Source organism: Natrix helvetica, assembly GCF_964273705.1.
Source record: "Natrix helvetica genome assembly, chromosome: 2".
In the NCBI taxonomy this organism is placed as follows: Eukaryota; Metazoa; Chordata; class Lepidosauria; order Squamata; family Natricidae; genus Natrix; species Natrix helvetica.
This window is the reverse complement of record NC_138552.1, coordinates 132,871,016-132,943,104: the sequence shown is the minus strand read 5'-3', so window position 1 is coordinate 132,943,104 and position 72,089 is coordinate 132,871,016. Positions and strand designations below refer to the sequence as shown.

The window sequence follows — 72,089 nt, the reverse complement described above, 5'->3', positions numbered from 1 at the left end:
TCTTTCCATGATCCACATCAGTTAGCATCCAGTCAGGAGGTCTGTTCAGGATGAAAAGAATATGAGATTGTGTAAGTTTCATCTCTTTCAAGAGAGGGAAATGTCTTTCTTTTCAAAGTACCTCTTTCATTTCCTGTGCACAGAGTGGCTTTGTCTTGAGTAGGATAATTAAGTTGTTGACCTTCTGTAGAGGTCAGATGGTGCTTCCTCTAGGAGAAAGATAAAAACTGTCAAAAATGGGCTTGGAGAATGCCTGCCAGATAGGTGATGTTCCATCATGTCTGATAAATGTGCAATAAAGGCAATTTGTAATTGTCGGCAAACAGCTGATCCCCCAAATAGTAAGGCACAGAAATTGTTTGAGGTTTTTAAAAACTCTACCTTTTCTGCTTTGGCTGTCTCCTCTCCCTGGAATTTGATTAGGGAGGCTGCAATTGGATGCTTGAAAAGTTAGATTTTAATCTTTTGCCATTTAATTGTCTGTTCCCTGGCCACAAGGTGGTTTTCAAAAAAAGTACCCAAACCCAAGGAATTTCAATGCTAACACAAGAGTTACATCTCATGTTCTCTTTACTTGTTTTATAGGATTCACCCCTGCCGACTGTAAAATAAATTCCAGCAATTTCATGTCAAATCCACTGAAAATGTGTTCAATAATTCATTCAGCTTTTGACTTTTTCCCTTTTTTAAATAGCAATTTTAAAAATGTTGTTAAGATTGATATCCTGTCTTATTTTGTTTTCTAGAACTCAAGGTGTACCTAATGCTCCCTCCTTCTATTTTTCCTACAACCACCCTGCAAACTAGGTTGAACTGAGAGAGTGTGACTATTCCAAAGTCACCTAGCCACCCCAGGGATGAAATCCAGCAGGTTCTGACAGGTTCTGGAGAACCGGTAGCAAAAATTTTCAGTAGTTCGGAGAACCGGCAAATACTGTACCTCCTCTGGCTTGCCCCAGAGTGAAGTGGGAATGGAGATTTTGCAGTATCCTTCCCCTGGAGTGGGGTGGGAATGGAGATTTTGCAGTATCCTTCCCCTGCCACGGCCACCAAGCCATGCCCACAGAACCGGTAGTAAAAAAAATGAATTTCACTACTGAGCCACCCTAAGGGAGGTCTAGAACTTATGGTGTCACCATTCCTAATCCAGCACCTTACCACTACATAGAATAGGACCTCATCCAACGTAGATTCATGCAGTTTAATACATAGCATTTATTTCATTCACCTTATGACCAATTTTGTCAATTAAAATTGTTTTGGATGGGAAGATGACTGACATAATGACCAGGGAGGGGAGCAAGCAACTATTTAGTACAGCATTCAATGCAGATCAATATATTGTTCCTCACAACCCCCCATTATAGGATCCCTGCTACTTTACCAACAGAAGAGACAAAACATTTCATTCACATTAAAAAGATGAAATGATGTTCATGGAATGTACAATATTAAACTACATATGAACATTCAGAAGTAATAATTATTATTTTAACAGAACTGTAGGGTCACTATGATTAGAGAGAATATCACCAAATAACCCATTTTTATTCTGACGTCCAGAAACCGAACAGTGAGAAGACTGAAAACACTGCAGCTGGTTAAATACAGTATCATGATCCATCTACTAGTGCAGCAAGTTTGTATGAAACGTGAATTGAAGAACATTTTTCACATTTTTTATATGTCTCTACTTATGTGGTTCCTTCTCTTTGAAATCACAGAATCATAAAATGTAAGCATTGGAAGATATCTTCAAGATCATCTAGCCCAGGAGCGTTAAACTCAAGGCCCGGAGGCCGGATCTGGCCCACAGGGTACTTAGTTCTGGCCCACGGAGCCTGTCTGGAAACAGCAAAAGCCCGGCCTACAATGCTTCTGCCAGCAAAAACAGAATTCTGGAGCTCGTTTTTGCTGGCAAAGCACTGGGGCCACAACAGGCATCCCTGAAATAAGTGACGCCCAGCTGGTCATGCCCAGCCTAGCCCCCTGAGGTCAAACACAACCCTGATGCGGTCCTCAATGAAATTGAGTTTGACACCCCTGACCTAGCCCAACCTTCTGCTCAATGCAAGAACCCACTACTATAGCTTTCCTAATAGATGGCAACCAGCCTCTACATGCACACTTCCAGTGAAGGAAAGTAGTCTGTTCCATTGCTGTCCCGTTCCATAAGATGGTGTTTTGGGTCCTTCTAATCTTCTGTAACTATCTCTTTCTGAAGGCAACAGACCCGCATCCCCCAGAATTTGTCTTGACAATGACATACAATTCCTTCCCTCTAGAAATGTATATGTCTAAGGAAGAGAAAAAAGAAAGCCTTTTCATGCCAAAGCCTTCTGGCTGACACATTGAGGACGACAGTATTTTAAAAACTGACTTCAATAGCAAATTGGGCAATGCCTGGGGGGAGGGGGGGAGAATCTGGTATTTTTTTAAAAAAAACTTTCAAAATTATCTGCCTTAATATAAACAACTAAGGAAGGTGGGAAATAAAGCATTTGGGGGCATGAATTGTGCAACAGACCAGGGTCTTTCAAGCTGGTGTTTGTGTGTGTGTGTGTGTGTGAGAGAGAGAGAGAGAGAGAGAGAGAGAGAGAGAGAGAGAGAGAGAGAGAGAGAGAGAGAGACAGACAGACAGACAGACAGACAGACAGACAGACAGACAGACAGACAGAAATAAAGAAAGAAAGAACCTGGAATTTTGTGAAAATTTCATGAGGAGGACCTCAAAGGGGGGGGGGGGAATCACTTGATTAAAGCTATTTTTCTCACATTGCAGCTTTACCAGTTAATCGGGGGGTTCTAGGATTTTCTTTTTTCAACAAAGTTTACAAAGCCTGAAAAGATTTGAAATACCCTGCTATAGATCTTACAACCATCCATCCTCTGAATTTAACTGGCTAAAAAACTCAGCAGATTCCCTGGGTTCAACTGTGCCTGAATGTGGGCCGATGATTTTAGGTGTAATCAATGCATTTAGCAGGGAGCTATACTACTGGGAATTACACCTCTGAATAATACTGTGTTGTTATGGCCCACCAGCGGCCAGCAGACCTGGCAGCAGATTCGGACAGTGAGGAGGTTGGGAAGGAACATGGGCCAGTCAGGGAGTCTGGGGAAGGCTCTGACGTCGGAGGCAGAGATGGGATCAGGGCCGTCTGACAGTTATCAGCTGCCTTCGGAGTCAGACATCAGTGTGGCAGACAAACGGTTGGAGCCTGTTCCCAGTGTGTGCATGTACAGAATTGCCAGATGAAGGGATCAGCTAAGGAACAAGGGTCAACTTGGGAGTAAGGCCACAGGAGGACGATGAATTGCCCCTCTTATAGGAAATAAAAGAGGAGTGAAAGGGGAGTGGTGTTTGCAGGATACAATTCGTGGATTCTTGCCAAGTATTGCGGCATCTGAAAAATATCGGCCTGGCCACACTCCAAGCCTGATAAAGGTCGGTAATTGTGAACTATCTTGAAAGGCTGTGGGCCAGGACTTTGCTGGAAAGGAATTCACTGTAAATTAAATAAGAGGGGTTTATCGGGACGAGGACTCGGCTTTGTGTTGCTGGGGAAGCCTAGGTCAGAACAGGTATCTTGCATATAATCCAGATACTACCGGTATGTCGCATTGCATTTTCTGATACAACATAAAATCTTCCTCAAAACAAGCTGGGCTCTTTATAAACACACTGTTGACTATGGTCTTGCTTTCAGGAGGGCTCCTTGGTGCTCTCTGAGCTTGCTTCCTTTCTTGCAGATATTTCATTACCCTAACTAAGTAACATCAGCAGCGTATAAGACGCATCAAGGTTATGAAGAGGCAAATTTTTAAAAAAAGTTTTTGCACTCTGCAAACCTCCCAAAAACGGCCCGTTTTTTTTGCGAAAACAGAACACAAAAACTTTTCCAAAAAGAGAGGCATGAATAGCCTTTAGGAGGCTTATAGAGTGCTCTTGGGGGGTGCCCCCCCCACAAACGAGCAAAAATGCCCCATTTTTTTTTTTGCAAAAAATGCCCCATTTCTTTTGCAAAAACGGGCCCATTTTTTTGTCAAAAGAAGAACATGGGTAGCCTTTAGGAGGCTTATAGAGTGCTCCTAGGGGCTGGGGGGAGGCAAAATTGAGCAAAAAATGGCCTGTTTTTTGCTCATTTCTACCCTCCCCAGCCCCCAGGAGCACTCCAAAAGCCTCCTAAAAGTTATGCACAGCCATTTTGGTGAAGGGGGCAGGGTTTTGGCAGGCAAAAAAATGCTGTATTCAGTGTACAAGATGCACCCAGATTTTCAACCTCTTTTTTGAGGGAAAAAAAGGTGTGTCTTATACTCTGAAAAATATGGTAAAACTATTATGCCCTCCAAGTTCCAACTTTAAAGAGCTGTAGTAGCTCAGTGGTTAGAATGCAATATTGCAGGATGATTCTGCCCATTGCCAGAAGTTCTATCCTGACAGGGGTCAAGGTTGACTCCGCATTCCATCCTTCCAAGGTCAGTAAAATGGGGACCAAGGTTGTTGGAGGCAATATGCTGACTCTGTAAAGCCCACTTAGAGAGGGCTGTAAAGCACTGTGAAGCGGTATATAAGTTTAAATGCTATTGCTATTTACACACTATTGTTCCATGGTGCACAAAGGTACAAATATTGTAAAGGTTGCTGGGCTGATAAGTTATGTCTTTTACTTGTATCTTCATTGTTTGTTTCAGTTATAAACTCTCTTGAGCCCCCTGCTGAAGGAGGCTGACTATAATTTATTGTATAATAAATAAATTCATTTTTCTTGGCAGCAGGACATAAGTGGTTTGGCATTGCTTTGAGGTATTCTTCTTTTTTTAACTTTGTGGTCTCATGCACAGCCATGGTGTCCCCTAAAAGCCCCCTATCCAAATACTAATCAGGCATTGCTTTGCTTAACTTCCAAGTCCCAACAAGGTTGGTGAACTGGCCCCAAATTATTTCTTTAAAAATTTGGATAAAAACAATGGAATCATAAACCTTTGCAGTGCCACCTATTATTCATATTGCTCTTTTGATTTCTTTTTAAATCAAGTTGGTCAAGCACTTCAAATAGTTCTGTTTCCAATAAACCTTTAAAATATTTCTGAATGATCCTTAATTTTCTTTTCTATTACATGGCATCCAGCTTTAAGAATTCAGCCAACGAGTATGCCAAATAAAGACGTTTTCAACATTTCCTTGTTTTTCATCCTCCCACTCTGAAACCAACTTTGGAATTCAAAGAGGAATTAAAATCCCTTCATATTCTCCCAAAAGTTCTCTGCAGCCTTCTCTAATGCCCTTGCAACCCACAAACACATTTAAACAATTCCAAGCTGGATATTTAGGTTCTTTATTGGGCAGTGTTCCTTTTGTCAAATGCTGGATTAAACATGAAATATGGATGGGCTTTTGTATGAAGAAAATGCTAAAACAATGTGGGCATCAATTAAGAGAGCAAATAATCTTTCTGCTCCTTTTTAAAACATTCATAAATCATCAGATCTGGGGGTGGGATTATGTAGTCTTTTAGGGAACCCCACCGAATTCTCCTGTGCTCAGACCTTTTTGAGGACTCAGTGCAAAGAGAGATGAAAGCCACTGGGAGACCAGTAGACTCTCTACTGGTCTTGGAACCCTGGCGAACAGAAACCCTGCTCTCTTTGAAGCCAGCTCTGTTTTCCCTTCAGTAATTCTGGGTGGTAAACAGATTAAGACAGGGCGAGGCTTTGGTCTTCTAACAGAACACCCTAAAGACTAATGCATACATAGTGACATGAAATTCCCCCAAATGGCGTGCACAGCCTCAGCGGCACAATGTGTCTTCAGCTATTTGTGTGCTCCATATGTATAGAATTTGAGAAAGAGATGAATAATTTCTAAGTTACTGTTGAAGGTGGCTAGATTTGCCACTCTATTCCGTGTATTTTTTTTTTAACAACAACAAAACTAAATGCAAAGGAGAGGCCAGCTATACTAAAAAAAGACATCCTGAATGAATCAGGAGGACAACAGGCAGACTAGCAATTCTGACATTGCTGCCTCTTCCTCCTCAAACTGAAATATACTAGAAGGATATAAATAGGGGGGGGCTGCTGGGGGTTCGCAGGGGTTCGGGAGAACTTCTAGCTAAGATTCCGTACAGTTCGGAGAACCCCCAAATCCCACTCCTGGCTGGCCCTGCCCTGCCCACCCCACCCCTTTCAGAAGTCCCTACGTGGCCTGTTTTGGATGCAGATAAGTGCAGGGCATGCACGGAGGCTCAGGAAGGGTGAAAATGGGCCTACCAGAAGTTTGGGAAGGGCAGACATGGACCCGTTTTTGGCCTCCAGAGGTTGGGGAGACCATTTGTGCCCTCCTGAAAGCTCAAGGAAAGCCTCCGGAGCCCAGGGAGGGCAAAAACAACTCACCCACCCCCGCCACCGTGGTGCAGGAGTCCGGTTAGGCCATGTCCACCATGTCCACACCCACCCAGCAGAACCCCTTGCTAAAAATTTTGAAGCTTACCCCTGGATATAATGTGTTCAAAAAAACTGGCCCAACTAAAGAGGAGAAGGAACCACATCACATGTAAAAAAAAAATTAATACACCTGTACAGAAATACAGGTGAAAGCCTCCTTTAAAGCATTTGGAATTTTGGATGAATATTAAGAGAATAATAAATGATATTGTTATAGGTATGTAGAGAGGAACTTTGGGAGAGCATGTCCCTGTCATACTTCTATTCACCATAATAAAGGCAAGAGTAACTGAATCAGGTCAGACTAGTGTTCTAGATTTTAAGATAGCTTACTTCAACAAGCTAAGAGAAAGAATGTGAAGGATTCCATGGATGGGAACCCTAGAGAGAAAAACAGATCAGCATCTTGGAAAACTCTGAAAAACAAGATAATAAAGGCCAAAACAAAAGCAATACCACAGGGATAAAAATAAGAGACACATGAGTAAATCAGCATGGTGGCACAAAGAGCTCTTGCACAAACTGAGGGACAAAAAGAACAAGTATAAAAAATGGAAAGATGGGTTGGTGACTAGAGCAGAATACCAGCAAATAGCCTAAATCTGCAAGGATGAAAAGCTAAGCCTCAGAATGTGGTAAGACTTGCAACAAATGCCCCCCCCCCAAAAAAAAACCCCCACAAAAACCTTTATTTCAATATGTAAAGAACAAGAGGAAAGTCAAGGAAAGTGTTAGTTCATAAGTGTGAGAAAATGGCAAGAAAGAGACAGAGAGCAGGGAGACGTTGGAATTGCTTAATTCCTTTTTTTTATGCAAAAGGGAAAAAGCAGTCCAATTTGTTAAAATCAGCACTGTGGGAGACAAAAAAGGAATGCAGGTCAAAATAGGTAAGGAATTGGTTAGAAAACATCTAGCAGTTCTTAACAAGTTCAGGTCTCCTAGAGCTGATGGTTTACACCCCAAGGCTACTGAAGGAGCTAGCAGATGTGATCTCAGGACCATTAAATGAGATCTTTGAGAACTCCTGGAGCATATTGAACTGTATAGCACAGTCAAACATCAGCACAGGGAATTTTACGATATTTTATATTATGTTATAAACTGTTTTAATGATAATTTTAGATCACAGAGAGTTTTATAAAATATGCCAAATTTGACTAGCATAGGAGTTATGGATTTTAGATACTGTTAATTAGCCCATTTGGAGGTATGTTGATTTAAAAAGTGTGGCCCTGTGGTCAGGGCCGGATTTTCCTATAGGCTAACTAGGCTTCAGCCTAGGGCCTCAAGATCAAGAGGGGCCTTTTATTTATCCGTGCCACATTTTTATAAAGGTTAGTAGCAATTACAACATGTTTCATTTAATATATTGATATATATCACAGTAATGATGTATTTTATTATCTCTCATGTAATTTACAAACTTAAAAATGGGAGGTGAAAGGGCCCCATAAGTGGAATAGCCTAGGGCCGTGATGGTGAACCGATGGCACGCGTGCCACAAGTGGCACGCGGAGCCATTAGTCAGGGCACGCGAGGCGCTGCCCTGTCAGCTGGCCAGCGCGCATGCGCGCGCTGGCCAGCTGAGTTCACCTTTTTAAAAGCTATTTTTCGCCTTTCCCAGGCTCCAGAGGCTTTCTTAGGAGCCTGGGGAGGGCGAAAAGAGCCTCCCCCGCCCCCCGGGAGGCTTCAGGGACCGTCCCTGAAGCCTTCGGAACGCTTAAAACCACCCTCCGAGCAAACTGGAAGTGACTTCCAGGTTGTTCGGAGGGTGGTTTTAAGCGCTCCAAAGGCTTCAGGGACCGTCCGAGGCTTCCCTGATGCCTTCGGAGTGCTTAAAACGACCCTCCGAGCAACCCGGAAGTCACTTCCGGGTTGCTCGGAGGGTGGTTTTAAGCGCTCCGAATGCTTCAGGGAAGCCTCTGGACAGTCCCTGAAGCCTACGGAGGGCCTCCGGGGGTCGGGGGAGGCTCTTTTCGCCCTCCCCAGGCTCCTATAATGCCCCTGGAGCATGGGGAGGGCAAAAAAACATGTAAAAATGGGGGGGTTCACGCATTTTGCACGCATGCACACTGGGGGGGTCGTGCGTTGCATTATGGGTGCGGCACGCCCGCACTCGACCCCCCTGCGCTCCCCCCACTTGTGGCACGCGAGCCAAAAAAGGTTCGCCATCACTGGCCTAGGGCCTCTTTTCATCTAAATCCGGCCCTGCCTGTGGTGCATTGTTTCACCCAGTTAATGAGAATGAGATTTTTAGTGGTATATACATTGGATTCTCCAAAGAATGTATTTCAGAGAATGGATATCAGATTCTTTTTTATGCTGGAGGTATAAGAAATTTGAGGACTCACTGACCATATGATACAGTCATGTGATTATTTAGTTTATGTTTTGGTTATTATTTATTATCTTTTCGAGATAGTGTAATAGTGTAATATAAAGGTAAAGATTCCCCTCACACATATATGCTAGTCATTCCCGACTCAAGGGGGCGGTGTTCATCTCTGTTTCAAAGCGAAGAGTCAACGCTGTCTGAAGACATCTTCATGGTTATGTGGCCGGCATGACTAAATGCCAAAGGCACATGGAATGCTGTTACCTTCCCACCAAAGGTGGTTCCTATTTTTCTACTTGTATTTTTTACATGCTTTCGAACTGGTAGGTTGGCAGAAGCTGGGACAAATAATGGGAGCTCACTCTGTTACAGGGCACTAGGGATTCTAACCACCAAACTGCCGACTTTTCTGATCGACAAGTTCAGTGTCTTAGCCACTGAGCCAACACGTCCCTTGTAATAGTGTACATTCGTATATTTATGGGAAAAGCTTTGAATGTTAAAGTTATTAATGTAATGTTGAATTAGATACCAAAGCTTTGGAATCTGACTGTTTATCAGAGATTGTGGTTGTATTTAGCATGGGAAGGGAGTGTCATTTTCATTTTGTTGCACCAATACAACTATTGGATCTTCTAATCTTTTAGCAGAAGGCATTCCTCACTTTGTTAGACTTGAAACAAGCACAGGAAAATATTTACAAAGCATCACCAGGACTATGAAAACTTTAAAATCACGTCCTTCATAGACTCATAACACTTTCATCATCTTTGTTAGTTTTAACATAGGGGATCTTGTCATTGCAAACATCTGGTGGGCAAATGGAAACTTTCAAATATTAGATTCTTTATTACAAAATCTCCCAGAACCTACTGTTGCAGGACAAGAGTTTAAATTTAGTTCCAAGAATCAACATGAAAGATAGTTTAATTTTTAGCTCCGGATGGATGCTTGGACATCTCCAAATGCAGAATCAAAACGGAAAGGAATAAAACTTGAATATGAAATTCACAGAGGTAAGATATGTGTTTAAAAAATTTCTTCATAAAAAAAATAGTTAAAATAAAATGCAATATTTGTCCATATAGCACAAAATATGGTCCAAATATGCTGTGGGCTTAGTTTGCTGTCCAAATGCTAAATTCACTTCAAGTCCCAAAAGCTGATTTCCATTTTTACATCTATTTCCTTTTAAATCTTTTATAAACTCTTTATAACCTTGAACCTCTTTTCTGTACCCATCCCAAGTTTAACTATTATTGCTTGAAATAGCACAGTTTTAAAGCAAGACATAGATAAAAATTGTAGTGTGGGAGTTAGAATTCAATGTAACTTAAAAAGAAAAATAAATCCTCTCCAACTCCTCTCCAGCTAAGAGAGAGAAAAAAAGATAATCCCAATCACACTCACATCCATGATACTCCTATTTGCCTAATCCCATTGTAATCATTTCACATTCTCAGACAGAAATTATTTAAACAGAGCCAATTCACTTTCCTTTTCTTGCACTATTCTACTTTTCTGTTTTTCTCATTGTTTCTTTGTTGTAACAAACACAGACAGGCTATGGATTCAATTAATTTTTGTTGCAATTGCTTGAAAATAATTTTCTTTTCATCCAGGTCCAAACTATAACTATTTTCCCTTCCACAGTAATAGCATTTTTATTCTTTGTAGCTCGGGGTTGAAATGAGGGATACTTGGTGTTCTCTGAGCTTCATTGTTGCTGTTTTTTTCTTATACAAGATAATGCAGATTTCACTAATTGATTATTTACCTTCGCCACCAATTAACAAATGTGAGCACGCACCTCCACATATGTGCAGGATCATGTGCAGAGTGTCAAAAACGGGACGTGATGACATCCAAGAGGGTGGGTGGAGCTTTCTGCCGCCACTGCTACCGGTTCACCCGGACCGGATAGAACTGGCTGAATAGCACCACTGAAATAACGTCTGAATTTAGGTGACATTATTAAAAATAGTGACAGTGTTAAACATCAACTCCATGATTTCTTAAATAGGAAAATTCAGAATGAAGAAAAATATAGGAAAAGGCCCCCTATTTTGAGGGATACTTGGTGCTTTCTGAGTTTGATTGTTAGATGTTTCATTTCCCAAACTAGGCAACATCATCCCAGTATTGATGTTATCTAGTACCAAATTTGGTAACATCATCAGTGCACTGTTTGGGTAATGAAATGTCTGCAGGAAAACAACAAAACTCAGAGAGCGCCATAGGTGGCCTTTTTCTGCATTTTTCCTCTTCTGCATTTTCCTATTTAAGAACTAAGCCATGTGGAACAAAAATAAGTTTCACTAATACTGGTCACAGTGACATTACCTTGTATAAATGAGTTGAAGGGAAATGGGAGGAATGGCAAACTCTGTTTTTTATATTGAAATTGATTTTTAAAAAACTTCATAGTGAATTATTGTGTATGCTAGTCTATTGCCTTGAAAGCGTTCTTAGGAGGGCAATACCTAAAATGATCCTGCAGAGTTCTCTCTTTCTCACAGGTTATTTTCATTTATTTCCTGCATTTTAAAACCATGCCTCCACTTAATGATGCCTCAAGCAATTTACTATTAAATTGTAAAAGAACAAATATATTTATATTATAGAATCAAGGCACATAAAAATATGTTGTAATAAAACAAAGAGGAATAATTTCCAAAGAGAACATTAGTCACCAAAACCGTAGCCTACCAATTTCATTTTTACTAGATACCCAAAGGCCTATAATGGAATATTCAATCTAGCCTTCCTAGAGATCACGAATAAATATCCAGTGCTGAGACAGAAGTTTAAAACAAGCTTTCCAAATATATTATCTTGCAAATCAGCAATTAGCAGGTATGGTCAACTTGTAAGGTTAGGCACAATTGTTGGCTCTTCAAATAAAGCCAAGTTACAAAGGCACGCTCTTATTATACACAATACAATTACAATACTTTTTTCCATTACATGTGTATATCCTACATGTTGCAAATTCATTAATACTTTACTCTTATATAGGGCCACTTGGAATTCAGTATAGCATGTTTAATGTTGTTTAACTGATGAGCTTAAGTAAAGGGTGTTTAACCAATAACTAAAAAAAATATATACTTGAATTTTGTAAAATTTAGAAATGCCATTCATTGCAGTTTGAGAAATTTACCACTCAGCAATTATTATGTATTTTAAATTTGCTTTCTGAAGAATAGAAATAATAAAAACAGTTATCTTTGAAATGTAGAGTTGATATTCCCTTCCATGAGAGCAATAGTAATTTAATGTAATTTAAATATTAGCTTAATTCAACTGTGGTGATAAGCCTTTGACTTACAATTTAATTAGCAAATGTTCAAGAAATGATAACCTGTTAAATATAAATATCTGATAATCTGGATCTTTGTGATAAAATTGTGATTGATGCACAGCCAAATTACATATAGTAAGTATGACTTTATTTTGGATCTTACAAAATCTGAACCTCTGGTTATAATTGATACTTAGAAAAATGTTATCTATCTCTTTTATTTATGTACTTAGCTGCTTTTCCAGTCCCTACAATTTTTCAAATGTTTTCTGTAAAAACAGAATTTTTAAAAAGTTAAATAAATGCAAAATACACAATTTGATTGCCATTAATCAACTTGTATAATTTATTCCTCATTCAAACTGGTTTTCTTTATATAAAGTCCAGTGAATCATTCATTCATTCATTCACTCACTCCATCAATTTGTATAGCTGCCCTTCTCAAAACAGTGACACATGAACAATAGCTTACTTCAACAGGGTATCTGCACCACATCTTCCAGTTGTCCCTGATACCTCCATGCCATTTCCCACCATGACCCAGGACTATTTGCTTGAACTAGCCACCTCCCTCTTTCTAATAATGGACAGTTTCCATGGTACCAAAAATATACAAGCTAAGAAAACCTTTGGTTGCTAATAATGAAATCAGGCAGCACAAGTAAGCTTTGTTACATCCAAGATCAGATTACTGTTCAAGTGCCTCTGTGTCTGCTTGTGATGTTTGTGTACACTTGTTTGTATGTCAACTGCTATACAGCTTGAAGAGGCTTGGAGTTAATCTGTTTCCTACCTGTTGGAGGGAGAAGAGGAGACAGGTGATAGGAATTAAATTTCATATATATAAATCAACCAAGTAGTATTCTGCTGTGAAAAGTATCCAGAACTGGTCTGCTCTATTAAAGAAACAGAGAAGAGCAAAGAAGAAATTCCTTGCTGTATTTCTAGGTTACAACATACCTGTATTAAAATCACTCATAATCCTTGTTTCCCTTGACTGTATGAAGATTCTTTCTTGTAATTCTTGGTGTCCCATAGAGGTTACAGATAAAGCTGTTCTGATAGGACTTGGGAGTTGAATTGTACTGCTTGCTGAATGTAGGATAGATGGAGTCCTTGCTCCTTCTAGGTAGAGCAAGTTAGTTTAGTGGACGCTGGACAAGCTATAGTTGCTATTCTTCAATGATGAGAGTAATGAGGGGGCGGGGAGACAGGCATTGAAATTACACTGCTAACTGCCTACTTTCTCCAACTTCATTTGGTCTAATTGTGGGAATATTCTGCAGAACGCTAGGCAGAGGAAGTAGCCACCAAACCTATGATTTTCTAGGCATACCCCAACTTCTTACCATTGAGCTAAATGGCTTCTCAGCCGCTGAGCAGATTTTAAATTATAAGCAGAAAAACATACATTTTTGCTTGCATCTTTTTCTTCCCATTGTATCCTATTTCTCAACGCAGCCAGAAATCTTGCTTCGGTATCAGTCCCAGAATCCAAGAAGCTGAGACATGAAAATCAGAGTTAGTTGCTCCACACAGGACTAAAGTTAAAGTTTCAGTCCTAAAAATTGATTTGTAACAACTTTGCAGATGACTTTATATTACCAATAATATCAGCAAGAATATTAAGAGGGGAGAAGATAAAGAGTTTCTTTTGAATTTTACAGATAATAGACCGCAAAGATGTAATTAATGCACACAAACAAAATTATTTTTAAATAATTTTAATATTTTTATTATGGAATAAAGTTTTAATGTTTTTTCTAATAGTCTGTTTTTAGTTTACACCACCCAGAGTCACATTCATGAGATGGATGGCTATAGAAATGCAATTAATAAAGGAATGAATTGTTGGTTAACTGTTTTAAAAACTACATTCTATTCTAATTTAATTTTAGTTTTAAATGTTAACTATAGCAATTAGTCATTGTCAAGTTGGCTTTCAGATACTTTCTCTCTCACAAAAGTGGATTATTAGACAAATAATAGCAAGGCCACATAATAAAAGAGGCATTCTCTATGGCAAATTGGGAGGATGGCAGTCATCCTGTATCCCACATACTACCAGTGGAAAGTGAGACCCGCCTTTTGATCTGGAGGAAAATAAAACCTTAACTGAGAGAAAGCTAGTCTAGGGAGAAGCGAGTTCATTTCTCATTTATATTTAAGGACATCTCCATCCTTAAAAGTAAACCAAGGTCAACATGAGTTCTAATGGCTAGTCTTTCTTTTATTTATGCAGACAAAATCAGTCACAATAGTTAGCCTCCTTCCCTCAGATGGTCTACATCAGGGGTGTCCAAACTTGAGAACTTTAAGACTTGTGGACTTCAACTCCCAGAATTCCCTAGCCAGCCACAAGTCCACAAGTCTTAAAGTTACATCCAAGATCAGATTAAAGTTCTCAAGTTTGGACACCCCTGGTCTACATAAACTCTGGATCACAACAGCCAATCCCTTGCTCTGTTTCATTTCACTATGGTAGCCCTACATCACAATGGTTTCTATGGTCAACCTCTTTTTCTCACAAAAACAGGGAGGAGCATCATCTAGCATTTGTATGGACATCCCTTTTCCTCTCACAGAGCTTCAACAGCTCTAAGCAGAGAAGGAGCAGGTAGGAAGCCTCTCCCAGGCTGCTACTCCAGGCTTCTTTTTATATGAAACTAGACAGCCAGTGTCCCATTGGTCATCATTTCTGAGGTAAATAGAGAATTGAATTACCACAAGTGGCAAAAAGTAGTATCCCTCTTCTTTCTTCCCTCCCTCAGGAAAGGTGTGCAGGTGTGCTCAAGAAATGGATCAGGGAGGTCGCATGGGTAGTCATGGGTCAGGAAGAATGAATGGGGGCATGGGAGAGGAGTTGCATAGATCTGGAGGCACATGAGTGGGCAGTGTAGATCCAGAAAGGTGTGTAGGAGTCATCAAGGTATATGAGAGGTGCCATAGAGTCAGGTCAGGTGCATGGGAGGGTTGCATGGGCTGTGTGGAAAAAGATGCTGTATGGGTCAGAGAGGGGAGTGAAAGATGGCACAGGTCAGGAAGGGTGTCTGGGGCTGCTTTGGAGTGTGTGAGAAGTGCTGTGCAAGTGGGGGGTGGTGTGTGAGGGCATGGTGTGGGTTGAGAAAGATGTGCGTGAGTGCCCATGAGGGGGGGATCAGGGAGGATGTGTGGATGTGTGTATGAAATGCCATGTGGGTCAAGGAAGGCACACAGGGGCCACTAAGGGTTGTGAGGGTGCACACATGGCAGCATGGATGAGGAAGGGTGCATAGAAGTTCCTTCCTTCCAGTTCCTCCCTCCCTTCCTTTCATTTTGCCTTCCCATCAGGCAGGTACATGGCTACTGATAAGTAAGGCAGGCACAAGGGATTACAAGTGGTTGGGAAGCTATCACAAATTGTCACAATGAACATTATACATGGCCAAATCCCAGATCCCAGTAGCCAGGGACCCAGATTTTGGGTGCATTTTTAAATTTAGCCCATCTGAAGATACCTTGGCTCAAAAATTGTTGCCATATGATCAAAGGTGGTATTCAGCCAGTTCTCTCCGGTTCGGGCGAATCAATAGCGGTGGCTGCAGGAGGACCCCCACCCCAACGTAATGTGCAAACACTGCACACGCACTCACACTCACATTTGCGAACCAGTAGGGAAGGTAAGTGAATCCCACCACTGCGTATGATGCATTATTTTGCACAGTTAAAGAAACAAGAGTTTTAGCAGTGTTATAGATACCACAGGAGAAGTAGGCATAAAAAGAAACAAAAGGATTTAGAAGTGGAAAGAGAAATGTGAATGAGAGAGCTATGAAAAAAGTGCCCTGACCCTAACCCATTTCCTGTCCTTAGACACACCCCCTCAAATGAAGGGGAGATATTTTGAATCTCCACAGAATTGCGGAGGTGAAAGGGATCCCAAAGACCATGTAATCCAGGGGCATCCAAACTTGGCAACTTTAAGACTTGTGGACTTCAACTTCCAGAATTCTGGGAGTTGAAGTCCACAAGTCTTAAAGTTGCCAAGTTTGGATGCCCCTGATGTAATCGAACCTTCTGCAGCATATAAAACCATTTTAAACCTTGGCTGTCAAGCCCCCTTTTTCAGTCTTCCAGAGATGGAGAACCTCATGAGGCCGTGAGGTTAACACCCCTGATACAGACCATCTGAGGGAAGGGGGCTTATTGTGATTGATTTTGTCTGCATAAAAAAGAGAGGCTTTCATCGTTCTATGGGATGAAATTGTTCAAAGCTTTCACTCCTGATAGTGTGGAAGTAGCAGCAACTCCCCACCACCACCACCATCTAATGAATGAATGTTATGTTAAGTCTCAGCCTGTCTTAGGCAACAGAGAACCTCCTTTCTCATCCCTATATAATAGCCCTTTTCCAGCCCAAGTGGGAACTCTGGGTGTTGCAGCTTCAACACCTTTAAAGGGCTAATGAAGAAAAGCTGTTTTTGCCTCCCAAAAAACAGGCCTGGCAGACGGTTGTGCACTGACTCGGTCTGGTTTTTATTTATCTCTTCTTTCATGAAGAAGAGGCAATAAATATAACCCTAGTCTAACAGGGTTCATTTCGGAATCCATTACCCATGGATATTAATCACATGGGGAAAGATCCTCCTACAGGTATTTTCCGTATTATACACAGTAAAGAATTCTGGACTGTACTACTTCAGACTGCAGACAGGAAAGGTGCCAAACTTTCAATGCCGCCAAGTAAGAAATTCCATGTATATAGTAAACTAGCAGGCAGAGGGGAAAGGATGCCATGTAAACATGTCTATTCACACATCATAAAGTAGTAGAATCTGGATGAAACAACTATACCATTTAGGACTTTCTACCACGAAAGCTCCCTTGTTCAGGATACTGCGTGTACAACTCAGTCAAAGGCATGTTTACTTAGAAGACTAAAATCCTTCTAATGATGCTGCAGCTGCACCCACTGCAGATTTCTGAGATTTAAAAATCCAGTGGGTTGGCTGTTGGCTGGGAAAGGATCACTCAACCTCTGTCACAAAGAGCCACTGGGAACATCTGGTGAAATGGAAATTGGGCTCGGTAGTAAGGCTTTCCACATCCCACTCCTTAAACTGGGTATTCACAACAAATCCATTTTAATCTATTCCTCCATTTTAAACTGGAGTGCGGACAGGTTGCAGCCACAAAGAATCAGCTAAGTTGAAGCCGAAACTTTAACCAGTTCTCTTTGCTTTGCCTGTTTGTTTTTGCAAAGAAAGGGGCACAGCTCTCTGAAACAATGCTCTCTGATCCACTGCTTTGTGTCAATGAACTCATCTTGTGTGCTGCTTTTGATTCCAAGTCAAAAGTCACCCTGTGTGGGCTTCCCCGTAGACAACAGAGCAAGACTGTACAGTTTATTCTGTCTCCTGTCCTTTTCCATTTCTACTCAATCACCCTTGCAATGCCACTGGCACTGAATCTATAGAAGAGAAGGGTTTTTTTTTGTAAAGCAATGTCAGCTCAGACATTTTTCCTATAATAAGAGAATGTCGTTTCTAACTGCCAATATTAGTGTTTTAGCCCTTTACTATCATTGCACAACATCTTGACACATAAAAGTTAATAGTGTATCCGGAAATGCATGCCAAATACAAGCTTGATTTAGATGGATTAAATATGTTTTTTGATTCATAGGATCTAGTGAATTTACATTACCCAGAAACCAGCTGCAGATCTTATGTGCAAAAAATTCTTTTCACCACACTGTCCCTTAATCTGGTATATATTATAATATTTCCATCATCCTAGCCATCTATTTGTAGCCTTTAAATAAATTGTAACATACCCAACATTTCTCCAAAACTTCACATGTACTTCCATCCAGAGATTATAGATCAGACCTGAATGTTCCAGAGAAGGGATTCACCAATATTTTCTTCTTGGGGATCATCTATACATCCCACCACGCACACTGGGCTTCAGTGGGGCCTCATTTTGTTTTAAGGACGTACCACTATTGCACATGTTTGGTCTCATCCATAAATCATAGCTGAGGCCACCTATGCATATTTAATAGACTGATTAAAATGGTGTTTCCCATCTTTTCTCAACACAAGTCTTGCTCTAAACACAGTATGTCCTATTTTGTTATGGAGATGGCAGAACAAGGATTGGGGTCTACCCAGCTCCTTTTAGCTTCAGAGCACACCCCTTCCTCTCCAATCCCTGGTGAATTCCCTCCGTGGCCATTTCAGCTTAGCAACAGGAACACCAGCAACTGGATACAAAATGCTGGCAAGATATTTCATGGCCTCTCATTAACCCAGGTAGATCAAACTGCCTGATAAAGGAACTTGCCAAGTAGAGCAGGACAATTTGCCCATCAGGGACTCCCAACATCCCCGACAAAAAGCAAGAGATCAAAAAGTGATACAGTCAGCAAAAGAGAAAAAGAAAAACAAGACAGAAAGAGCATTGGGTGTATGAAACAGATGAACAGGAGAGGTGAGAGCCTTGGAGAGATGAAGCATGCAACAGAGTGAAAAGGCAATTGAGTAGGTAATGGAGCCATGGGGGCTGATGGAGAAAGGGATGATGTGAGAGACTTTTTTTCTGGCTTAATGGAGAGGAAGAAAGCATATTAAATCTAATGTCTGTGCCCTTGGTATGAGCATTTTTAAGGATAAAGGATACTGTTTGATCGGTACCTGAGTGGGACATGATGAGGGCCGCCTAGAGCTACAGCTTTGACCGGGTAAGCAAGCAAAACTCCGATGGCAATAGCAAATTTTCCATGCTGTTGTTAGTTGTTTTGATAGATGTATTGTCAACAACCCTGTAAGGTATGTTGGGCTAAGAAAGGGAGTGATTGGTCCAAAGTCATCCTAGAAACTCTGAGGGTAAGGAAGGTCTCGACCCTCTGTCTTCCTAGGACCAGTCCAAATCCTTAGCCAAGAAAACTTCATCACCAGGAGATCAGCTGAATTCAAAAGAGATTGAATTAGTTACTGTGCTCCTTCACAAAATTGGTTGGTGCTTTATGACAAGGATCATCACAGCTCAATTTATTACATAATTGTTTTTACCTGTAAGGCACATACAGCATCCAGTACCTTACACATGTTTTGGATTACAACTCCCATGAACCTCAGCCAGAATTGCCAACAGATTTTCTTTAAAGAATTGGGCATTAGTGAAATGCTTGTCCATCATTTCTGGAATGAGCAGATTGCTTCTCCTTAAGACTTATATCCAATAGGGTTCTTTCTACTAGCAGAAGAAATGTTGATGACAAATTGGGAATTCTCTGGAGTATATGTGAACTATAAGTACTTGCATATATTGGACTTCACCTCTTAAGTCTGGACCATTGCTCCCTTAATGGGAAATGACTTTTAATTGCAATGTCATTTTTTTCAGTTTGTCCCTGACATTTTAACTATTGCTTGCTGTCCTTAAAAGTGGCTTTAAAATATTTTATGTTAAAAATTAAGTAAAATTTGACAACCATAGATTTGGATAGCTCATAAATGCACTCAGAATATAAGTCTGACTTTTTGCACAAATATTTCTTGGAGAAGCTGAGGGTTGACTGATTTCCCAGAAACAAAAACAGAAGGAATATCTTGTAACTTTCCAGGGAGCATGGAAATATTTCATCTGATTCAGTTATAAAATGTACCCAGTTCTGCTTGACTGTAGTTCACTGTCAACAATGTTTACTATTGCTAGTTCACAAACATACATCTGTGGTGTTACATTACATATTAGCCATGAAATAGATTTTTAAAAATTATCCATATCAAAGCTCTCAAAAGTATTCGTATACGCTGTGATCAGCATGGCTTATAGATTTTAAGCAGCATGGCACATTTGTATTTTACTGCTGGGCTAGGAATCTTGTTCATATTTGCTCAGAATTAAAATCTGCTGATTTAAATGGTGTTTGTTTTCAGATAGGTAGGCTGCCCCCATTTCTCAGTGGTACAGCAGGGAAAAAGGCATGGGGCACTCTGCAGGAAGTTAAACCAGGCAATACTGTAAAAATTATTGGACTCCTTCTTTGTTTTTGCATAAAGGAAAACAACAGACAGGCAATTAGCACTACCCTGCCTATTGCATCTAAGGCTGCAGTTTGGAAGTGCAAATAATAGGAGGGCTCTAGTTCATGCATACTTCGGATTCCAAAAATGATGTTCAATATCTAGTTTAGGAGTGGCCAACTATGGCCCATTTACAACCGGTGGATTACAACTTCCAGAATTTCTGAACCAGCATAATGGGTTTGGGAATTCTGGGAGTTGACATCCACTGGTCAAAAGGGGGCTATAATTGCCAACCCCTGATCTAGTGTCTTTAGCTAAAGGTATGGGAGAAGATCTAGGGAAGCAATCCAAGTACCAGTTTTACTTAGTAAAGTAACTTTACCATCTTTGTAACCTGCCCATTCCCCCAAATCTTGTACTATGAAATGATCAGGAACTATAAAGGGCTAAATCAGATGAAAGGCCTATTTAGTTCAATCCTTCTGTTTTCACAGCCATTCAGATGGTAATTAGAAATCTACAGGCAGATTATGGACCTCTGGTTCTTTCACAGAACCTATATACATTGTGTACCTCCTGATTCATATTTTAAACAAATCTGAAATGGACTTTCTGCTGATAATATCATCCATATATAAAATGAAAACAATATGGGATTAAGAGCCTGTCTTCATCAGTGTTGAGCAAAGTGGAAAACACAACTAAAGAATTAACCTGGGGAAGAAATTGTCTTCCTTTGTAGTGCAATTTCCTTCCCTTGAGGAGGAAAAAAAATATGTTGAGTGTCTAATGGAGAGAGTTGGCTCCATTCAAGAGGGACTTCAGGGGCCACAAGTGACTATATTAAAAATGCAAGGGAACTAGCAACAGGGTTCCTGGTGATCTCCTGGCTTGGCAGCGAGGGGCAAGCAAGAAGTTAGCCACAGGGAATAAAACGCGAGGGGAGGGGAGAAAAGAGCTGCTGTGATGAGATCAGAAGAAAGAAAACTTTAAAAGGAGGGGAGGGAGAAGGGGGGACAACAGCTCAGCGGAGAAGGGGAAAGAGCCTCGTATAAAAGCATGAGACACACGCAAGGAGAAAGCCAGGCTGGACGGAGAAGCCCGCCTTTCAGCGCGGGCACCAGCGCTGCTCCCTCTCTCATCATCCTCCCAGGACCAGCGGGCCAGGGAACTGGCAGGTTTCGAGTTCCCGTCCACCACCACCACCACCACTACCAGGCTCCCAGCCAAAGACTTCGACCGTCCCTTCAGAGTGGATTTCCCTCTCGGCGGCGGATCAGACCCGCGGGGACGAAGAGGCTGAGAGAAGGCGCGGCAGTTCTGCCTGGGAAATAGCCTCGGACCGGCCGCGGCCGTAAGAAGAAGCAGGGAAGGGAAGACCAGGGAGACCCGAGGGGGTGAAAGTTGGTCCGGGAGTGGGGGGAAAAGGAGGATCGGGACTCGCCCTCGAACGGAGCCGAGGCAAGGCGGGAAAACTTCGCGCGGGGGCTCCCAACTGACACATCAGCCGAGCCTGAAACTGACAGTCAGTCGCTCTCAGGGCTTAATGGGCTGAGGAGAAAAGCGCCCCGAGTTAACTGAAAGCGCACCCGGGTTAAGGGCGGCTTCCGAAGGCTGCTGTGGGAAGGGTTGGCTCTCCAAAGGACCCGGGTGGCGGGTCTGGTTCGCCTGAGAGACCTTGGGGGGAATTCATCCCGCAGGCGAAGAAGGGAAGAGCAGAAATTAGCCCTTCTGGCCGGACAGCGAGCGCCAGGCGACAGACTTCGCGGGAGGGGGACCGACTCCTCCAAGTGGGGCTCTCCCGCTCGCCGCCAGCAGGGGCGGACGCCGCCCACCCCCTTTCACGGTGCCTCTGCAGACAGGCCGGGCATCTACACCACCAGCGCCCTGATTTCTCCCCAGGCGCCAGCCCAGAGGTTCTCTCTCTCTCCTGTGTATCTCTCCCCTCCTCCCCAACCCGAGGGCTGCCCGGCCACATCTCTTGGGGCGCGTCCGGCGCGCTCGGAGGCGGGAGGGGGGGAGAGAAGTCCGCGGCAGCCCCCGCGGGCGAGCGGGCGCTTTTCGCAAGGCGGGCGAAGACCCCATGCGAGCGCCGGACTGCGAGCGCAGCAGCAGCGACCCCTGCAGCCCGACCCGTCGCCGTCGGACGAGCGTCCTCCTCAGTCGTCCTTCTCTGCCGCCTCGGAAACCTCCTCCCATCCCGAAGTGGCTCCGCCGTGGTGGTGGCGGTGGCGCGGCGGCGGCGGCGCTGCCTGCGACGACGCTTCCTCTCCTGCTGGCCCGGACGATCCCGAGAGCGGCGCTGCTGGCGCGGGAACTCCTGCTCTCGGCTCCTTAGCGGCCGGGCAGGCGGCGGTGGCTGCTGCTGCTCTTCCTTCTCCTCCTGCTGCTGCTGCTCAGTTGCCGCCGCCGCCACCGCCACCGCCGGAGCCGCGGAGCCCTAAAGCCGTCCTCTGCAGGAGGATGGTGCGTCTAGCGGCCGAGCTGCTGCTGCTGCTGGGGCTCCTCCTGCTTACCTTGCACATCACGGTGCTGCGAAGCAGCGATCCCGAAGCGCCGCCGGGCAACCACAGCCAGCGTCAGCAGGTGAGAGCGCGGAACGAGGCTGGGCTGCACGCAAAAGCCAAAAAAGGTTCTTGAGCCCCCCTCCCGCCCCCGCCCCTCCACCGGCCACCCCGCCATAGGCAGAAAACTCCGGGCGTCCAGCTGGCGAAAAAGCATTCGTAAAGCGCGCCTTCTGAGGGAAGCCGCCTTCGACCCACTTCGCTGCAGTTCCTCCTGCGAGCACGCCCTGAAGCGGCTGGCTTGCTTCGGGAATAGCCTTTCCCAGCTTGGGCACTCCAGAATTCCCAGCCATCCAGGGCCGTGAAAGGTTGGGAAATTTGGAAGCTTAGAGCCAATTCTCTCTTAAGACTTTTCCCCCCTGTTGAATTAGGATTGTTAAGAATTGAAGGAAAGTCCTCCCCCCCCCCCCAATGTTGTGCAGGTTAGAAAGAATTGAGGTTGAAGTCCAGGCTGGCAAGATTCCTCTAGAACAGTGGCTCCTAACCTTTTTTTGGCCATGCTCCACCTAAGCGTCTTTAAAATTCTCTTTTCTTACATTAGTTTGTCATGTATATTTCAGTTGGTTCACCCTGGCATTGAATGCTCATTGTTTCTTGGTCCTGTATCTGACCTCCCACATGCTCATTCCAAAGTCAGGATAAGGACCTTTCTTGGGGTAGAGAATTGGCATTTCTGACATGCTGTTGACCCATATAGAATGGCCAAAAGAGAGGTGCTGGGACTTTTGGTCTGGCAACAAAACCATCATTTTCCAGTTACTGTTACTGCTGCATGTTTAGGCTGTCTATGTATGTATGTTCTTGCCTCCTTCAAATTTTCATGATTTTAAAATGCCTGAGATTTGTTTCACCCACCGAGGGCTCTGTCCACAACTTTCCTAGTCTTCTTGAAGTAAATTCATTCGCTGTCCTGCTGCCTCATAACCACCATCCTTTCTACCATCAGATGAGGAAACCAGGCAGGCAAAACTTTGCTTGATGCACAAATATGATTTATTATGGTTAGCTATGCTACTATGGATGTATCAAGAATATTCCCCGGTTTGAAGCTGTAATTGAGGGTTGATTGGGCACATAAGAAACTATAAATTTAGATGTCCTATCATGCCATGTCATACTTGTCTGTTTACTTGCTTCCTTGTTTATATTAGTGTTCTCAAAGCTTCCAGGTTGTTGGGGTTAAAGGTCACAGAATTCCCGTGGAGACCTGTTTTGACCCTTCTGGTTGGGAATTCTGGCAATTGTAGTTCCAGTCAACCATTCTTTTGAATTTTATTTTTTTATGATTGTAAACCACCCAGAGTTATCTTAAGGTGAGATTGGTGGCCAATAAAATAAATAAATAAAGAATAAACAAACAAACAAAACATGCATGCATGCATACATATTTAAACAAACAAACAAACAAATCTTGGGGGCATCTGACTGGGCAAAAGTGGGTCTGCAATTTGATTTAATAACAGAGAAGGCATGTCATGTGTGACTGATACTAATAAATCCACAAGGCTAAAAAAAACCAAGGCTTTTTTTATTCTATGCCTATACTCCCCAACCTAAATATCCTCTGCTGTCTTCTGCACTTAGAAGCATTTGAAGAAATATTAGCTAAGAAGAATTTTTTTTTCTGCAAAAATATTTCTTCTGAAAGGAATTAACTTCAGATTAGGAATCTGAAGGGAATTAACTTCAGATAATGTTCTGGGTTAGGAACCACTTCCTCTCAAAGATACATTCCCTGGACAAATGACTTTCTATCATATACTTTTAGGCTTGTTATCTCTGGTAAGCACAGAGCAGGTGGATAGTTGGTATCAGTCTGTTCTAGTTATAACGCATTCAAAAATCACACATTTAATCTGGTGACATTATAAATATATTTGAGAAGAGAAAAGGTTCTTTTCCAGATTTTAGATTGCAGTAGTTCTATGTTTTTGACTTATGGCCAAGAAATGAACCCAGGAGACAGTGTCCAAGTTCAGCTATAATATAAAATTAAGAAAAGGAAAAGTGCTAGAAACTCTCCATTGTGCAGTAAACATGAGTTCCTTCTTAGCTGTTCAGTATCTCTTAGAGCTGTGCAGCACTTTGGATTTAAAGTCCAATAGCTACTTCAGGGCATGCAGGAGTTCAGAGGGCAGCTACACAATTAAGGGAAAAGATATACCTCTTGAAAGAGTTGCAAATATGTCAGAATGTCAGGCACTCAGGAACATCTTTGTGCCTCTGACAGCAAAGGGCAGCATTGCTGGAACATCCATGGATGATGGATGGGCAACAAGCAGTGGCATCTGTGGGTGGGACAAAGTCGAGGGTGTCAAAAAGTCATGACCATTAAATGCTTGATCTAGAGCCCTGTAGATGTGTGTGATGATGATGATGATGATGATGATGATGCGTGTACAAAATGGATGAGGGATTGGTCATATGTAGGTGGGGCCCCTACATTGATATTTTAAACCTGTTCCCCGATGGATGCATAGGGCACTGATCACTTATGGAGATGACACCTTCCTACATTCATTAGGACATCCATTGAATGCTCTTATGAACATGTTACCAAATCACTTCTTCCCTTGACATGCATTACTTTTTTCATTAAGTACTGAATAATTCAATGAGTAATCATTTTTTGTAAATGCAAAGAACTCTTATACCAATCCAGCTTAAGTTGCATTCTGCATCAAGTTCTCTGGATAGCTGATATTATTAGTGGATAAAATGTATGAGATGCCCATGAGAGTGACTGAAATATTGGGGAGCTGAGCTTCAGGACCCAACCAACATTTAGCAAATTGCTAGGCTATTATTTCCCATCATAATTCAAGCCACGGAAGCAAGCTTGCTGACCTCCATGGAGGTTTTAATTTTTATGATGTAAATGGAATATGTGGACGTCTTTTCTGTGCATCAGTACAGTAGACCTTCTCTCCTCCTGAGTAAACTACGTAGCCAGAAAATGTTATATGCACATTTAAGACAGATCTTTGGCCATTGATATACAGAGACAAATTTAGCTTCCATAATTTCAAACCACTGACCGTGATGGGTGAGTGTGTGAAACTAGTAAACCCAAAATTCTAATAAAAAAAAAACACACACACACGAAAAACCCAAGTTTGAAGAACACTTTTTCAAAACTCTTGGTATAGAAGATAATGAGCAGAAGAAAGGGAATCTACCAATCAGGGGCCTTCATAGAAGGCAAATAAACCTGTAAAAACCCCAACAAATTGTTTAGGTAGAATGAAAATATGTCTGTGGTGATTCTCAATCATCCAGTTCAATCATTCAAATCCTAAAGATGCTTTTTCAAGAGGCAACTGGACTTTTTTGTTTTTCTTTGAAGTTGTTTCGCTTCTCACCCAAGCAGCTTCTCCAGCTCTGGATGAGAAGCGAAACGTCTTTAAAGAAAAACCAGAAAGTCCAGTTGCCTCTTGAAAAAGCACTTTGGGACAGACTGAAGAAAGCAGCTAGAAGGTTTTTAATTATTAAATATATTTATATGCACCCCAATCAAAAACATCTCTCAGTGACTCACTTTGAAAACTACAATATAAAACAAACCCCATACAAAATAAAAATATTCTTATTTTTGATTGATTTAAGAGAAATTCTTAATACATACATACATACATACATACACATACACACACACACACACACACACACACACACATATATATATATATATATATATATATATATATATATATATATATATATATATATATATATACACATACATACATACATACATACATACATACATACATACATACATACATACATACATACATACATACATATATATATATATATATATATATATATATACATACATACACACACACACAATTTCTGCAATTTTCTTTATGGAGACTAGGCTATTGAACAAAGTTTGTTATATTTTCAACAGACCAAGCATTTGATTCATATATTATATAAAGAAAGGGCATTTATGGAGAAAATCTGAGAAACACCTGCTTTATTTAGAGTGACTTTATCAGATTTACTTCTTGCAAAATCTGGAACTGCTCCATTATGCATGATCTTCTAATTCAGAAATAGAGTTTTATGTCCTCTTAATAGCGTAGAACATTTCGGTTACCCCATGATTGAATTTTAAGATGTGTTTACTTCAGGGAGAGGAGTATTGAGCAACTACCATTTGAAGGACTTCTTGTCATTGTAGCACTTTAATAATTTTCTATCCTGTGATGCTTAGCATTTATTTATTTATTATATTTATGAATGTCTATAAAAGAGTGACCTAAAGATAATTGTGCATTGTTTTAATAAGGCATTTGGGATATTTCTGAAAGAATATTTCTTTCTTAATGGAGAGAAACAGCTGAGCTAATTAAAAGTCCAAATGAATTGCTTATCAGTATCAACAAGTGAAGCTTAGAAAAACTGATTATCTAATTCTAAAGCAGATTCTGTTTAACACAAGGATGTATACACAGATTTCTGACTTCATGAAATCACTCCACTTTCTCATAAGTTTTCTATTAAATTGACCTCCTGCCCTTAAACAGCTTTGAACATCTGATCCAGGGTATATATTTCATATATTTTGCCATGTGTAACAATTCAGAGTTACAGGCTTCCTAACTTAATTGATTTTACAGTTTCTGAATTTTGGAAAAGCTGAAACATTTAGGGCAAAAAATAGACTGGATGTCACAATAAGCAGTTAAATATTAGTTAAACAGGTGAAAGTTTAAAATATTCAATCTATATTTTATAACACAAAACAAATTAATGATTTTTGGAAACTTTTGTTAGTTTAGTTGTTCAGATATTGCCCTAATGGGTTTTGCACTTTCTTAAATCTTTCCTTTTACATTGTTATTCCATGCCACAACAATACTATGAGTATGCTCATCTGGAATTTTTCTTTAAAAATGTCTGTAGAAAGAAACATTTTTGATCTTGCAGATAGTAAATCAAATGAGTAATGGTTTTAGCTGGCTGGCAAATGTTCTCCACCTGAGATGGTACTCAATTTGATTTACATAGTATTGGGAAATGCATGTCTCTTGCAGCCCTTTTGAAGGGTTACTTAACACGGAGCAAGTGTTTGGAAAAACGGCAGATTTTTTTCTCCCTTCCTTTTTTGAGTAGATGCATTTGAATGAAGCAGTTTGGGCTTTAATAAACCTTAAAATAAAATTAAAAGATTGTCTAATTCTTAGTATGTATAATTAAAAGAGAAGTTCCATGGATAGATTCATAATTCTAATATCTTCCTGCAGGAATGAGCAAACTTCAAAGATTATACAGTGACCATTGGTGGTACAATTAGTAATTAGTCAATTACAGTTGAGACTATAAATTTCAACTATATGCTCCCCATTGTAGGTGATTATTTCATTATTTTGTTCAAGTAATAATAGGTTTTAAATTCTGAGTTCTAGAATGGCTAAATGCTAAAAAGCCAGCCCTCATTTATTTAATTCAGGAGACAGTAATTATGTTAATATCTATTATTTTCCTCAGACCTTCCTATAATAGATATCATGGTGTATGTTGCTTTATGTCTGATAAAATATTGAATGCTGTGTGTGTGTGTGTGTGTGTGTGTGTGTGTGTGTGTGTGTAGATAGATAGATAGATAGATAGATAGATAGATAGATAGAAAGAGAAAGAAAGAAAGAAAGAAAGAAAGAAAGAAAGAAAGAAAGAAAGAAAGAAAGAAAGAAAGAAAGAAAGAAAGAAGAAAGAGATTTTGGTGTGGTGATTAAGGTGCCAGTCTACAAACACAAAAGGCCATGAGTTCTAGTCTAGCCTGAATCACAAAGCCAGTTGTCTAACCTTGGACCAGTCACTCTCCCTCAGCCCTCAGAGGGAGGCAATGGCAAGCCACTTCTGAAAAAGCTTGCCAAGAAAAATGCAGATACTTGTCCAGGCACTTGCCAGGAGTCAATACTGATTGAAAAGTACAGGGGAAAAAATGGAAACACAAAACTAGCATTCTTCAAGTATTCAAGATATTGTGAAGTTTCTGCCTCTAAGGTACTTCATGTTTTATTATAGAAGAGGAAATCATTTACTAAATTGTCATCACTTTTTCATCACCCTAGTTATCTGAGAATACCTATGCCAACATTCCTATTATTAACCATCTTTGCTAAACACTTGGGAGTTGTAATCTGGAAAACACAAGTTCCTGCAAGTGCTGTATATACCTTCTAATTTTTGCACAATCACTATTCAACTGTTTTTATTAACAAGTTCACCATAGTCGGAGATTTCTGCTTCCCTAAGTCAGTTACATACACCTTTTCCTCAGGCGGTACTGTTTAAGTGTTGAATTTCTCCAGTTCTTATGCATTATGAGGAACTTAGTGCTAGAATTACCCAGCTGAAATATACTGTATTTAAACGGTATTATTGAACAAGTTGCATATCTTGGTTCTAAAACTAGATTCTGACCCTTAGTAATAAACTAGGGTAGTGAATATCAATTTTGACCTAGTTCAGGTGTCATCTGAAATTTTCACAGTTGCACCAATAGCCAACAATTTTGAGTGTCTCATCCCATTAGCAATAATTAAGGAAGAGTCACTGAGAGTGAGTGAGTGGCCATAAAAAAATTCTTAAATAAATAAATAAAATAGCTTTTTAAAAAAAGGAATACTTGGTAGACTTAATTTGCACTGGCCTAAATTTTAGTGAATTGAGTGTACAGTATGCATGCATACACAAGCATCCTTATTTTGGAATTCTGAAAAAAATGTGTTCTGCTATAAATATTCTCTTTAGAATTTCTTTTTTAAAAACCCTAAAGCCTATATTTTAATCGTAGAGGTATTAGGTAGTATGGAACCTTTCTATTTTTCTTCTTTTAAAAAAAAAATCATTTCACAAGTATAGAGATACAGTAGAAAAATGCCAAGACAAGAATGGACTTTTTCATCTCAATAGAATTCTGTTGACATCAATATTTATTTAGATATCTAACTGCTTTAGTTTTCCTGACAGTAAATATATTATAACAACAGGTCCCTGGTTCTCTCTGAGCTTGGCTGTTTTTGTGTATGTGTGTGTGTGCACACACACACACATATATGTTGCATTTGTGCTGATAAATAAATAAAGGGCAAATGCAACACAAATGTAACAAGGCAACATAAAAAAATGGCTTTCTGCCTGGTTGGCTCCTAGGGTGAGCTTATAGGCAGAAAAGGGAAGCATATTTGGGCATACCAGGGGTTGTGACACTATGTGTGTGTGTGTGTGTGTGTGTGTGTGTGCGTGCGTGCATGCATGCATGTATACACACACACGCGCACACACAACTAACTCACACCAATAAAGGGGATAATGATAAGAATTATATCTGTAATCTGTTTACAGACCTGACCATATTAACAAGTAATAAATATAAACCAAACTATAATCAGGCTGTGGGGTTCTTGGCACTCTAAGTTTGGTTTGTCTTCTATGCGTGTGTGCATGTGCGCGCGCATACACACGCACACATACACTAATATATCACTGAAACAAAGTAATTCCCAGCAGTTTACAATGTGATACAGGTAGTACTTGACTTACAAACACAATTGAGACCAGAATGTACACTGTTAAGTGATATAATTATTAAGTGAGTCACACCTGATTTTATTTCACAGTTGTTAAGCGAATAGTGCAGTAAAAGTTATTAAGCGAATCCAGCTTCCCTCATTGACTTGGCTTGTGTAAAGCTCCCTGGGGAGGTCACAAATGAAGACTATATGAATATTCGTATATGCTCACCGATTGCAAAGCACCAGATTTTTATCATGTGGCCATGAGAATGTTATAAATGCCAAGGCCAGTCATAATTTATTTTTTTCAGTACTGTTGTAACTTTGAACAATCGCTAAATAAATGATTGTACATTGAGGACTACCTGTAGTCTTAAAACAGTCACAATTATAAAGCCAGAACCAAACTCACAATAGAAACATTAAACCAGAAAATAAATAAAGCAAGCTTTAACACCTACCCATTTAAACAAGTTTGAAGAAGAGAATAATGTTATAGAGATTTTTATATAAAGATGCTAAAAATGAAGCAGACCTCATTCATATAAAACAGTCGTCTGAATGATGGTTGGGAATCCTTGAAATTGTAATCCCAACACACCTGAAGGATACCAGGCCTGAGAAGGTTTTTACATACAAGTAACTTCTTGTTCACTTTTTTTTTTAACTTATGAAGCCCAGATTCAAATAAGTCAACATTCCCAATTCTGTTGTTCTCCATCACTAGTTTGGAATTCTGTCTTTGGATTATAAATGGAATTTGAGTATATCTAATTCCCTTCCCTTACTTTGCTTGCTGCTCTTATGTTGAAAAAATAAGCATATTTATACATGCATTGCCTTGTTTCCCCCCAAATAAGACCTCCTCGGATAATGAGCCCAATCAGGCTTTTGAGCTCATGTGCTAAAATAAGCCCTCCCCTGAAAATAAGCTCTCCTCCAAAATATTGCAAAACAGCAGCAGCCATGAGGCGACCAAGCTTGTTGCCTCCTGCACCTCAAAAATAATAAGACTTCTCCCAAAATAAGGCCAAGCACTTATTTCAGGGGTCAAAATAAAATAAGACCTTGTCTTATTTTTGGGGAAACATGGTATATAAATGTATAAATGACACTCTTGTCACATGAACATACAGTATTATCATGGCACATGGCTTAAGGATATGTTCATACTGTTGCAGAATTCATGCCACAGTACCACACCTAATTGCTGCTTCTTCCAAAGCTGCTGTTTGTATCACCTAACCTAAGAAAGAGTACTGGAAAGCATGCACACTTTTGGTAACATTTTTATTGGTTTAGGTGAAGATAATTCCCAACAATGAATTTGGATTTTGTTTTCAGACCAGTAATGATACCTATGTTATGTTTCTTGTGTGTGTTTGACAAAGGAAAGGTTTACAAGATGTTCCTGCCTCTGCGAAGAATATCATTTATCCTATGTGGTAATATGTATATAAAATGTTTTAGGACCACAAGGGAAGCCTTATTAAAAATATGGTTTTAAATATAGAATAAATACAAATGTAGAAGTAGTTATAATGCATTATGGTTGGTACTGAGAAGTCCATAATGTGGGGAAGTTGAAGGAAAGAGAAAAAGAATATCCAGCAACTAGACGACAGGAGGCTCCTGTGCTTGACTCTACAGGCACCTGAGATATCTAAGCAATGTTCTCTTACTCCTCCAGCCGCTTCCCTTTTCTTGCTCTGTCAATTGGACCAAAAAAATCAGTTATTTTTTTAAAACAGAACTCAGCTCTTTTCTGATCCAACCCAGTGGGCAGTACTTTACCAAAAGGCACTGACCTTTAATTAGAGCTGAAACATTGAAATCATGTCAGTTTTCATGACAGCATTGAACTTCCTTAAAATAAGGTACTACACACATTTAGAGAGGGTACATCGCAGTGGTGGGTTCCTACTGGTTCGGCCGAACTGGTAGTGGTTTGGTGGCCTGGGTCACTGGAACCGGCAGCAACCAAGGCCTGCCATACCCCCAAACCAGCTCTCCAGAGGGCGCCATAAGTGCCACCATCTTGTTTTTGAGTTCTGCCGGAACCCACCCCTGGTAAATTGATATGACATAATGACCAATTATATGTGCTCTCGTCTACTTTCTTTCAGGTATTTAGAGTAGGAGTTAACATTAGGGTCTAGATATTAAATATGTATGAGATATTCCAAGCACCCAGGTATTATGTAAGAATTAAAAAAAGAAAAAGTCGTCATGGCCACACATATATTACCTAATTCCATTTTACAGTTATCATACATGGATAATTTCAGAAGATAGTGCTTGTGAAGTATGGCACAATAACCCATTGGAACACTATGGCACCCTTTTGAATTTTACAAAGCTCCTGGTAGCATTCATCATGCTTATGAAATTGCTGCAGGCACTGCTGGGTTCAGTGGCACCAATATTTTGAGAGGAAAGCTCTTCCTTTCATCTCAGTCCCATGGGAGCTAATCAAGCCGTAAACAGGTGTAGTTGGGGACTGGAATAAAGCATGGAAAACTGAATTTATGCAAGGGAGACAACAGAAAATTGAATTCATGTTATTGGAAACCACAGATCAGATAATAGGAGCACTCCCTTTGTTGAAATGAGTGTAAGCCTTTAGAATAGGCCAGTGATGGCGAATCTATGGCACACGTGCCACAGGTCGCACGCGGAGCAATTTGTCAGGGCACGCGAGGCGCTGCCCTGTCAGCTGGCCAGCGCGCATGCCCACGCTGGCCAGCTGAGTTCACCCTTTTTTAAAGCAATTTTTCGGGGGGGGGGGGCCTCCAGGCTCCAGAGGCTTTATAGGAGCCTAGGGAGGGCGAAAAGAGCCTTCCCCCCTGGAGGCCCTCCGGAGGCTTCAGGGACCATCCAGAAGCTTCCCTGAAGCCTTCGGAGCGCTCAAAATGACCCTCCGAGCAAACCAGAAGTGACTTCTGGTTTGCTTGGAGGGTCGTTTTGAGCACTCCGAAGGCTTCAGGGACCGTCCGGAGGCTTCCCTGAAGCCTTTGGAACGCTTAAAACGACCCTCCGAGGGAGAAAAAAGCATGTAAAAATGGGGGGTTGCGCCTGTAGTGCACACATGCGCACTGGGGGGTCGCGCATTGCATTATGGGTGCGGCACGCCTGCACACGACTCCCCTGTGCTCCCTCCACTTGTGGCACGTGAGCCAAAAAAGGTTCGCCATCGCTGGAATAGGCGGTTTTGCAGGGTCAGCATCAGCCTGAATTTGAAATTGAGAATCGTTGCACAGAGAAGTATAATGGCCAAAATAATCCACATATTCCTAGGAAAGGGTGATATCTCTGTAGCAACCTTTGCCTTAACTACCGTATTTTTCAGAATATAAGATACTCCAAAGCATAAAACACACCCAGCTTTTGGGGAGGAAAACAAGAAAAAAAAAATCTGCCTCCCAGCAATTTGCCTCCTTGCAGCAAACAGCCCATTTCAGTTTCAGCACAGCCTGATTAGAACAAGCAGCTGATTGTCCAGACTCCCAATGATCAGCTGTTTCAGGCTGCAGGAATTGCTATAGCATATTGCCACCTCCGCATGCCCCATTTTTGGCCTCCGTGCGCCCCATTTTCTGAACATTCTGGGCAGTGGGGATAGGGATGGGTGGAAAATGGGGCATGCCGAAGCCGAAAACGGGGCGCACAGAGGCCAAAAATGGGATGTGGAGGCCGAAAATTGGGTGCACGGAGGTGGTAATAGACAATGGCAATCCCTGCAGTCTGAGACAGCTGATCGTTGGGAGACCGATCCAATCGACGATCAGCTGCTTGTGCTAATCAGGCTGTGCTGAAGCTGAAACTGAAACAAGATGTTCGCTGTTTGCTGCAAGAAGGCAAATTGCTGGGTGGCAGAGGCCAAAGGGTGGAAGTTGGTGGGTGGGCAGGGCTACATTCGGTGTATAAGATGCACCCAAATTTTCACCCTCTTTTAGGGTGGGATGTGAGTCTTGTGCTCCGAAAAATATGGTACATCCCATTTTGACTGCTATAACAGTCTTGTATGCAGGTCTCTTTCAAAATTGTTTGGAATCTTCAATTAGTTCAAAATGGTATGGCCAGACTATTTACCAGGTTGGTAATTATGAACTACGTGACTCACTTGTATAACAACTGCACTGCTTCCAATGTTTTTGGGTCTAATGCAAACTGTTCATTATAAAATCCAGGATCCTGTGGGAACGGTGTAAGTGTGTGTGTGTGTGTGTGTGTGTGTGTGTGTGTGTGTGTGTGTGTGATTGCATGTGCATAAGCACATGCAATTTCCATCTTGGGGTCCAATGGTATATAAAGCAGCTGAGCATCTTCGGCTTCTTAACTTCTGCCCTTGAACTCTCTTACTATATTTTATTATAATATTATGCTGGGAAAATATAAACAGAATGTGCCCATCAGGTTGAAAGAAACAAAGGATAGTAAAATAGTGTGCCATGTATAACATTATGGGATAAGTGTTTTAAGATCAGTGTACAACATCAGGAAATGTTTGAAGCCGAGTATTTGAGACAATAGAGTTAAGCCACCTGGAAGTTCACATAAAGAATCATGGTATAGGGAGTAAAAAGGCTTCTTGTATCGCTTCAAGAATTAAGCCACCGATGGCAGAAAATTCATGCTACAATTTGTTCCTATCAGGACTTCTTAAGATTGCAACATCTGATTTTTTAAAAATAGATTTTTGTTGCTGCAATATTATTTCTATTCAGCATGTTCCTCAAAATACTAATTATTTTGGAACAACTGTCCCAAAAATCTACTCCTGTGTTGCAGTAGCAGCTCTCATGAAAGCTGGCACATCTGAAGCACACTTAGTTGGGGAGGCTTGTTCTAAGGATACATTCAGCAGCTGCTGAAACTCTCTGCTTCGTTTTGCATCATATGTATATCTTCCTTGCTCTATCCATTCTACAGCAGAACTAACCAGCACTCTAGCGGGTCACAAAAAATGTTAATACTTCCATTTTCCCTGTCCCGTATTTGTTCTGTCCTTCAAATTAAGGGGAATAGAAAAATAAAATAACAATCATTTCCCATTTTGTGTTGGGAGAAGCAAAGCTGTCTTCTGAGAAATAATGATTGTTGCACTGTAATACAACTTTTGGGTTACAGGAAAAAAGAAGAAATTGCAGGATGCTATGGGAATTCCTGCCAATGGGAAGCCTACTTACAAATCCAGAGGAAATGTTGCAAAAAAATAAAATAATGCATTTTCTCTGGGGAACAGAAACTGAGTCAGGTGCTCTGGTTGAAGTACCAGGCAAGATTCATATTATTAATGGGGACATAGGGACAAGGTATGGAAAAGATTCCAGATGTTTTCCAGCTCCTTGCAAAGTTAATTAAAATCATGCCATAGGGAAAATTTAATTCAGGTTCATCTGAAGAGATATTTGGAAATCTTTTAGTTTTTCTTCACTTTTTCTCTTACTGCAGTCCTCACATAGTCAGAATACCAGTGCTGTGTGAGATGACTTTTCCTCTGCAGAAAGTTCCTAACTTGAGACCAGCTTATTTCAAAACATATTTATAAGCTTCTAAATATTGCATGGCGAGAAGGTAGTGATGATAAAAGAAACATCAGCATCATTTTTTGTATTTAAAGCTGTTTATTTCCAAAGCAAGAGGTCTATAACCAAACTATTTCAGATGTATTTTATATGTATTTTAACTCTTTGAATGTTACACTTGTCTTCCCACTTGTATCATATCCATCCAGTGTTCCACAGATTTTGCTTGACATCCTGAATAAATACCTTCCGGAAAACCTGAAGATGTTTTCACTATTGATTGATATTTTAGTTGATCTTGGACTTAATTGCTTTATTGTGATTTTTAAAAAAGACTACTTTTGATCAAGTAGATCAAGACTACTATGCCCTTTCTGACTCTGGGGATGTGGTTTTCCTCTCTTTGGCCAGCCAGCGGCCAGCGGAGCTGGCAGCAGATACGGACAGTGAGGAGGTTGGGGAAGAACATGGGCCAGTCCTGGAGTCTGGGAAAGGCTCTGATGAGGGCTCTGTGTTGGAGACAGAGAAGGGGCCAGAGCCATATGCCAGTTACCAGTTGCCTTCAGAGTCAGACATCAGTGAGGCAGACTAACAGCTGGAGCCTGTTCCCAGTGTGCGCATGCACAGAGTTGCCAGATGAAAGGAACAGCTAAAACACAGGGGTCAACTCGGGGGTAAGCCACAGGTGGACAATGAATGGCCCCTCCCAGAGGAAATAAAAGAGAAGCAAAAAGGGAGTGCAGTTTGCAGGAGACAATTAGTTCATTTAACTGGTTCATGACTCTCTCAGACTCCTTGCCAAGTTTTGAAAATATCGGCCTGGCAGCTTTCGAAGCCAGATAAGGTCTGTGACTATAAATCCTCCCTTGAAAGACTTTGCTGGATGTGAATGAGCAGAATTCAAAGTAAATTAATAAAAGGGGTTTTTGTCGGGGCAAGGAGTTTGCTTCATGCTCTTGGGAAGCCTCTGTCATAACATTCATCCATCTATATTGTGCCTCCTATCTGGAGCTACAGTCCCATTTTTAACATAGCTGTAGCATCTGCAAACATTAAAATAGCTCAGTAACAAGGATGGATTAAATTTCTTGTAGTGAATGAAAAAGTAGACTCTGGAGGCATTATGTGTAACCGATCTTAAGCTTTATTTGGACCAAGTAGTTTTTAAAACATTCACTGCTCAGGTTGGAAACAAAACAGTTTAATAGGGGTAAGTTTTTCCCCTACAGCAAAGCTCTTCCTATTTGATAAGTCAGAGATATATGTCATGATTAAAATTATTTAAAGGTAAAACAATGTTGGGGAAGGGTTTTTCATTTTTTGGGGGGGTGAGTAAATTTATGGAAATGCCTTTGTAAATAATTCTAAGATTTAAGTATTCCAAAGCTGTCCGGTGTTACAAAAACAACAACAACCAAACCCAGTTCAGAATATCAAACATGAGAATGCAAACTCAGCTAAATTATAATTCAGTTTTTTTTTAAAAAAAACCCAAATAAAATGTTTAAATCGCGTCATTGATAAGCTTTGAACCATGGATGGAATACACCAAAGATTTTACAAACTGGTAGCCACAGTGATTTTAAAAAAAAATTGGAATGTTCACCTCGCGGGGAATCTTTAAAGGTGCTTCACGTTGCTTCTTGTTGGGTTGGGTTGTTGGTTTTTCTGGGTTTTGTAAAGTTACAGCTTTGTTTTATTGTACGTGATGTCCTATAAAGATGATCTATGTCTGGGATACCTCCTTTGAAAGAGGACCACGGTGCTATCCATTTAAAGAGAATGCAGTCAAGCAGTAAATTTAGGGGGCCTTCTTCTCTTTTCATATTGACTGTATCTGAGCCAGCAGTTGGTCTTTGATGTTGTAACAATAGAGCATCGGCAGAGAGGAGGGTTCGGGCTTGAACAATGTCGAAACGAGGCTGCATTCATTAATTTTCATGCCAGAGGCTTCTATGCTTTGTTGCTTGCAGGAAGGAACCGTGTACTGTGGATATTACAGTTCTTACAGACTTTCATCTGAAGCCTCTGTGTTAAATATTTTTAATTATAAACCAGGTGTTCTGGAAACCCGGACTATCACTTAAGAGTCCATTATTAGCTTCAAAAAGGCTTCAGGTCTACTGTTTCTCCTCTCAATGGTCCAATAGTCTGCTTATGTGGCATAGGAGTAATCCAGGTGCGCTTGTAACAAAATTTCAAAGCTAGATATATTTGTTTCACTAGCCGGCTACGTTGGGAATTTAAATTAATTGATATCTTTTTAAAGATGATATAACCTCAGAAATTACGCTAAAGGGTCATAAGCATTCATGATGGTTCTTATATTTTATATACTCCAGAAAGCAGGGCAGTTATCGTTCTTATGAAATTTATTGAATGTAGAGAATTACCCATCTTAATGTATTTTGAATTTGTAGCATGAACTCTTACATTTAGTTTGATGCAAAAAGCTGAAAAGTTTAAAAGGGGTTTAAAAGTTAAGAGTTAAAAAGATTTGAAAAGCTTTGACCAGCAAGAGGAGAGACCACTTTATGAAAATCCTGCAACCATATTAAATATTTTACTTGTTTCTTTCGTTAGATTTAGACCAACCAACCAATAAATGAATAAAATACAAAGAAAATCAATTTTAAACAAAGCCAGAATGACATTGTACAATAACAAGCATAAAATCTAAACAGCAGAAGGCTACTAGTTCTGTCCCTGTAATTGCCTTCGAGTATCATCTGGAGTTATGCCTAACTAAGTTATGCCTAGGCAAATCAATAAAAAGAATTGTCCTCTTGTGTTTTTATAGAAGCTTTGGAAGGGAGGGGTCTCTGTCTATCTCTCTACTGTCTGTCTGTCTGTCTGTCTGTCTATCATCTATCTATCTATCTATCTATCTATCTATCTATCTATCTATCATCTATCTATCTATCATCCATCCATCCATCTATCCATCCATCCATCCATCCATCCATCCATCCATCTATCTATCTATCTATCTATCTATCTATCTATCTATCTATCTATCTATCTATCTATCTATCTATCTTATTTCTGCCTCTACCTTTCTAAATAACTATTTCACTCCAACACTGTGATGGGTTGTTGTTTTTTCTTAACGTGGCAATTGGGGCCTAAACATGAAAAGTGGAACATTTTCTCTGGCTGAAATCTTAATTAGAGGCCTTGGAAACAAACTTTATTTCACTTCAATTTGCTTCCAGGCTCAACTATGTCAAACTTTAAATGTAGAATACCACCGATGAGACTTCCTTGTCAGGCAAACAGGTTGCCTGTCTCAGGATCTTTCTGTTTCCTTTTCTTTCCTCTTTGTAAATGTAGCATTTTTCCTACTGAATACATAATGTTATTTTTAGCTTCTAAACGAATAGTGAACTCTTCTTGTTTTTTCTACACCATATAAACAAAATGTTTTTTTTTTACAAAATATTATTTGGCAGATGATAATTCCAGAAATAAATTTGGAACAAGATGTTGAATATTTTAAGAGATAGGCAGGAAAAATAAAAACGATGATAGAACATCTGTCTGCTGGAAACCTGAAACAGCTGTGTGAAATCTTTGAAATAGGCCACATAGATTTAAAGCAAATTGTTAACTTTCATGGCCATCATTAAAAGCCTAACTGAAATCAATATGAGGAAGGACCTTCTAGATCAGGGCTGTGAAACTCCCATCCCATGGGCTGGATGTGTCACGTGCTGTTTAGGGAAGGGGGAAAAAATCCCGATATGTCACATGACACCCCTGTGATGACGTGAGTTTGACACCCCTGTTTTAGATCTTCAAAAAACTGCCTTTCTCATTAATTAAATTATAACTCTCATCCTCCCTAGTCAGAGTAGCCAACAAGGGTTGTAACGCTACATATCTGGAGAGCAATAGATTGGGAAAGACAATTCTAGAGAGTGACGGTATACTTGAGCAGCAAAAACTCATAGAGGACAAAGTGCCACATTGCTACATGACCAGTAACTGCAGGACACAAAGGAATAGCTGGCCTGCCAATCAAATGTTGGGTGGCTAGCAATACTGGCAGCAATAGAGCTGGCAATGTCGATGAGGCCTGGAGATGTGACAAGCATTCAGTAGCATGTCTTTCAGGGAGGAGGTGGCAGTGAAAAATGAAGTAGCAGCAGATCCTTCCTGGCAGTAGCAACATTTAGTCTATTTTAAAAAAAAACCAGTAGGCTGCATAAGGCTGCTTGGTGGGTCACAAATTGAGGACAGGAAACTTTGTGACCTGTAGTTCCTATAGCCAAAGGCCGGGAGCTTTAGTCCAAAATATATAAGAGATTTAGAGACACTGTATGGCTGAGATTAAATTATACAAGTACATGTGAGATCCAAGTTCAACTCTATTCAATCAAAAAGACCTTTGCAGATCTTGAGCCAGCCATCTTTTCATTAGACAACTCATTTTATGATGTTTGTCTGTGGGTATCAAGGGGAAAGAACTTGTCATTCTGAGACCTCTAGAACAGGGGTTTCCAACCTTGGCAACTTTAAACCTGGGACTTCAACTCCCAGAATTCCCCAGTAGCTTGGCTGGCTGGGGAATTCTGGGAATTGAAGTCCACCAGGCTTAAAGTTGCCAAGGTTGGAGCCCCCTGCTCTAGAAGTAAGCTAAGATGTAAACATATGAATACACACTTTTATAGTGAGCCAAAATGTATCACTAAGACCATGTCTATCATACAACAGATTATATGGATTTTTGTTCATTCCTGTTCATCTGTTGCTCTTTGGAGTCATTAGAAATATCTTTAAAACACAGCACAAACTTGTTATATATAACTTTCCTCCTTCTAGATTTAGGGTCATCTCTGTAATTGTACCGGTCTCCTTAGATTTCTGATTTATGTTTAAAGTCTCAGCTTTTACCCAAACACAGATTTTAGAAGAGGGCAATTGTTCCCAAAGGTTGAGCTACTCCTTCAAGGCACTTTATAGAGCATGGGGAATGTTCCCTTGCCTGCTTTTCAGCTCCAAATTGTGGAGAAGGGGAACAGTGCAACATGTTTATTAGGAATAATGGCACACTCCCCATTGTGATTGTTATATTTGTGCCCATGAACTAAGTTTCACTATTTTCAAAAATGGATATTGACATAGAGTTTGAACCTTTAGATCTTCTTGTTTCCTCTTCTGCTCCCCAGTTTAGTTGTGCTCATCACAAATGAGCAACCCATAGCTTCTTATACAAGCACTGTTTTTTTAATAATGCCTGGCACTCTGTTCTCTTTTCTGCATCTGTCTCAATTTAACCTTCATATTTTCAAGAATGTAGCTCTTATATTAGATAGCAACTGAAAACATCTGGGTCCAGCTGTTAAAAATCCCAACTTTTACACCAGCAAACTAGCAAGGGTAAAACCTTCACTGCCACTTTCTATTAATTCCTTGCCCTGTCAATGCAAAAGTCATATAGCTGCACTGCCAATTTCTTTCTTGTATTGCTAAACATCAAGTAAGGGACAGGATTGGGATATACTGAGGAGCAGCACATTCTATGTAGTATTGTACACAAGGTATCTGCAGAGATTTCATCAAAATAATATGTGTGTTGTGATGCCACAAGACAGCAAACTTGGCACCTTATATATTTGTGAGCAATATAATAAATCAACTATAATAGGAGGCTGTTCCATCAACAACATCACAATGCACATTTTATTTCTCCCTTGCCTTTGAATATATACTGTAAATGTTATGGGCTTGTTTTCTTGATTGTAGGCATGCCATTGCAAAGGCCATGAGCTTGCTTCTTTTCTGCTTGTGTCTTTTCATTTCACCGGCACAAAGCTTTTGATAGCTTTAATGTAAGCCACTCTGGAAGAGGGATCCACTGGTGCCCTTCTTCTTTGATTGACGGATTCTTTTGCACTCAGAAAGATCTTTTCCAAATTAACACCAGAATTTTGTATCCTAAAGGTTCAAGGCCACAACGCATTCCATAGGACATGAGATACAATAATCTCACCATTTTTTGCAGAAATGTACACGATAAAGCACCTCTGCCAGAATCAGTAGGGTGTATAGGAAGCAACAATGAGTTCCATATACATAATGACTTAGATGTCAGGTTGTCATATAAACGGTACATATTGAGTCATTTGTTTTATAAAGCATCACACACAAGTTGTCATTTTCCCTTTTGCCTTCCTCTACCCACAGAATTCTGTCCACAACAGAACCACATCTGTTAAACCTAGCTGTATCTAGCCTAATATCTTTCTTGGATCTACAAAAATTGAATTTCTTGCCTTTTTTTCTTTGCCCTCCTAGGAAATCCTCCACACAGAGAGCCTTTCATCTCTTGAAAGCAGCTTCACGTTAGACCCAGAAGATCAACAGAATTACCCTGGTCATCAGGCAGCACACAGGTCATTGGCCAAGCAGCGATTCAGGCAGCAGAATGGGCATACATCCTTGCAAAGAGATGGGCCCAGATCTTTCCTTTTCGATCTTCCAAATTTTCCTGACTTCTCAAAGGCAGATATCAATGGGCAAAACCCTAACATCCAGGTAAAGGTCTTCCGTTTTATTCTTTGAATCTGATTTTAAAGCAATCATGGACTAAAGATGTACCTTTTTTAAAAAAGCACTTTCCAATATCAGGAATAAATGTGGTGGGGGGGGGTAGAAAGATAATAATTGGGCATTTCATACTATAAAGGGAATAAATAATGTTGCATGAACTCTAGTAAATATTTGTGCACTATGTGAAAAAATATGAAAATGGTAGGTGCAGGAAAAGAATGTTTTGTTAAATTCCTGTATTTTTGTTCTTTGGTATAGCTGAGATCACTATTGAATTAAATGTGCACCTTATTGATTGATTAATTGACTTGAAATCCCATTATTAGTCTTGATGTAATATCAAGCAGACTACACTTATCTCCTAATGTGAACAGCAGAAAAGGAAAATGGAAATTAATGTGAGAATGATTGACTTTTCCTTGGATGATTTTTTTAAATTACTAACAGGGTGTCACCACAGCATCTGTAGTGATAAAATGTATACAGTTAAAGGCATCGTTTCTTTCAATTTTAATTTAAATTGGCTGACTTCTCCTGAGGATTTTGGACCACAACTAAATCAGAACGAACCTGGAATCTTTTAGACCAATGTTATTTTGGAAACCAGCTTTTGTATCTTTATTCAGGATTATCATAACTGGATTGAAAAAAATGGGATACCCATTAATTGGCAGCAAACAGATTTATTTTTCCTTTGCTGCTGTCTCGTAGTCATCTGAATTTTTGTAGGCCAGATCAGGGACCTTACATTTAGAATCACCATTAGATCTCAAGCAAATTCTTCTGCAATCATCTCTTAGAATATTTCCAGTATTCTAAAATAGAATGTTTGCCTATGAATAGAACTGAATACCGTCTGTCTGTGCAATGTTCTCTTTCATGGTCCAGCACAGGCATTCAAGTAGATACATGTAAAGTAGTCAATTTCTTCTTATTTTGTCTTCTCTCTACCCATTTTAGGCTTAATATGAATGAGTATTTATTTACGCCTGCCTTGCCCATTGGCCATTCCAGCTGGGAATTCTTGAAGCTGTCACTCTAAATACATCTGGAGACTGGGGAAGGGCAGCTTCAATATTTCCACTTCAAAGTAGCAATCATCCACTGCTTAGAAAGATTTTCTAGGATTGTATTAACCTAGTGCCAGTGGAAATGAGCACAGTGCCTATCTGTTTACTGATTGTTTGCCTACATCTGTTTCAGTAACAAAATATTTTATTCAGCTCCTCGGAATCATTTGAAAGGGTAATCCGAGCAGCTGTTACTTTTGTGCTACAGCTGCTTTTTAAAATTTGATTGCCAAATCAGCAGCCAAATGCACCACTGCACTCAAGTAAACGGATTCCCAGGAAGTTCTTGAAAATGAGGTACTTTTAAAGATACTTCCTTGGGGAGCATTTTTTTTTCTCTCTCTCTCTGAGAAGCTCTTTTGTTAATGGGCACTGATTTGACACATGCCAACTCATGCAGTCAGGCTGGCATAGCAGGGCTATTCACCGGGCAATAGGTTCACTTTCTTCTCCCTGGAAAGAAAGGGAAGTCATGTGTAAGCAAAAGGACTTGGCTGCCAGGTCATTTTATGTGTGATGTACGTGTTTGCTTCTCAAGCCTATTTAAATAGCGCCTGAGTTCCAGGAGGTCCTGAAATTAGGTCCGATATTTCATTTCTTGACCTGAATGTTCCCTTTCTTCCAATAACTATTTCCCATACTTTCATAGAGGGAGCCCTAATAACCATTTGCCACAAAATCAAATATGACCTGTTGCACCTTGAAGGCCAACCAAATCACAGTATGAGGTAGGATTTCATGAATTAAAGTTCCCTTCTTCAATTATGTTTGAGATGTTTCCTCTTTAGGCAGGGATGCATCTCACTGTATGGCATAATTTCTCCATCAAATGTCTGTGTATGTTTAAATATACTGTACATTTCTTTATTCCATATAAAAACATGCATAGACATACACAGTGTTGCACTGAAATACAGTTGAACTGAAAAAAATGTATATGGTATTACTGGAAATTAGTAAGGCACTGTTAATACAAACAATGGTACATTGGTGTACATGAGGAATTTTACCCAATCTGATGCCTTCTGGATTGGTGAGCCTGCAATTCCCAAATGTTGACCAGACTGAGGAAGAGTCACTTCTAGTACTGATAATGTTGGAGTAAATGGATCAGTGGTTTGACTGTACAGATAAAATTCTGTGTAGAATATAAGTAGTTTGTATATTATTTATTTATTTATTAAACTTGTACGCTGTCCATCTTGCCAGAGGCAACTCTAAGTGGCATACAGACATTCCATTAAAATTCACTATAAAACATTAAATCAATAAATAAGGACCATAAGTTTAAATTTCAATTAAAATAAAACTCATGAATGAAGGCCAATATATGTGTCCCAGGACAATGTAGCAGGATCCAATCTGGAGCTAGAGAGTAGGTCCCTGAAGATGGACTCCAGTTGACTTCTGGTGCAGACGGCCAATTAAATGACATGCCCAGGGAAAGGTCCCTGAAGATTTTATCTTGGTTGTTGCTTTTTCAACTTACCAACAGAAGGAACTGGAATTCTGTTAGTTTATAAGACTCTCCTAGTTCTAGAATCATCCCGCAAAATCCACCATACAGCAACCATCTGCAAATACCGTAGTTTTAGGAGTTGTGCTATGTCGACAGCTGGAGGACAGGGCTGCAATCAGTTCATTATTGAAGAAGCAGCCATTTTGGAATTTATTTTTCAAACAGACAGTAGTTGTGCCTTTCATTTCTTAATCATTTTAAGGACTATTAATCTTTATCAAACTAAGAGAAGCTCTCTTTAGTCACAGCCTGTTATTCCTTTTTGAAGATCAGCAGCATTTGGGAGATTTCTTCATTGTTAAACAACAAGAAGGCTGCGAAGGCAAGCTAAAATAAGGAAGTGTGGAGTCTCTTTTTTTTAATTAATGGAGAAATATAAGGGTAGAAAGTTGTGGTTCTAGTTTATTATTTTTTGTTATGTGTAGCTTGATCTACTTTGCTATGGGTGGCTAAAACTTTCTGATTTTTATGATTCCTGATTGGCCGGCAATTCTTCTGTGACTTACAAAAAGCTACTCTTTCACTAAAGAGGGAGTTAAGATGTTAAAAAAAATACTCCAGAGATGCAAATATATGAGGAAAGTTACAAAGCTACTTCTACATTATCAATGTAGAGGAGTCAATTGCAATTTTGGAATATAAACTTGACATCAATATTTATTATGATGGTTTAAATATAAACCTCCCAACACAGTTGAAAGAAGAGTTCCAAGAAAACCTGCAACTTTCAAAAGGACAAGTATGGAGCTTTTTCTTCCTGGACACTAACAAAGTTGAGAAATTCTTGAGAAAAAGATAAGTTTATAACTACTTGATCAACATTCCAGAGAAGAGAAAGATTTTATGAAGATAAGCTGGAAGGAGTGACTTAAACCTAAGAAGTCAATTGGCATAAGGATGGATTTTTATCAGACTGACATTAGTAATTGAAATAAAGTTTTAATGTAAAGTGGGGTCTGAAAATGCATTTTTCCCATTATATATAATGCTTAAGTAATTCTTAAAGCTTGTAAAATATTACTGAAGATGTATTTGAAAATATGTTAAGAAAAAGTTAAAGAAAAATATATATTGGCTTAAAGAAAAGTTTAGAGTTTTAAAAATGATGTATACAAGAAGAAAAAAATTAATTTATGAGGATAATTTGGAGGGAGTGATTTAAATTTAATGAGTTAATTGGAGTTAGTTGGAACTTTATTGGTCTAACTGAAAGTGAACTTTAAAGTATGTAAGTTAAGAGGAAGTTTAAAAAACGTATTAGAACTCTGATCTTAAAAACGTTTTTAAAGAAAAAAATAGTGTTTTAAAATAGATGGGGGGGAGTATTTTTTTCCCTTTAATATTAAAGAATCAAATAATTGAATGAATTTTATTAATATAAAAGGTGTTCGTTTATAAAAAATTATTAATTGCAAATAGAAATATATATTATTTCCACAATAAGGAAGAAAAAGCAGGAATGACTGAATTGATTGCTTTATTCAAAGTGTGTGTGTGTGTGTGTGTACATATATATTATATGTCATCACTGTGGCTGAAATCAGACTCAGAATGTTTTAGGGAGCTTGTATAATACAGTATTTCAAAATAATTTGTCAAAAATTCCAAGGCAACATTTTAATTCATAATAATATGCGCAAATATACACCAATACTAAATAGTCCATTGATAAATAATACTGGGACCTTACAGCAGAAATTTTAAAAAAGTAAGTTAAATAATTGTAAAAACAATATATGTTAACTTGTCCAATAACATCTAAATTTTAATAAGATTATAAACGAGTGGCCTATGGAAAAAGAATGTTAATCCTGTATTTCCTATTTTCTTTGACATTGGATCCAGCCTTCATTTGTTCATCCCTCCTCTTATTGACCTTGTACATGTCCTTGTTCTGTGCCTTCCTCTCCCTAATCCATTCACTCTGTCATGCTTCCACTGTGTAAAATGTGGGAATCTCTTTACATACCTACCTGTTATGTTTTTAAGAAAGTTTAAATGACTAACAAATTACAGAGGGGTATTGACAGAAAATATACAACTCTTTCTTCTTATGTAATCACAAACATAATTGTGAATGTGAATGTGTCCCACTTCACAGCAGCTGTAACTTTTCACCCAATTTGCATTGCGTCCTTTTTTTCTCTCCAATGTATTCCTTACTAGATTGCAGCTGTCTTTTAGGCTTTATAAGATTTATTAATATATTAAGAGTTTTTCTGATCAGAAGGAAGACAGCCTTTGAGGCCTCAATGCCGTTTCCTCTTGAATTCTCCAGGTGACTATAGAGGTTGTTGACGGAACAGAGTCTGAATCGGAGAAAGGTCTTCAAAGAGAAAGCAGCAAAACCAGCTGGCCTGTCCTGTCCCCAAACTGGAGAAACTGGTGGCAAAGATCCGCACCTTCTATCACTCGCATGAGTAGTGGTGACCAGGATTACAAATATGATAGCACGACTGAAGACAGCAACTTCCTAAATCCTTTGAATGGCGGGTGGGAGAGGCATCCATCAAGTCATCGGATGTTTGAATCAAAGGAGCAGCCCGAATATGGTGAGTGAGCAAAACCTCACTGGCAAATGTGTGGACAAAACAGGTGTCCATAACAAGGGCGGAATGCTTGTGCAATCTGATAGTGAATAGAAGGGGCAGGAACAGTCAGGTAGAAATCAGACTCAAAAGGAAGGCAAGTGGATGTGATTCTATTCACAAACATCAAGGCTTCTGATCTGACAATGAACCTGTTTAGAAGCAGTGGAACTTTACAGAGTCCAAATGGTACCACCCAGGCAGAGTTAAGCAGGGTTGTTGGAATTTCTCCAGAAAGAGAAAAACAAAACAAATTAAACTCACAAATTATTAAAAAGGCTTGAAAAACAATACAAAGTTGGCAGGGGTGGGCTGCTACAGGTTTGCCCGGGTTCAGGAGAACCCATAGCTAACATTATGGTGCGTTCGGAGAACCTCCAAATCCCACCCCTGGCTGCCCTCTCCCACTCCTCCCACCCCTACCATCCCCTCCCAGGAGTCTACATGTGACCCATTTTGGATATATGGTAAGTGCAGGGCTGCACAGAGTCTCGGGGAGGGGGAAAAACAGGCCTCCCGGAAGGCCTCCGGAGCCCAGGGATGCAGTTTTCACCCTCCCATTGGCTCAAGAAAAGTCTCCAGAGCCTTGTCAAGGTGAAAACGTCCGTCCCCCCTGCTTTTGCCCCCTCCCCTTTCATGCAGGAGGACAACTAGGCCATGCCCACCCAGCAACCGGACTGAGAACCCATTGCTGAAACTTTTGAAGTCCACCCCTGAAAGTGGGTAGGAAAGGGCATGACTGGCTGGAATACATTTAGTAGAAATCTGCATTGCAATGTTTTGCTGCAGGGCTGACTACAACATGCATAAATCTCCAACCAGCATACAGATTGGGTCTATTTTCAACAGCCAGGCTTTTCTGGTGTCCACTTCTGTTTCCCTATTTTTTTGTTTTGTCTCTTCCCTTTCAGATTACATAGAGGGAGAAGGAGACTGGAGTCTGTGGTCAGTTTGTAGTGCAACCTGTGGAAGTGGCAATCAGAAACGCACCAGGACATGTGGATATGCTTGCACAGCCACTGAATCAAGGACATGTGACCGACCAAACTGCCCAGGTAAAGAATAGAGAACAGAATTGTTCATTGCCATGAGCCATGTACAGGTATCCCCCCCCTCCCCGGTGTGTGTAGATCTAGACCAAATCATTTGTAGTACAAGAAGGAGCTGCTCAGGTATCTGGAACCATTACCTTGCTTGCATCTTTACAAAGCACAGAATGACATTAAGTCTTCTCAATCACACTTTTTATTTAAGTACCTTCCCTTTTTTGGTATGGTCTACAGACAGTTGGCAGGAAAAAAAAGTGCACTTCTTGCAAAATGCACTAGATGTAGTACTGGAATTAAGAATCTCGTGCATCTTCTAATTGTTCATCCCATTGTGTAACATTAAGATAATATGAAATCTTGAAGGTTGTGTAGTTAAATCAGATTTCGGAGCACTAAGAAAAGTTATACTCTACAGTGCTGTTCAAGGAAGAGTGGCTGAGATCGAGATAGCACATGCCTCCTTTGTCTCAGGCTCCTAATTTTGAACTAAGCATTCTGGTAACCATTGATGAGTTCAGCCACTGGAGTGCTCCCTTTCTAATACTTTCTCCTCACGGCTCTATCATACTATTTGAAATGCAATTAGAGAACATCCTCTGTGACTCAGGCTGTAACATTTGCTGTACTGAACAATAGCTTCCCAGAAAGTAGCACACACTCATCTAACAAGGACTCTTTCAGCAGTTCACAAAGGAGAATGCTGCTTACTTATTAATAGCAGGATGGTCCAACTTTTGAAGGTAGGGTGGGGATTTCGGCTCTGGTAGGTTTGCTGATCGGCTTCTCTTTCCACCAAGAGAGCAGGACTTTCCCCACTGCATACTTATCTGCAAACCAAATGCAAATTTTCAGATGGCCCCTTTAATCACCATTCAGAGTTTTGAAATGTCCTAGGTCCATGATGGCAAACCTATATGTGGAGCCATATCTGAGGGTATGTGAGGTGTTGCCCTATGTCAGCTCCAGCATACGCATCAGCAGATTTTTGGCCTTCCGGAGGGCAGGGGAGGCCGTTTCTGCCCTTCCCAGGCTTCAGGAAAGCCCCCAGAGCCTGTGGATGGCGAAAAACGGACCCAACGGGCCTACCAGAAGTTCGTTTCCAAACTTCCAGAAACAAACTTCCGGTTTGCCCATTGGGCCATTTTTCGCCCTCCCCAGGCTTTCCTGAAGGGTTGTGCACACATGCGCGGGGAGAGGGATTGCATTATGGATGTGGGCATGCGGGCACACACTATTATGCACATGCACGCCCTTTTGGCACCCGAGCAGAAAATGCTTGCTGTCACTGTCCTAGGTAAACACGGTTATGGCTATTTTATTATTTAATGCAAGCAGTAGAGTTACAATGAATCTTTTGTTGAGCAGAAAGTACAACATTCACACATTTCTGTAGGTGAAAATGCAGATTGCGGATATTATTATAATTTGGCTGCTCTAAAAAGCTTCAAATAATAGACTTGCATCAGGCAAACTCAAGGAGAATATAGAAAATGTATTTCTGTAAACGATAAATCATTTTGCTGTTTCTTCAAATTCCTCATTGCAGTGTAAAGGATCTAAACTGCAGAACTTTGAGTAGGGGCAGGGTTTGACTGCCTTTAAAGTTACATACTTCTTATTGGGAGTACTGGGACTTTAATCCCTGTTCCTTGGAGATGGGATCTGAGTGAACTCGGGGATTCATGGCTTCCATGTTACCCATGGGCCTGTCCCAGAAGTCTCAAGCCTGATAAATGCATCGGGCTTGCTCTTTACTTCAGAGCAGATTCAAAAAAAAATCTGAAAATGCAAGACATTGTCATCTGTACTTGTAATTTGTAGTCAGATCCTGTTCTGTAACAATGCACCCATTGTTAGCATACTGGGACCATTGCAAAGGTGAGGGACCAATCAAGATGGTCTGCCCCATGCAACTGATGGACCCACCGCATTTTCTGAGGCACTTGGAGAATTACCCAACTATCTTGTAGGCAGTTCTGACATGCATCTTGCTCACTTTTGAAATTGAAAGGAGCAAAGGCATTGTCACTGGAGAAGACTGCCTTGGAGAAGATATTGGGGTTTTAATTACAGACTAATTATAGACTAAGACCTAAGACAATCCTCTCTGGTGCCCATCATGATGAAAAAGTTGAGACACAACAGGAGAAAGATTCCTACTGCTGTGTCTTCCCTAGCATTGCCACAAAGTAGGCCTGAGTCTTATATGGGGTTTGTCTCACTTCCTTGTACCCCTGGCACAAGGAGAAGATAGAGGGGACATGGGCTGCTGCTATGGTTGCTGACAAGTTGAATAATGGCAGCAAAAAAGGAGATAAGATTGCTCCATCTTGACATGCCCTTTGCTTCCTTACATGCTATTTCTCTGCTATGTGTGTACTTATTTATTTATTTATTTTATTTAATATGCTGGCCCTCTCACTGTCCAAAGTGCCTCTAGGTGGCTTGCAACATGATAAAAACATTTTTTTAAACGTTAAAATAGGAACTAAGCTTCTACTAGACTTCAACCCAGTGGTGGGATTCAAATAATTTAACAACCAGTTCTCTGCCCTAATGACCAGCTGGATAGGTGGGGCTCGGTGGTCATGTGACTGGGTGGACCTGGCCAAGTCAACTCTACTCACGTCGATGGGCTTTTGCCTTAGCTGTTACAATGTAATAAGGGTTAACTAGAGAGGCAGTTTCTGTAAGCAGGGCAATAAAGAGTAGGCTAGAAGCAACACCAGAATGTTTCCTTCCTGCCTTCCTTACAGGATTAGCCATGTAAAGTGGAAAAAACAAAAGGAGATTTCTTCCAACAACCGGTTCTCAGAACTGCTTAGAAAGTTAACAATCAGTTCTCCCGAATAGGTGCGAACTGGCTGAATCCCACCATTGCTTCAACCCTATATGACTAAGATTGTTGTGAAGTCTGGCAGCAAGAGTAGTTTGGATCCTCCACGTGTGTGGATCCCGAAGTGGCCTCCTTCACCGCCTTCTCTATTTCTACATCCTTGGAGGAGAAAATCCCCAATATTTTCCCTGCCAAACATCTCAGTCACATTGTTTTAATAACCCGTAACATCAAGAGCACATCCTGTTTCTAAATAATGATTTGCTAATAATGCAGTTGGAATGTACAGCGTTCACTTCAAGCATGCAATAATGAAAAGCTTTACTGCTTTGTAGTTTTTGCCTTTATCCAAATTGTGGTAATCTTCAATGATGCCTGAAAATACGAACTTCAAAATACCAAAAGGAAACGTGTTTCAAAACCCTGTATTCATTTCAAGACAACTCTGAATATCAGAGTACACAAACACTGAGTTTATAACTGATTTATAGTGCTCTGGGAAGAAATCATTGTTCATGGGTTTATTACATATGTCTGATTTTTAATGTGCTGGCTTTCTTTTGAATTTTTGCACCCTTTCCAGAGGCTGCAAATAATGTTAAATAAATAATTCTTCTGCAAAATAAAGGCATGTTGTGCATCTGCTCTTGTTCTCTCCAAGTGCAGTGGGACTATTTGAAACAACCCTGTGTTTTCCTTTTCCCAAATAATTTGTATAGGTCTTGAGGACACATTCAGAACAGCAGCTACAGAAATGAGCTTACTTGCAGGAAGTGAAGAATTCAATGCCACAAAGCTCTTTGAAGTTGGTAAGCAGATAATAGCAAAAAGGGTGGGGTTTTCCCCCTCTTAAATTTAACCTAGGTGATGTAGGTAGGCCCAAGTTCCCTCCCTCAGGAATCTTTTGACAGTCAAAACCTATACTACCACATATTGGCTGAGGGGGACATCCAGGCAGTGCTACATTTAAGACAGCTGCCTCAGATTGTATGTTAGAGACTCATTTGTATAGGCCAACAAGAAGTGGCTCTGCATAAAAAAAAGACCCCTAGTGTGAAGTGCGCTCTCAAATCTCATCGTGCCAACATTTCCTGGGTTTTGAATGGAGCCTCCATCAACCTTTTCCAGGAGATCTGTGATTTCCAATACGGAAATTCTAACAAAAGTGACTGTTTCCAGCTGTATCATGGGCATTCCAAGTTAAATAACACAATGAAGACAAAAGGCAAGAGCTGAATAATACAGCTGAATATAATAAGTTCAGGAAGTCTTCTTGAACAATAAATAGCTTTATAAGATCTATCCATAGTGGTTAGGACATTGCTAAGTCAAAGGATCGCATAGGAATGCAAACGAAAGCCAAGGATTTCCCTGAAACTTGCAAAATATTTGGACTTTAGATACATATTCACCACCTCATCACTCATGACCATTCCACTAAAGGCACATCCGGACTTGGACAGATTTCTTGCTATCTTACCAAATATTATAACAGGAATGCAAGTCATTTCTGGCTTCAGTTATAAAAGGCTATTTTAATATCATCAATTAAAAGAGAATAATTAGGATTTAAAGCAACTACTTTTTAAAAAAAGAGATAGTGTATAGTAGACAAAGACAAATTCAACTTTTATTTTGCACTAATAAGAAAGCACATAAAACTATATGTTCTAGTATCTGTGCCTTATAATATCCCTGCCTGAATTCCAATACAGCTCAAGAATGTTTTTTTTAAACCAACAAGTTCTCTTCTAGTGGTACTGCAGCAGCAATAAAAACTTGAGAATATAAGCATTCAAGGAGAAAGGATAGCAAACATACAAATTGTCACTGACATTGATTCTAAGAAATTTGCTTTGAGGCTCAAGAATGTGTTCTTTGAAAATAATATTGAAAGCATCTGGATTTATATATTACTTTATTGGATTACTTTTAAATATCTTAAATAGACTTTGGGGGCCAGGCCCTTACAAGGCAGCTTATCAATCAATCAATAGAATTATTTCTGCAGTAAAGTATATTTGTATAAAATAATTTAATTCAGCTTATGACTTTTTAAAAAGCAAAACAGTTAAAGATCAATCAATTAATAAAAAAAAATCCTGCCATAATTCTTGACTAAAAGCATTGTTTTATGCTGATTTAAAGCTTGTGCTCAAGGGATAAACATCCAGCCCTTGTAAAGAAATTGGGGAAAATATTACTTTACTAAAAAGTGAAGCAACTTTTTGTTAAAATGCGACAGTGCTAGTCATAATCAAAACCTGCCTTTTGACACTTGAGAGACACAGTAAGACAAAGAAGGAGAACCTGTGGTATTCCAGATGTTGTCACATAACCGTAGCATCTCCAGTCAATCCAATGGGTGCTGGGAGTTGTAGTTTAGTAACATCTAGATTCTAGAGGGTCAGTTTCCAAACCAATCAGTAAATCATGCACTTATGATTTTAATACGGTGTTTGATGTTTTCCCCCCTTCTGTCCTCCTTTCTCTTCTTCAGCTACAGATAGCTGTGAGAGGTGGATGAGTTGCAAGAGTGAATTCTTAAAGAAGTACATGCACAAAGTAGTCAATGATCTTCCTGCTTGTCCTTGCACGTACCCCACTGAAGTAGCTTATAGCACTGCCGAGATCTACGACCGTCTGAAAAGGAAGAACTTTCGCTGGAAAGATGCAAGTGGGCCAAAAGAAAAACTGGAGATCTATAAGCCCAGTGCCCGCTACTGCATCCGCTCCATGCTGTCCTTGCAGAGTACCACCTTGGCAGCACAACACTGCTGCTATGATGACAACATGCAGCTGATTACCCGAGGGAAAGGGGCTGGCACCCCCAACCTCATCAGCACTGAATTCTCTGCAGAACTTCATTACAAGGTGGATGTTTTGCCTTGGATCATTTGCAAAGGGGACTGGAGTAGGTACAATGAAGCCCGGCCACCTAACAATGGTCAGAAATGTACAGAAAATCCTTCGGAGGAGGACTATTACAAACAATTTCAGGAAGCAAGAGAGTACTGAAGGCGAGTGTGGGAGGAGCTGATTTCTTTGAAAATTTCAAAAAGATGGGTGGTGGCGAGAAGGACACTCCAGTGAACGAACCTTTGAAAATGGGATTTATCTCCCCACTCACTGTACATAGTTGTACAAAATATACGATTTTTCTAAAGTATTTTATTTATATTTGCATGTAGATACAGCATGTAGTCCCCTTCGCCTTTGCACACATAAAAGTGTCTCAACTCTTTATAGTGATACACATTCTGCTTCCATTAAGATGAGCTCATATATTACCTGTAGTTAAAAGTGAGTATCATTGTATTTCACATGAAAAGAAAATTGCTTCTCAATGTCTCAGCTTTCAGAATAAATGTTTGCTATTAGAAAGATTTACATATATTGAAATTTCCTCTTAGTATTGAAATGTGGTTTCTAAGAATGCAGCTGCGGAAAACATTTTGGTTTGCAAAGAAAATAGTGACCAGATTCAATGCAGATGTGATGAAAGTTAACTTCAAATCAAACTGTTCCTTTGCTTTGCATCAAAAGGCTGAACCTTGTGGCTGACTTTCAGATAAATCCTGGGCTGGAGCATCTTGACATTGGAGGCTTTGACTATTGCAAAATCCTCCCAGCATCAGCATGAGATTAGCAGGACCAAAATATGAAAGGAGTAGCTGTTATTGCTACTTGTATTATTATTGTTGTTCCTATCTATTGGAAGCACTAGGAGGAAGACTTCTTTATAGAGCTGTGCAATTTTTCTCATAATTTTAAAGATGAGGATGAGGACCGAAAGCATTGTGGACCCTTTGTATTCTCAGCCCCTACTAGCCTGCTGCCACACACACTCTTATGAGCCTTTTCCCATGTGGTTTTCTGACATCAGAAACAACAGAAAGGTTGGTGGAGTGATGGAAACAAGGATCTGGTGTTAAACTCTGACATTACAATTCTGTCTCTGAGCCCAGAGGCAAAGAAAAAAGACAAACTCTCCCCACTCTGCTCAGTCCAATCCAAACAATTGCAGTTTCCCATTACTAGACTAGAATAGAATAGCAGAATTGGAAGGGACCTTGGAGGTCTTCTAGTCCAACCCCCTGCCTAGGCAGGAAACCCTATACCATTTCAGACAAATGGCTATCCAACATCTTCTTAAAGAATTCCAGTGTTGGGGCATTCACAACTTCTGGAGGCAAGCTGTTCCACTGATTAATTGTTCTAACTGCCAGGAACTTTCTCCTCAGTTCTAAGTTGCTTCTCCCCTTGATTAGTTTCCACCCATTGCTTCTTGTTCTACCCTCAGGTGCTTTGGAGAATAGCTTGACTCCCACTTCTTTGTGGCAGCCCCTGAGATATTGGAACACTGCTATCATGTCTCCACTAGTCCTTCTTTTCACTAAACTAGACATACCCAGTTCCTGCAACTGTTCTTCATATGTTTTAGCCTCCAGTCCCCTAATCATCTTTGTTGCTCTTCTCTGCACTCTTTCTAGTAAACCCCTACAGTCTACCTCTGACACAGGGCTCTTTTATTCTGCCAAAAAGCATATGTGTGCCTTCCAAATAGGATTGCTAAATCAAAGCTAAGGAGCAGCAGAAATAAAAAAAACAAATTATTTAATACAAATGTGTTCATTAAATGATCTTTTTAGAGATAGATATGGATAGATAAATACAACACAGAGATATATTTAGACATATTTAAGGAAAGAAGAAAAGGGTAGAAGGTATGGACAATTATTTGAGGAGCAGGGAGATACATTCATGAACAAATGTTTTAAGGAAGCCACAGAGCATGAAACAAAATTGTGGTTCACATCCAAAGGATCTGAAATAGCAATACACAGTAAACCTGACTAGCCAATTGGGAAAGCATCGAATGTGTTTCGGCCTCCAAAAGTGAGTTTGCATATTTGATGAAAAGATGATGTGTCATTTTATGGGTGATAGGGCTTATTTCCTCTATCCTAACTGCTCATAAATAAGCCGTTTCTGTGTTCATCTTCTGGTTTGGGATTGGTGTACATGATACTCATCCTCTCCATTAAAGGTGCTTTGAATTTCTCTTTGCTAGCAGTGCAGAGACATGTTCTCTATGCCACTGCAATGTAATCCAGCAAAGCTGAGTTCAGTAGTTACAAATGTACCACTGGCAGTGGAATTTAAATGGCATTCTGATGCATTCATAGATATACAGTGTTAAGAAAAATAAGGCCCCTTCCACTGCAGAACCTCACTTACATATTCTGCTTGGGGTTTAGAGAGATTTATTGCAGGGAACAATTTAAAGCAGAATCCTTTAATTGTATGTATAAGCACATCTGGAAGGACATCTTTCTGGAAGAGAATTGATTTTAAACATCTTGCCCTCCCTCGCTTTTCTATTATATTGCAAATACATGCGGTGTGTTATTTAAAAAAAAGAAACTCTCTTATCTTTTTAAAAGATTAATCTGTTCTAGGTGGGGATTTATAGCATATATATTTATTCATCTTTAGTTAATAAGAATTTGTAAAGTTAAATTTAAAAGGTTAGAAACGTGTTGGTAACCCAAGATCATTCCATTAGGAAATTACACAACAATCCAAAGCAAACTTACAAACGAAGCAATTTTGAAACATACACTAGTTTGTGTTCTCATTGAGTGCTAAAATGTTTCTTTTAAAATGCTCCACTGAAGAAAGCCAGCAGAACTGGTGAGAATCAGCCCATCATGTCTTGATAGAATAACTTAATGGGCAAAATTTATCTATGCAAGAATAGCTTCATTCTTAATGTTACCCTTTGTGTGTGTGTGTGTGTGTGTGTGTGTGTATGCGTGCTTGTGTTTTTAAGCAAACAGCTAAAGAAGGGGAAAATATATTCTGTAACATACTATTAATGCTACCTATTGTAACAAGACTCATTAAGGACAAACGGAGGACATTATTTTAATGTATATCTTTCACCTCATTTACTTGAACTCCAAGGGCATTTAACCTGCCAAGACAGAAATCCTTTGGCAGTCTGTAGCAATGTGTTTTCAAAATCATTGCAGCTTTTTCCACACCAGTTCTGGAACATTTTAAAAAGAAAACTATTTCTCCATCTGTGGTCCTTGGTGATTATATTTCAAAATAATATCATAGTTACTGATTTTGCTTGGAAAAAATATTTTAGCTTGCTAGATTTTTATTTTTTTTAAGTATCTCATTGACTAATGTAACAGAATATAGTCTGCTTAACTCCAACTTGCAGGATAAAATTCTTATCCAAAACTCCGGGGTTTTTAGGTAATGAAGTGTGAGCCTGTGTATAAATGTAATGTGATCTTTTGCTACATAAGTGCATCAAAAAACCCATAATATCAAGTAGTATCCAATTCATGGAGATTTACCTGAGTTAATATCCTTCACTCTTCTCTTTGGAAACTGCAGTTATAGTGATGTGCCATTGAGTCAGGTCCAGGCTCTCCCTGGCAAATGTTTGACAACTGCCATTCAACTTGCTCTGTTCCGATTAATACGGCAATATAGAGTTCTTCCAAAGGTATTCTTGCAATCTCATCAATTTTATCCACCTTCCCTTATGCATCTTCTTCCCCTTTGACTTCTCTCAAACTTTCTAATTTTTTTCTAGTCCCTCAATAAAAATACGTGAACCCCTGCTTGCTGTTCACCTGAACAGCCAACTGTCAGTGTTAACTTCATCTTGGATTCAGAGATACTTTGAGGACTTACCTTCAAATCCACAATTCAAAAGCATCTTTCTTTGAACCCTTCTCAAAACCCAGCCTCCATAACTATGTATTAACACTAAAATATATATCATTCTTTATTTTGGTTGTTTTAAAAGTTATCCTGGTCTTTCATGATTTTGTTTATGATTGTCATTGTATTCCTCCCTTGGATTATCTCCTTTATTTCTCCAGTACATTGTCTAACTTTATTCTTGAGCACCAAAAAGAAAAAAAAATAGATATATCCACACACACACCCTTCTGCTCTACTGTCAAATTGTGAGTTTCCATATTTGTCGTTAACTCAAAATTTTCATGTGCCATTTTTATGCTCAGAATAAATTCTTCTGCCTCTTTGTGTTTAATTGCCTATGCCATGATTGAGTTTATATACTTAACTACTTTAAACCAACTGTGGATTTCCTTTATAAACACTCTGCAACAAAATGCCTACATCTGCTATGTGCATTTTCCCACTTGTCATAAATATCTGCCTTTCAGTGTATCAATCTTCCAGTCACCGTCATGGCAAGCAGAAAGGTCAAGATGAGCGCAGGAATTTGAACGGTCCATTACCAAAACAGGCAATGATATAGCAAGAGGAAAAGGGAGGAAGAGCTGAAGTTTGGAGAAAAACAAGGCGAGTTCCAGCATTACTTAGCATGTAAACTATATGCTAGGTTGGGCAGCTGACAGACCTAAAGCTATATACAACCCTTGGACTGACTCCAACAGTTCTCCACAAGCAATCTGCTTCAAACACTGGCAAGCACAAACTCAGAGAGAAGGAGGCCTGAAAAGGAATGTCAGAAAGAGGGGAGCAGGAAAGGAAAGAGAAATAAATTACCTGCTTTCATGACTGCCAACCCCCCACCCCAGCCCATCCCCACAGGTCAGACCAGTGGATTAGGCTGTTATAACTTCCTTAGATCAATTGGTTAGATCCAGATGTAGGTATATGTAAAAGTTATGGCAAAATGTCTCCCTCCTTACTCCTTTTTCTGAAAAAACAACAACAACAACTCAGAATGTTCTGGATTAAAGACATCCTGCTATATATAGAATGAGCCACGTGCCAGGGAAATCTGACTGAAATCTGACAGGGCCTGCAGATTATTAGTGTGGGGCAGGGGTTAGGGCGATTCCCTTAACCCAGTTGGGAAAATTAGGCTGCAGCCTAATGAGATTATTTGTTTGAGTGATGGCCAAAAACAAAACAATCAATACTGACAAAATCAAATTGGAGACATAAATCACTGCAGAGCAAATAACCTTAGACAAGTTCTGCTGCCTTAATACCGAAGATAAAAGTAGGATAAGGAAGGCCTGATTAAATGACCCTCTAACTGGTCAAAGACATAAGCAGAAGGTATTTTTCAGCATGGAGGAAAAATGGTATACTCACTCACTCCCCCCATATCCAAAAGAGGAGCAGGAGGAGAAATAAGGTGGTTTATTTAAGTGAATTTGTATCTGGTTATAATTCTTGTTTTTTTTTTCCCAGTGGAAAGTTGCTGAGGCAGTTTCCATTCTACTATTCCCACACAGTACAAGGAAAATTAAGGGGCTGACATAGTAATTACTTGTCCATGTCTGTGCCTACACATTTGTAAATAAAGACAGGAACTCTTTCAGTCATTCACTCTTCAGTTCTCTCACAGACATCAGTACTGTTAGCAGCACTTGGAGAATCCACAAGGTAGCCACAACTGCAACTTTTTAAAAATTCTTGGCCTTTTAGCTAAGATCAAGTGCAGTACCTTATTCTCCAAGGAATAACAGTGCCACACTTTTGACAAAACTGCTTGAATGTTAGGCTAACGTGGAAATGAGAAGGCTGCATGAAGCAATCTCCCTTTGAATCTGAAGGTTGATTTAAAAATTCATATATTTTAGAAGTCAGACTAGCTTTGTAGCCCATCACAGGAGGATGGAAAGAAGGTATTGTTGGTTGCTGTGAATGGGGTAACTTGAGCAAACATACCAATCAATGCTACTGACATTGGTTTTGCATCTTCAAAAGAGAAAGAGCTTGCTTTTGAAATCCCAAAGATTTCAAGGGAAGAATCTTTAAAGTCTGTCCATCCTTCTCGGCACACATTTATGATTAAGCTGAATGGGACTTAACCAAATAAAGATCTGTATTCCTAGTCAAATGATCCTCTATATTCCAAACAGTCTCAGTTTGATGTGTCATCTTGAAAGTCTTTACTAGAATAAAACAAATACACTGCGCTATAGCTTGACTGTAATTTAGGTCAAAGCAAAGCTCTTGGTGATGCCAAAAAATCTTCCTTAAGGGGATTAAATTTTAAAATTTTCTTTGATCATGCTTGAAATTAATATGCTTGAGCTGGAAAATGCTGTAAAAATGTCTAGGAGGCTAAACAGATCACAGCTCTCTATAGTAGACAGCCTTTTAGCAAAAAAGTACAGAGACACGATTCCCACCACTTTGTATAGTTCACAACTATTTTCATGAGACAAGACACTTGTTTTTGTTCCTTTGTTTCCCTGAACTGAACTTCTTGTCCCTGAAAATAATTTACAAGCACTAAGACTAGAAAGGGGAAACAATGGAAAATGGTTACTTTCTTTCTTTCCTTTTTTAACCTGCCAGTTCTTTTGCAAACGATTTGGGCTTAGGCTTCCATTTCCTAAGCATGGAGGCATTGATTGAGGAGAAGGACTGTTCTCTTACCATCCTGATCAAAGCTATGTTCCCGGATCAAAGTATTAATAGATGCCATCTGCTGCTATATATAAATTTTATTGGCCCTATGCCTTATTTCCATTTATGAGTAATGTTGTTGCCAGATATATGAAAACACAATAACAATTTCCCCCAAAGGCTGTATAGACAAGGATTGTGTCCTACACTTCAGGATGTTTTTATAATAACTATAAAAGGAAGGAGAGGAGGGGAGGGAAAGGATGAATGGATGAGGGAAAAGAATTGGTGAAATTTGAATTGCACTGGACAAGTTTAACCGAACTCATGGAAACCCTAGCCAGACTAGAAAACTGAAATCCATTCTCTTGCATTTACTTTCTTGGTAAAAATCTACTTCTCAACAGCTCAGGGTTTCCACAGCCCAACACTGGTGCACTCTCCTGCTATGGTCCACGAGGTCTATTCTTGGTAGAGGGTTTGAATCCCACAAAAGAAGTCCTAGCTATGTACTATCTATGACAAATCCCAATAAGGATAAAACCAATCCCTTGCTGATTAGTATTCTTCTTTGAAGATATGTGGGTTTTACTGATAGAATTTTTGCAGGAGACCCCCTCTGATGACTCCTCTCATCTGGCTACCTTTCTATCTGGTGCATTTCCCCCCCACCCCAAAAAAAAACCCTACAATTTTGTTTCTTCCTGTTGCTTGGGCTAGAAGTGAAAACTGGAAAACCTTTGGCCAATTTCATGCAATTAAAAATAAATCCACCATTTTGCTGGCCCAAATGGTGGATTGGGCCAGCAAAGTGTGTGAGGGAAGTCTAATAATTCACCAGTTTCTCTGATCAGCTACTGATTGGCTTAACCTTGGTACTGATAAACCTGAAGCTTTAGATCAAGGGTGTCAAACTTGATTTCATTGAGGGCTGCATCAGGGTTGTGTTTGACCTTGGGGGGACCAGGAAGGGCATGACCAGCTCGATGTCACTCGTGTTGGGGGTGCCTGTGGTGGCCTGAGGGCTCTGCCAGCGAAAATGGGCTCCCAAGCTCTGTTTCGGCTGCAATGGCCTCTTGCAACCCTCTGCCAGTGAAAATGAAGATAGGGAGGGCTGCGTGCAGCCCTCCCCAGCTCCGTTTTCACTGGCAGAGGCGCTGCAGACCAGTCCTTCATTGTTTCCAGGGTGGCCCCACAGGCCAGATCTAAGCACCCTGTGGGCCAGATCTGGCCCCCGGGACCTTGAGTTTGATATCCCTGCTTTAGATCATCACTTCTCAGAGTTATAGAAGGAGTCCGCGTAATGCCTAAGAGTTGCCTTACAATGCCCGGGTGGGATTCATGTTTTACTTTGACTTGTTTTCCTTAAATTCTTATAATGGCCATGGAGAGCTGCAATCAGAGAGAAGGGGACATGCCAGAAGCCCTGATTGACGATTCCTGGGAGTGCAGATGTTCTCCAGACTGAATTAAGGCACACACACAAAAAAAGTGCACAGCCAGGTTTGTGCCAATGCAAGTCAGAAAACCTTTGAAGCAGAGCAGGAAAGCAGGATTGTAAACTGTTGACGATGTTATCTATAGAAGTCCACCTGCGTTTATGGGGTTAAATGGAAGAGCGCTGCATTGTTTAGCCTCGTGGCTATATTGAGTGCTCCTTTCTTGCCCTAGTGGTTGTATTTCATTTTGTTGTATTTGTAGCAAATGGTTGGTGTATATGAAGTTTAGTTCCAATCAAGCAGGTTGCCCTGGCCAGGATTGATGGGAGTACGGTTCTGAGACATCTGGAAGGCCACAGGTACATCATCCTTTTTCTAAGCAAACAAGCCTAAGAATTTATTACCCAACATTTTCTGGATCTCCTGAAATTTCATCCGATTCCCTTCATTAGCAAGTAAGAAGATTCTCATTTATCCATGAACTTAATTATTCCTTTCAAAGGTTTGTACATGCTACACCTACAATTTTCCTAACCCCACACTACCAAAATCTGAAAAACAAAGTTCACTTAAACTGAGCTTCTTGTTTGAAAAAAAAAATTCTCAGGATTAAGCAAAACAGTTTGGGTTAAGATTTTCTTTCAATTGTAACTTTGAAAGTGTTAAGATCGTTGTTGTTGTTGTTGTTGTTAGAGAACAAACAGCATGACAACCATTCTAGTATTTATACCCAGTAAGTGTTATAAAAATCACATGGTTTGCTTTGATAACATTTGAGGCCCGTTAAGTTGCAGAAATATCTGAGTATTTATGACAATGATCTGGCCCTGTATTTATTTGCTTGAAGAAAGCCTATTTCACAAGAGACATGAAAGGCTTTGGAGTGGATGGAAAGTCACTTCTGATGAAATCATTCCTGGACCCAGGGCTACATTCTTTAAAATTTGGCATTCTGAGGATCAGTATCTTCTGATGACTTTTTGGCAAGCTTACACTAATGTGCAGAATCCCATCTGGAACAAAAGAGTGGAATATATACACAAGAACGTGAGGAGAACAAAGCTGGCACAGCTACCGGATGGAACCTCCTTTAAAGGAAAGAAAATAACTACTCCATTCATAGTCATGGCTGAAATGCTAGTAATAACATCGAAGCTGTGCTTCCAAACGAAAAGTTGCACACTTGCGAAACTTTCCAGACAACATAACATCAGAAGCAAAAGCCCTATGTGCTAATGTCCTGCATAGTTCTTTTCCAAAAGGCACTGCTTGGGGCTACTTTTCAACGCAGAGATTCCAGCGATGTCCATACGAAATGGCCATATATATGAAGCTAATACTGGGACTGCTGAAAAGAATCAGGGAGGGATTGGGTGTTAAGTGTTCAGTGGAGTGATGACAAAAGAGAGAGAAAAACTGTCCCCATATCTAATGCAATGCCCTATAGCAGCAACCCAAAGAGAGGAGCTGAAACAGTTTGTGTCCAGGATGTGAGATATTTGGGTCTGTAGCAGGGGTGGTATACACTTACCTTCCCTACTGGTTTGCAAATGTAAGTGCAGGCAAGCGCACATGCTTTGCTCGCAATGCATTTTTGGCAAAAAAGGGGACTAAATGGGATGCCATAGAGCCGGGCACGGGTGGGCGGAGCCACCGGCGATTTCCGCTACCGATTCGGGCAATCTGGTCTGAACCAGTAGAATACCACCTCTGATCTGATGTTTTCTCAGCCTTCCCTTCTGACCTGCACAATATACAGGTCTTCTATGGAAGGGAGGCTGGTTGCAATTGTTTTTTTTTCTGCAGGAAAAATATGATACAGGAAGCAGAAGAGCGTAGAGCAGGGGTGTCCAAACTTGAGAACTTTAAGACTTGTGGACTTCAATTCCCAGAATTCCCCAGCCAGCATGGCTGGCTGGGGAATTCTGGGAGTTGAAGTCCACAAGTCTTAAAGTTCCCAAGTTTGGACACCCCTGGCGTAGAGAAAATTTGCCAAGGACCCCACTCCCTACTATTTCCCCAATCTTCTTTCTAACTTGGAATCTTTGGAATAATCATAGCCTGTTTAGTAGTAATGTTCCTGAAAGACAAAAATCCTATATCAGAAATGGTGTGGGGTCTTCTGCTTGGGCAGGGGTTGGACTAGATGACCTTCAAGGTCCCTTCCAACTCTGTTGATTTGTACCTTAATCCTATTTTATTATGTACCTTAATCATTATTTCAATTTTTCAAACTTTCTCTTTTTGCTCTTTATACATGAGATTCATTTCAATGCATTCTGCGCGAACAAAAGAATGGGGACTCAAAAGAACACTTTTATAACAGTATGTGGTCAGAGTGCTGAAACCTCATCCTCTGCTACATACTCATAATTTACTTACTTGCTTCATGCAGTCTCTGATTCCGGTCAATTCCATTGTCATGATTATACATGACTTTACTTGTAATTATCTGCTCTGCCCTTCGTTCTATCGCTCCCAGTGGAGTGTACCAGGCATCGTTGCCAATTTAGAGGCATTAAAGTACTTTTTCTTTTCAACACATTAAGTTGAAAGGGCATCTCCTAATGCTATACGGGTTTCTATCTATGCAGGAAAGGGACATTCCTAAACTTGCACTGTGAGTAGGGTTTTCTGATAAAAGCATACAAAAAACATGGCAGGGAGAGAGATTAATAATCTAGTCATTAAAATCCTCTGGGGGAAAAATCATCTTGATTTCCTTTCTGAAGTCAAAGGAGGCTTGGGGAAAATGTTGCAAAACAGGTCCTGCAGCTTGAAAATTACTTACGTTAGTAACAATTCTAATACCATTAGATTGGAATATCCATAACACAGAAATGTACAGGAACTAAAATTACAAGGGGGAAGATTAAACTGGCAGCACTGACTGACTGACTAACTAACTAACTAAATAACACCAGGGGGGAAATTGGTGAATGTGCCATAGAATGGATTCAGATGTCTCAGTACTGGGCTAAAACTCTAGTACAGACTGACCCTAGTGCTTACAATGCTTCTCTTCTTTGTTTCTAGACATGTGCCAAATATTGCTGTGTCCCTTCCCTTCAAGCAGAGCTGTCTTCTTAGGCTACTCATCAATTAATCATTAAAAGCACAGCACCATTTCAATGCCAGACCCTATTGTGTTTTCTCCCAATCTAAGTTCTGACAACCCCAAAGGTACATCATGCATCAGAAAATCATCAGTAGAGCTCAAGATACTGGAAGACTAAGTTGAAACCACACAACACAAGGGGCACTTGTCTGATCAGATGAAGTACATCAGCCCCACTGTTTCTAAACCTTTGGAACTCTGTGTTCACTCTGCACATCCTTCTCCTTCCCCGCCCCATGTAGCAGTGAACACTGCGTTCAACACAGATCTAAATAGTAAAACCTGAGGTGTTCCAGTCTTTCCATGTAAAAACATTCAATGGCCCCACAGCCATTACATGAACTGAACAAGCAAAGACCATTAGCAGAAACATCCAGCCAAAAGAAACTTCAAGGGCTGCACGGAGGCTACTGCTTCATATAGTGTAGGTCATGTTTCCCAAGTGCAAATATTACTCTTGGCACAGACAAGCCTTTACTTCATGAGTTATATGGCATTTTCCTGTTGCTCTATTTGAGTGCATGCAAAGTAGAGGGGGTGTAAATAGCTTTGGATTTTTTCCTGAGCCAACAGAAAAACCTAGGACACATCCTACGCTAGAAAATTTCATCTTCTTAGAAACTTCTGAAAATCACCGTTACAGATGTTGAGTCTATAGCCAAAAAAAATCACGCCAGCCGAAGATCAGTCAAGAAATAACATCCAATTGAAAGTTATAAACCTTAATCCAGACTAAACTATTTTTTTTTCTCTTCTAAATCTAGATCAGAGTTCTGTATAATTATCTCCTCCCAATTTAATTTCATCTCGGCATTCCCTAATCCATTTCTTTCAGATATATTGGGATTATAGATCCCAGATTTATAGGGTGAATTACAGTCCCAACACATTTGGAATAACCCAGATTGTGGAAGACTGCCCTAATTTGAAATCGACATCAAATTACGGTAAGTCATACTAAGAGATATATTGGATCTTGATCTTTGAGCTACACTGTATTAATATAGAATCTGAAAGAAAGAGCTCATGAGGCCAGCCCTTAGATCATTTTTGTAATCTGAGAGGAAATAATGGTAGCGGTGGCGATGTATTTACCCAATATTGATGTATTCAATGGTGGTGATGTATTTGCCCTTGTCAGATACTAAAGCTGACTGGACCAATTATTGGAATTTAACTGGAAATCCACAGTGGGATAATATCCTTTCCAGGACACCATACAAGTTTAGAGGGGAATCAGATGTTGTGATGTAATCCTTTTGACACAGCTCCTCAGTAGCTTGCTACTAGGGGGTGTGCATTGATCTAGATTCCAAGAGGAAGAGGTGATTCACAACATGTGTGGGCACACATATTGGCACTTCCTGAAATCAAAGGCATGCCAGGAAAAGACACAACTTCTTTAAGGAGTTGCCAAAGGTGTGACACACATGACCACCTACACAGTGATTCACCACTAAACCTTGGAATTTGGATCATTGCATATTTCTTGCGTATTTCCCATCCTCAGGCTCTGCCAGCTATTCCGCTTTACCTCATGACAGAGTCAGCCATGCAGCTAGTTTACTGGTCACATTTTTACTCTTGATTGCCAAAAGGATTAGCATTATGAACTAAGTAAAGTAATTTGCTTAAATAAACTGACATTTAACCAACAGATCTAATTGAATTTGCTTACTATAGGCAAATACTTCTACTTGATATTTAGCGTGCGGGTCAGATATGGTAAGTCCCTAAGACTATCATTTGGCTACTTCTTACAGGATAATAGTAGGCTTCTGTGGAAACAAAATTCCATAAATATAGAGTCTCCACTGAATGAATTTAGTTTCCCCAGTATCACACCCTTATCATCACACCACATTTCAAGCAAGGGACAGTCAGATGATTGGGGGGGGGGGGGCGCAGAGTAATGTAACAATAAAGTGTCTAGTAAGATTACAACAACCTGAATTAAATTCAGCATGAAACTCACTGGGGGGTATTTGGAAAATAAGATGGGGAAGAAGTATGGAACATGAAATACAATTGTACTTGGGAGTGTCTCATTCTTAATGTACCCTGAAAATATTGGCTTTAATATAAAAAGTCTTCAAATTAGATTTGTTTCTACAAGCAGCTGATGTCTGACAGCTTAAATAGCTTTTGAAGACTTGGCCATTGCACTTTCAGTATGACTTTGGCACAAGCATATATTGTTTTCCCCCCAAGAGTCTTACCAATGTTTTTTTTAAAAAAAAAAACACTATGCTTATGCATTTTCAAGGCAGCACAGTGAATACTGTAGAAGTGGGGCAGGTTTAAAATTTATTCCCATTAAGAGGTAAAGGCAGGGGAAGTTATTACATATTATGTCATTTAATCATGTACTGAACTCTCCTTCCAAATATATTTTAAGAGAACTAGAACTTTGGATGAGTGCCACTTCATGGGGCTTGCTAGAGATTAACATCTCAATGAACAAAACAAATACAGTCTCTATCTCCATTTACTACAGATGAATGGACCAAGATATCCAGTGTTTCCATGCCATGAATAATTCTGACCAATATACTTTTTAGGACAAGTCTCCACACATTTAAAAGGCGATGTCTGCTGTTCCAATGAAATCTTTATGATGAAGTCACTGCTCCAAGCATACAGCTGATTTAATCACTCAGCAACCCTACACACCCTTCTGCCTACAGAAGCAGGGTGAGCAATATTTTGCAGAGGTGGAAATGGGTTTCTTAAATACTGGAAGTGGGCAAGGTCCAGCTTGGAACACGAAAGAAGGGCCTGAAACTTCTGGTGGAGCCCAAGTGTTTGTTGGGGCTGAGAGGTTTGGAGGGACACAGGTTTGCTACTCTGTAGTGATTTGAAATAGCCAATTCTTAACAAGGGAGATCACATGAAAGGAACATTAGATTAGGCTCAATGTCAACCACAATTCACAGTACAAATGGAGGAGGAGCATGGTAGCTCACATGGTTAGAATGCTGAGTGGGATGTCAATAAGCCCGCTTTTGAGTCCTGAATGTTGTTATATGGTGAGGTGAACTCCCATCTTCATCCAGACCTTTGATAGGGACATGAAAAGAGCCCCCACAGGCATCCCTTGGACAACAGTAATGTCACTGGGTAATCCTTTCAATTCGGAAGCGCTTTTACCAGTGCCTCGAACACAAACAGGAATTACATGTGAATGGAAGGAAAGGAAGGACATTGACGAATTTGATCCCTATAGAAGAGAGGTGGGCCATCAAACTGAGTATTAATAGTAAAGTTTCCTAAGTGATACATAGTATATTATTAATAGCTTAGTATAATATCAAGTTGAACTATGGTGCTGGAGAAGACTCCCGCGAGTCCCTTGGACTGCAAGGCGATCAAACCAGTCAGTCCTAGAGGAGATCAACCCTGACTGCACTCAAATACTTTGGCCACCTAATGAGAAGGAAGGACTCCCTGGAGAAGAGCCTAATGCTGGGAAAGATTGAGGGCAAAAGAAGGGGACACTAGAGAGTGAGAATGCTGAATGGATGGACCGAAACAGTAGGCATGAGCTTAAATGGACTCCAGAGAATGGTAGAGGACAGGAAGGCCTGGAGGAACGTTGTTCATAGGGTGGCGATGGGTCGGACATGACTTTGCAACTAACAACATAATATCAAGAGTTTTTCAGAAAGCATCTACTTACTATTGACAAGTATCTAGTTACTATTTCTTCAGTTGATAAAGAAAACAAATCTTCAGTAAATAGGGCACCTTGAGTTCATTCAAAACCAAAGAGGGAAGGATGTTTTGTTAGTCTAATTGTTAGCTCCCACAGACCTGTCCTTTTGTACAGCAACATGACAACTGTTTGAAACTGCCCTATGAGAAATAAATCCATCCTGCAGTATTGTTTTCCTATTCGCTACCCACCACATCTTACCCATTTCCTTGAGTTGAGAGAGAGAGAGCTGCTACTTATGTCTTAGAGCTTCCAGCTGTTAATCATTTGGGAATGTTTACATTTCCAATAAGAGTGATTTTGTACTAAGAGGCTGGCTTAAAGCCACCATGAACCATTGCCAAATGATCTAAACTGTTCTTTAAAGTCAGTAAACAGAGGTATTAGCATGGGGATTAGCATACAGTATAAAAACAGGCACAGATTGAGATGGGTCAAACTCCAGAAAGATGTTGGTCAATGGAGTGAAGATGAATGGATTCATTCAATGGTATTTTGTCCCACCGGCTGACTTTTGCAGGGAAAGGAGGGGCATCACTTTGTAGTGAAGAAATCCAACATCCTGATCTCAGCATGTGCTGAAAGACTTGGTAAGCATGGCTGCCTGCAAAAGGAGTTTCCGGAGACTGAAAAGGGGACAGGAAGGCTGCCTGCATTTAGGCATCTTGCTTTTGTATAAACACATGAAGCCATGGAGCAGGATTTTTTAAAAATCTAGCCTGAAGGATCTGTCAAGCATGACCCTGTTTCCAGCTGGAGATGATTAAGATCATGAGGTGATGGCAGTCATCTGTCCTCCACACATGACTTGCCATGGCTTCAACAAAGATCTTTCCTTGACTGTTCTCTGATCCTGCAAGCTCCAGCCCATGTGGCACAATGAAGGGAGACACCTGGTGTTTAAATCCAAGCTTGCTACAATTCCCCTGCATTCAGTTCCTTATAGCTGAACACAAGTTGTATATAATCAGCCAGACTCTGGTCCTCTCCCACCTAGTCGACTGAGATGCATCATATACAGAAAAGGCCTCTGAAAACCATCCCAGAACCTTATTAAGAACTCTTTTAATAGGCTTTAACTGGCTGTCCATTCATTCCCAGGCTCAGCTGAAAGTACTGTCTATTACTTTTGAAGCCTTAAACCAGGGATGGGGAGAACCTGCAGACTCTAGATACAATTGGACTACAATCTCCACATCAGGAGATGAACAGCATATATGTGTAATAAATAAAATAAAAATAAATAGAATAAATTAGCAGGGTTAGGGGCAAGAAACCCCCTAGGATGATGGGTTCTCTTCTTATTTGCTTCTAGCTGAACTTTTCCTTCATTTTAGTTCATTTTTCTGCCTAAATCAGATTTTTTTAAATGCTCCTTTCTTTTGCCCAATTGAAACAAATGCATTGGTAAAACTGTTATTCCATTCATAAATAGGAAATAGCAGCAGATAATTTCCCAAATAAATTTAGGATCAGCTAAACAGCTATAGTAATACAGTTAAGTAGCATTTAAGCTGAGTATAAAATATTATGTAAAGGGGAGAAAAACCCCTCAAAGCCAAATTCAACACAATTCACCAATGATGGGAAGAATGCATCCTTCCAAGAAAGAATCTAGCCACTTTTTTCCATTAGCTAGGTTAAGATCAGAACATATCAAGAAAACAGGCAGGTTTGTATTGTTTTGCCATCTAATATAATATTGTATAATTCAGACTTTTACATTTTCTTTTACATTTATAGGGTGTGAATATTTCCTCCCTTGAGGTTTACAAGTGAGGGAGGGGGCATGGAGCATCCACACACACATTAGAAAAATAAACAATTCCTGCATTTTCAAATTCTTTCACCTTTTGTGAAGAATTTAATGCATAATATACAGAAATCCATCCTCATTTTTCCTTAAAAAAAAATCCTAGCAGGCAAAGAGAAGTGCAATTTTAAAAATAATCTACAAAGGCAAACACATTCTTAATGCAGAATTTAAAAGCTCTCTTCCTTTGCCTACAATTTGCTTGGGTATGGATAGCTGCCACATCTATCTGATATTTGTTTCCCCCCCCCTGCCAAGTACCATCCCGCTCCATTTAAAACAAAAGGGTGTCTTCTAGCAAGAAGTGGCTCCAACCTCAATGCAGAACTTACATTCTAGAATGGCTCCTGAATTCCAGAGGCAAGAAGTTTAGCTTTATTAGCAGGAACTACTTCACCACCACCTCATCCAGATGTTCCTTTGCAGAAGAATAAGCAAAACAAGGCATTGGGCATCACCTTTAGCTCTTGTGCCTTTAGCAATGGTCCAAATGAGCCAAAGTAAGCAAATGAGCCAAAAGCTCAGTGTAATTTGGAAAACACCCACACCCCATTATCAAAACTGTTTATTAACTACTTTCTACCTCCGTTTCTTAACTTCACCTGCTTCCACTTTTGGTCTCTCAGCTAAATGCTGATCCACAATAAGACTTTATTTCAAGACCATGGAATTTCAGGGCAGAGAATGTATGAGAAAAAGTTTCAATGGCCAAAAATACAATGTTTACCAGATTGCTGCTAATTACATATTGGCTGATAATGTCAAAGTATTTAAGTGACTGATGAAAACTTACTAGAGGCTATGGCTGATTTTGCTTGGCCAATTATTATTTAAAGTAAATCAAATCAATTATCGTTAATGTATCCCTGTAACTAATTACCTTAAAAGACAAAAGGGCCTTCCTCAAAGGAAAAAAAACCAAAAAAACGAAGTTTGGTTTTTCTTTGGGGCCCTCCCTGAAGAAGAAAAAAACAAAATATGAAGGTAAGAATCCAGGTCAACAGCTGGCTTCACCACCCGGTCCACCTAGGATTGTTGATTCCAGTTGAAATCAGTCCAGGAGATCTCTCCCCCCCCCACTAAACTATATCATGACCCTGATAACACCCCTACTGGGACTGCCAGCAGCTGTGTTTTCATTCCTATGCAGATTGCAGGGGGCAGCCTTTGAACCAGCCACATGGGACATTTTAAAGGTTGATTTTAATATTTTGAGGAAAAGGGCTTTGTTTGCACCAACGAGCTTTGGACAGGGCCAGTATATGTACTCGT

The 72,089-nt window shown here is 40.1% G+C and overlaps 1 protein-coding gene and 1 long non-coding RNA gene across 2 annotated transcripts; one reads left to right on the top strand and one right to left on the bottom strand.

The window, feature by feature from the left end:
- The first annotated feature begins 21,690 nt into the window (after nucleotides 1-21,690).
- ISM1 (isthmin 1) lies at nucleotides 21,691-54,734 on the top strand. The gene is made up of 6 exons (XM_081941169.1): nucleotides 21,691-22,687; nucleotides 42,026-42,265; nucleotides 47,148-47,421; nucleotides 48,369-48,512; nucleotides 52,062-52,151; nucleotides 53,843-54,734. The coding sequence occupies exons 1-6, from the start codon at nucleotides 22,565-22,567 to the stop codon at nucleotides 54,358-54,360; spliced, it is 1,389 nt and encodes a 462-aa protein (XP_081797295.1). The 5' UTR covers nucleotides 21,691-22,564; the 3' UTR covers nucleotides 54,361-54,734.
- On the bottom strand, nucleotides 47,443-71,289 carry LOC309386127. The gene is made up of 3 exons (XR_014174348.1): nucleotides 71,150-71,289; nucleotides 49,215-49,333; nucleotides 47,443-47,685 (listed from the first exon to the last, which is right to left on the bottom strand). It is a non-coding gene; the product is annotated as an uncharacterized lncRNA (long non-coding RNA).
- Nucleotides 71,290-72,089: the final 800 nt, after the last annotated feature.

Bases quoted from the DNA above. Each gene is read 5' to 3' on its own strand.
- ISM1 (XM_081941169.1), top strand. From the start codon at position 22,565: ATGGTGCGTCTAGCGGCCGAGCTGCTGCTGCTGCTGGGGCTCCTCCTG. The intron at 47,422-48,368 runs GTGAGTGAGCAA...CTTCCCTTTCAG, and splicing joins AAAGGAGCAGCCCGAATATG to ATTACATAGAGGGAGAAGGA. The intron at 52,152-53,842 runs GTAAGCAGATAA...TCTCTTCTTCAG, and splicing joins CACAAAGCTCTTTGAAGTTG to CTACAGATAGCTGTGAGAGG.